General features: G+C 33.6%; 1 protein-coding gene across 1 annotated transcript; it reads left to right on the plus strand.

Annotated features, from left to right (window-relative positions):
- Positions 1-26,429: 26,429 nt before the first annotated feature.
- On the plus strand, positions 26,430-31,595 carry LOC136987399 (uncharacterized). The gene has a single exon (XM_067285136.1). It carries the CDS (start codon positions 26,430-26,432, stop codon positions 31,593-31,595), a length of 5,166 nt encoding a protein of 1,721 aa, XP_067141237.1.
- The last annotated feature ends 40,494 nt before the right edge of the window (positions 31,596-72,089 follow it).

The following is a 72,089-nucleotide window of genomic DNA, read 5'->3' on the forward strand; positions in this document are numbered from 1 at the left end:
AGATTTAATACCAATTTAAAAATTAATACAGTATTCGCATTTTCCCCATTATAATGCACACTTTCATTTTTCCCACTCGGTTTTCTTCGTTCGCTCTTAAGTTACGTGTATTACGTGTCATCAATATAGAAGCGCGTGTTATGTCTCCACTACTTCAATCTTAGTTTCCGTTGGTTTAGTGTTATTTTAACTTTAAAAATATTGTGTTTTAAAAAAATATTTAATATTTTTTTAAGTACAAAAGAAAAATTATTCATTAATAATATAACGATTTTATTATTTTTTCTCATAATACGATTTTATCACTTCAACGGCAATAATGGAATAAAAAAAAATTGCCTGTAAAACTGATTTTTGCTTTAAGGCATTTATTGTTTTTTTAATATTTTGCGTGCAAAAAGTACTTGGATATTACTTTTTTTATAATATCGCGGAAATAAAATAGGTTGATATAGAAACTATTTACTGCACATGTAGTGTATATTAGCTTAAAAAATAAATTTTATCAAACGATGAGATCAGCCGATTAATTGTATCGTGTACAATATTTCATACTTCTAAGGAAAGCACTGTAGGTCTACAGTACAATAAATTGCATTTTCCCACAGTTGAACTTCGCTGCTAATTGCCTTTGTCATAAGCCATTTTCACTTTCTCTGATAACTTTAACACGATCTTCTAACGACAGCATATCGCATTTCTTTCGTTTTCGGACAATTTCGCACAAACTGAAATGAATTTCCTTTGTAACTAGACTAATTCATATACACCTGCACCTAATTTCAAGGGTGGGAGAAGTGCCCGAGATTGTTTCGAACAATATTTTAGACTAGTTTATTATATTAGGAGTAGGAAAACGTTGTTGAGATGGGTTCGAACAATAGTTTAGACCAGTTGTATTGGCGGAAATAATGGTTTATTACAGTTGTATGTTGTTTCGGACTAGAAATCGATGCCCGCGGTTGCGTTACACACGTGGTCGTTTAATACAAATAAGGGCTGTTTCACATTACGACTGACTGGACCGACCGTCCGATTCTATAATCGGACCGACTAGTAGTAAAAGAATTCATACAGTGTACGATTATATGTCAGTGGCTGACTCGTAAGGACCAATCGGAACGGGTGTTAGAAATCGTTTTAAGTTTTTCTAATTTTCAAAATATTTCTGTAATTTACCAGGTTAAACTTCGCCAATACGACCTTACTTCGTTCATAAAATCTTACGAGAAGTCTAAATAATACCTTCTTTTCTCATTACGTCTATAATGTTTTTTAATATATTGTATTTTACGGACTATAAGACGCACTTTCTTTTTCGATAAATTGCTTCCAAAATTCACGTGCATCTTATAGTCCGTAAAATACGGTATATATTAGTCATATATGTTCCCGTATAAAATTTAAACAGTTATGAAAGAAATAAGGTACAAGAGAAAATTTAAATAAATCAGAAATGTGTATAATGTAAAGTTATGTTTGATTGATTCGATAGTTTTCATATATCCAGTCTGATTGGTTGTAGTTTCGAAGCTCTTATTGGCTGTAGCTCACTGACTGCTCCGTCCCCACTACAAATATTTAACTTTGTAAATCTGTCCGACTGCTGTTGCTATTGTAATACGACTTGGAGTCGAACCTCTCGGTCCAGTCGATCATAGTGTGAAACAGCCCTAACTTATACGAAAACCCTATGTATAAACTATTTCGTGCTAGCAATTTTTGTCCATTTTGACAGGTATCCGTCGAATGCAGGTGGTCGCCTAAGCAGTTTTTACTGTATTTGTGAACGAACTAATTTGGATTTTCTACTGCAAGTATATATACAAACCGCATGGCACTCTATTGTACAGAGCGGTCAACACTTTAAGGCATTTTTATAAACTTTTTCTACTCTGTACGCACTACTGGTATAAGAGCGCTTTGTTTCAAGACCATTATGGATTCGGCTAGGCCCACATCCAAGCGGCCGAGTAGCGAGGGATGGGGCTGACGTATAAAAAAGCCAACTCTAAGAAATACTTGGGTTTTAATTTAAATTTAATTTGTATACTAGTACTTCTTATATATTAACAAGACTTATTATACTGGAAATTATGGTTGCAGATATTTAGTCTTACAGATCAAAAATAATGTTTTTTATTTAGTACACCTGAAAAAAACACATTATTTTTGATCTGTAAGACTTAGTATCTGCATCCATATTTTCTAGTATAATAAGTCCTGTTAATATATAAAAAGTACTAGTATACAAATTAAATTTAAATTAAGATCGAAAGGACACAGAGGCGTAATAATTAATCCTTGGGTTTATTCGACCGGTTAGGAATCCAACTCCAAGATCGTAGAACGAATGGTTGCCTCATAGAGAAGAAACGCATCTCATTGATTGCTTATTTTACGTCACATGGATTCCAAAACGAAACATCTTACTACGTGCTTACAGTAATAACATTACCGATCAAAGGCTTTTAGCTTTAATTGCACACTAATATTTCATTAATTACGATTTATACTTACGCGGACTCGACTGTATTTTTTTTCCAACGCAAGTTTTTTTCAAAGTGTTATTATTCTGTTATAGGCCAGCTTATTATTTGTAGTTGTCACTTCGTCGTGCAGATACTATTTTCATACATGTAAAAAACCATTCTTAGTATTTTAAATTAATTTAGTAATAAATATATTTAATCTGTAATCAGATTCTGTAATTTTCTACAGAACGAAGTGTAAAGACTAGAACAGAATGTCAAACGGCACAAGGAACAGTTTTGTTACTTCTGTACAATTTTTATCGATATAATTATCAACATAATTATCTTTAATAATAGCAATAACGACAGATATATTTACCTTCGAAGATTAAGAGTCTAAAGGCTCTTAACAAAGTAAAAAAAAAAGTAGTGAAATTCCAAAAATTTTTTACCCTGGCCAACTGTTGTAAAGCTGTGGCTTGAACTACGGATGACGTATATCCGGAATCTGGAAGGAAGTGGCTAAAACGGCCATATGAAGTAACCTTATATTTTAGGGCTCTGATCCAAACCGGGTCCTGAAGCGGTAGGCTGTCATCTTAAATATTCGTCCGTATGGCTCGATACACATATTTTTTGGCTACAGAACGGCGTAGATTGTAACACAAAACCATTATATATATATTTTATTGTTTTATTACCTATATTGTATAATGTAATCTACGGCATATTTCTACCCGGAGAGGTCACATTGTTTTGCGTACCTTTATAATTTACCACTATTGCTTGTTGAAGATCTTGTGAATGGACGTAATTAATTATTTACCGAGTATGATTTTGTTTTAAAACTACTAAATGTTTCATATTTTTATTAAGAACAACAACCAATATTAAAACCTATTTTAAAGAACTCCAGACGACATCCAGTGCAGCTGACCGAGGCTTTTTTAAAAATATCGTCACTGTATTGCTATGATACTGTAAATATTTGGCTATGTTCGATAACCAGATATTTACAGTCATAGCCAGATATTTTGGACAAATTCTTCCGATATTTCTCGTTGGAAACGATTGCAGGTACTAACGGTGAGTCTTGTTGTGTTCATCGTAGTCATTATTTAAAAAGCTAGAGTTGAAATTTATAAGATATTCCGAACAAATACTCGAAACATTTATAATAGATGCTGTGAAAACGAGATCCATTTCTATTAGCGGGATGCTAGCTGTTGTGTTTCTTCTAACACGTCAGCAGGAAGTTAAATATTTCATATATACTCTAGAACAAGCATGTCAAACACATGGCCCACCAAGACCTGGGTTGCGGCCCGCCGAGACTTTAAAAAATTTTTAAATATCAAGCTTTGACGCTCGAAGTTGAAAAGTTTGAACTTTTTTGAACTGTACGATTCCCGCCCTTTTTGTCTTTGTTTGTTTCGTATTTCGTCGAACCAATTCAAATTGGTCGAAGCTAGGATAGACGGTTGGATAACGACCGCGGCTTTGAATCTACGAACGATGATTGGCCGGCGAACATCGTACGAGAGCGGACTTCGTGAAATACTGCTACGTGCTGATTTGTCCATCAGCGATTGCTACAATCCATATAAACGAAAAGTTCTGGCGCGAAAGTCAAGTGTTTGCTGGAACGTCGAGGCGGACATTTGTGCGCTCTGCCGTAAGGTGCTTCGTCTGCTATTGCCGTGACGAGTGACTGTATCCGAAGTATACGTCGCAAGGTGTCTTTTCGACGAATCTGTTCAGGAATAGTGACTTTCGGAAGTTTGACTGTTTGTGTGAATCTACTTTGTAAACGTCGTAATTTTTGCGATTTGTAAATTATATTCGAGCAGGTGGACTTAATCTCAATTTGCATCATTTCTGAAAGATAGAATGCGAATACACCGATCTACCATATTATACGGAAGTTCGTTGGCTTTCGAGTCGTAAAGTGCTAAAACGATTCTTCAAATTGCAGGACGAAAATGATAATTTTCTTGGAAACAAAAAATTATGAATGCGCTGAATTGAAAGATGGACAAAGGATAAAGGTCCTGGCTTTCTCAGTTGATATTACGAGTCATTTTAATCAACTTAATCTTAAGCTTCGAGGCAAAAATCGTGTTGCGACAACGCTATTTGATAATATTAACGCTTTCAAACAAAAATGATTTCTTTGGCGAAAGCAAATAGGAAAAGAAAGCTTTGAAACCTGCCAATATCTATTTCTTAAATCACCTAAATTAAAATTTACAAAATTCGATCGAAGATTTTCTAATTTTAAAAGCTGTGAATTACAATTTCGTCTTTTTACTTCGCCTCTATCTATCGATATTGAAACTGTTGATGAAAACTTACAAATGGTATTAATTAAAATCCAATGGGATAATTTGCTGAAGCAAAAATATATGGAAGTTGAAATTCTAGATTTTTATACATATTTACCTGTAGATCGGTTTTCTAAAATGTTATCGTTTGTTACCCGCATACTGGCTATGTTCGGAAGCACTTATTTATGCCAGCAACTATTTTATTTAATAAAAAATAATAAAAATTCAGAAAGGTCGAAATTAACCGATTAACATTTATCATCAATTTTAAAATTTGCATCAGCTGAATATATTCAACCAAATTTTGATGACTCGTTTTGTGAAGAACGTTGTCAAATATCTTTCAAAAAAGTAATATTAAACTGTGATTCGTTTATTTCTTATTATAACTTTGTTTTTTATAAAAAAATATAAAATATTTTCAAGTTTAAAAAATAATATGAAATATAAAATGTCTACGAGGTCTGTTTAAAATACGCGGACTGACGTCATAAAACAAAATGTACTTTATGTAAATGTTACGTGTCTGTGTTCACTTCAAAGTACTCTCTTTCCCAACGCACACACTTATTCCAACAATGTTTCCACTTGTTGAAATAGTCCTGGTACGCTTCTTTTGTTTCCTTCAACGCTTTCGTCGCATTTGCCTTAATCTCGGAAATCCTCTCAAATCTTACTTTTAAGGGCTTTTCGAGTTTGGGAACAAGAAAAAGTCACAAGAAGCAAGATCAAGTGAGTGGGGGTGGGGGGAAGAACAGTGATGGAGTGTTTGGCCGAAACCTCACGAGTTCTGAGGGCTGAATGGGCTGGAGCATTGTCGTGATGGAGAAACCAATTGCCACTCCTTCACAGTTCTGGCCTTTTGCGACGGATGGCGTCCCTCAGACGTTTTAGAACATCAATGTAGTAAGTCTGGTTCACTGTGGAACCTTGAGGAGGTACTCGTGATGAACAACAACCTTAACATCAAGATAACTGTAAGCATCACCTTGACATTGGATCGAACTTGACGAGCTTTTTTGAGTCTGGGGGACTTTTCACCCACCCACTGGGACGACTGGATCTTCGTTTTAATGTCACTGGGACGATTAGACCTTCATTTTCAAGTTTAGCACAAATTTCACAGCGAGTCGTTGCTCCTTCATGTCATTTATTCTGAAATCCGACAAACGAAAAAATTGCACTTCACTAAAAACCGCGTAGCTAGTCAACAAATAAAGATATCTGTAATCGGGAAATGGCTTTATCACCAGGATATCTGTACAACCCTAGCGACACCAATCGGATTCCCCTGGAACTAACTGGAGCCGCGCAATTCAAACAGTCCGCGTATTTTTTAAACAGACCTCGTATGTACGTATAATATACAATATATTGAGTCTAATAAATACATAATATAATTATTCTAAAAATCGTATTTTATTAATTTCTTGAACATTGAAAACATGCGGCCCCCGACTTATACAAAATAGATCCTGTGGCCCGTAATATCGTATGAGTTTGACATGCCTGCTCTAGAAGATAGCAAGCGCTAGACTAAATAACGGGAAACGTAATTAGTGGTGAGTTTGCGTATAGCTAACATGTGCCATGTCGAATTTTTCTGGTATTCTTTATGTTAGTAACATGTAAATAGATGCCAGTTTTTCATGCAACGAGATGCTGGTAAGTAGCACTTAGCATTTCATACCTTGTCTGAAACAGAAGATTTCTACAGTTCCTATAAATTATAGAATTAAGTTAAGCCGCAGATTCAGACTTGTTACGAGGGAAAAAAAGGTCGTTTTATGAAAGGTTCTTTTAGTTAGTGCGTTGTTTTGCATAAACATTTTTTATTTTTATTTTTACAATACAAAATCTAACCTATGCTTATGTACACTATCAAATCTTTCTAAAATGTTATCTACGTTGAGTTCTATATCAGAGTGTAGATTAAATAAAGCAAGTGGCAGATGGTTTCAAGGTTTCTGCTCGTCGAAATATATTGCAGAGAGGAAGTGTTAAGATGGAACTAAAACTTTTACATTTTTGTAATCTGAACCTTCAAACGTCAAAAAATGAAAAACAATTAGACGGGTGTCTGAACGTATAGATTTTAGTGTGTATGGAGAGCACGTGATTACTCACTAACTTGAAGCTTAATGACTGATGTGTTTTGGCAAGAATATTTTTTCTCAAAATTCAGACTCTCACAGAAGACTCGATAATTTGTAAAAATATTAAAATAATGGGTAACATTAACCTATGGTTAAAAATGAGCGGCTCGTCTCTGATTCCAGCAAATAGAAGAAAGGAAACAGTGAGGACGCACGTTCTAACCTAATTTAACTTATTCTAATGTTTTTTTTTATAATAATTATAGTAATTTATTAGAATAGATTGTGTTAGGATAGAACGTGCGTCCCCACTGTTTCCTTTCTTCTATTTGCTAGAATCAGAGACGAGCCGCCATTTTGGAACCATAGGTAACATTAACCAAATAATGCAAGTTTACAGTTGACTATATAAATTGTATATACGTATCTCTCTTCAGCAAGTATGAATTACCAGAACGGAGTCGAGTTTATACATCTTCCACGTGTCAACGGTTGAAAAAAAGAATACTTCGGACGGCATAGTCGGTAATTCATTCTATTTCTTACCTGAAGAGAAATTAAAATAGAATGAATTACCGACTATGCCGTCCAAGTATCCCTTTTTTTTAACCGTTATGTAGAAAAAACAACGGTTTTGTGACGTATCACGAAAAATACTTTATTTTTGCAAGCATAATATTGATATATTATAAAACATCTAAATTGAATTATTTTTTCTTCGTATTAACTATATTTTCGTGTAATTCGTAATTTTCTTGGTACAGTTAATAATGCCTTACGGTATTTAGGTATAACCACCGAATCTAGTGTACAGTATTAATTACACGTGTTTGGTTTCTAAACTGAATCACTTGCACATGATTTTCTTACTTTTACTGAATTTCAGGAAAAAAAATTACCCCCGAGACAATTTTACATTTTTCGACTCGGGAGACCTTGACACGTTGAGAAATGAAACATAAATAAATAAAACTTGGGGGTGTTTCTGTATGTGTGGATGTGTGTTGGGTTGGCACGATTTTGTTTGTTCACCTTTAAACTTAATAACCGCTGTCTCTTTTCTAGATATGGAGATTTTGTAAGTAAATTTCTGTATTGATGCTATTGGATTTTGGTGGTTATAGATCGACGACGTCGCGTGTCGTGTCTCGATGAAGATTTTACTCGTCATAAAGATTTACAGTTTTTTATAAAACAAATCCCTACCCTGAAAATGAAGCCTTTTGCTATTTAATAATACTTAATAATACAAAAGTTCTAAAAAATCTAATAACAGATGGGGCCACGCACAAATTTCCATTATTTTGCTGGGAATGTTAGGCAACTTTTTGCTGCATTGCTTATTACAAACGTTAATATGTTTTAATTACATGAATTGTTTATTGATACGCGTACATGACATATCGTCACTTGGTAAACTGCCTTATTAAAATTACAGCATACATTTATCTGTGAAGCTTCGGAAGTGGGCCTACTATTTGTGCAAATAAGAAAATTTTTTTGTAATTTTTGTATAGAAGCAAATAATAATAATTGTTGTTATTATAAATTAACGTTGTAAAAAGAAACCGTCAGACAAGAAAAAAAATAGTTAAACGAAAAGTGAATATTACATGTCCATAAAAGGACATGTCTGTAGAAATTTCTGAGAAAGTTATTCTTCTCAGGTTGAAACAATAGATGAATTTGAGTACTTAGATCGAACATCTTCGGTAGGAATCGAATTGTCAGTCGATGTTGACTCATCCGACGACCGGGGTTCCGATCTCGTTACAATGCGTAACGAGGGGGGGGACCAATTAGAGAGCGGAGGCAAATCGACATCGACCTATCGGAATGTTCGATCTGGGACTCAAAAGAAAGTTATAAAAACCCTGAGAAAAAGGGATGTGACGTTCTCGGTTAAAAACTTTAAACTCTCTTAAAAACTTCTTCTCATTTTAAAACCCTTAAATCATTTCTTTCTACTTAGCTTTGTTTTCTGTTTTATTTGTTTATTTATTTATTTAATATACACACTTCTTTCAATTTATTTAAAGTTAAATTATTTTTTTGAATTTTAAATATGTAAAATATTCGAAAACGGTAGTTCCATTTTAGCACATTTATAATATTAAACCTGACGATGGTCTATATTAGACAGGGTGAACACTTTCTATTCTAACAAACTACTTTATACCCATAACAGCCGCCATTATGTAGTTTGCGCTAATACCGCTAAGTGTCAGATCTATCGTTGGCACAAGCGAATAGACCGACGATGTCGCGTGTCGAGTCTCGGATCGCTCCGACCTTGATGAAGATTTTACTCGTTATAGGGATTCACAGTTTTTTATAAAACAAATCTCTACCCTGAAAATTAAGTCTTTTGCCATTTAATAATACTTAATAATATAAGTGTATTTAAAGAATGCCACAACAGATAGCGCCACGCACAAATTTCGATTATTTTGCTGGGAATGTTAGGCAACTTGTTGCTGCGTTGTTTATTGCAAACGTTGATATGCTTTAAATACATGAATTGTTTATTAATACGCGTGCATGACGTATCGTCACTTCGTAAACTGCCTATTAAAATTACAGCATACATTTATTTACGTCAATGAATATCCATCAAACGTGTTTTAATCTGTATGTCGCGAGACTTGGATATTTAATTTTAAAGATTAAGCATTAAATTTGATACAAACTCAGACGTCAGTATTAAAATGTATTGTTTTAATTACTTTAGAAGAGTGATAAGAAAGACGACTTCATTCCTGTATTCACGTTACTTTTATAATACAGCTGAAGCTGAATAGATTTATTTAGTCGCGTGACTGACAGACATTTTGGAAGTTACGTGACTCGTTTCTGTATGCGTACTCTGTCCAATGGGAGTTACCAAGCTTAAAAATCACTGCGCTAGACAAAAGGAATATTCTGGAGAACTGTGCGTAGTGTTATAGACATAAGACAACTCACCAACGGTGCACCTTTGTAGTTTCCATAAATCATATCTAATTCGCCAACGTTAATTATATGGTACAATAAAAGTTTGGGTACCGAGAGGTAGAACGAAGTCGTACCGCTTTTTTCTGGCTAACAGGTCGGCAGGACCTGCCCACTGTCGGATGGCTATTTTTGTCGGATATCCCGAAGTGTCGGGATTAAACAATTAATTGTCAGGTCGAGTGGAGGAGGAGGATGGGTTCGGCGATAAGACGCAGGCGGTATTCGAATCAATGACACCAGTTAAACATCTAACAAAGTTTATTAACAAACAAGAGAAGACGAATACAAACTCTAACATCGAAATTGGCCGTATGTAATAGTACAAGGGGGATTACTAACCGAGAGAGAGCTTATAAAATTATGGGTCGTCATGCCTCGGCAATTGGTCGTCGATGGGTCCTTCGAGGAATGGCTGACAGCGCCGAAGACAGGCTTGTCGGCGGATGCTGGACGTCCTGAAAATGCGGAAGGTTTCGGGTTCGGCCTACGGCTGGAACAACAGACAACGAACGACCCCTCTGTCCCGTCGCCCCCTCTTTTTATTTCATCTGGTCATATTAGTTTTCTCGCCAATTGGCGAATTTTGTCTTTAGTTCCCTTCTGACTCAGATTCGAGTTTCGCGGGGAGAGGAAACAAACGGTGGGAAAGGAAATATAGACATCCTCCGGTGGAAAAATCCCAAAATTTGTATCAAGAACAAAGAAAATAATAAAATAATATGCCTTAGTAACAATATAAAATTTTATTTTTGTTTTATCAATGAATTTGGATTCTCACAAAAGCTTATGTAAAGTCACTGTGAGTAAAAACGTACGTACAATAACTATGCATTACTATTTAAACGTCACCCGTAACTGCACCAGTTACAATACAATCAAATAGAATTTTGCGAAACGGCAGCCGAAAAGCACTAGTTTGCAACGAGTTTTTTGAAACAAAAATTAAGAACCACGTAATGTCTACAAATAAATACTGTACTGTAATTGCTAATTGCTGATTGCAAGCTTCTAATCAGTAATCACAAATGTAAATCAGCAACGTCTAAGCAGCTAACTTGATATTTTATATTATGCCATTATACCTACTTAACTACCGCCTATTGTTATCTTTAAACCTTTCATCCACGTGTAATTTCTAATTGTAATTAATTGTGTCATCGCGTTAACGAAATCACACTTTTTATTTACTGTAAATAAGTTAAATGAACAATTTATGTTTATTTAAATTATTAACAGCTTGATTTGGTTAAGTAACAACATTTCATTTAATTGTTTAAATGCATACAATTAAATACATTTAATTATTCATTTTTCGTTTTCTGTCAACTGTTGTCTTCAATCTTTGTAATTGTGAGGTAATTGTAATTTCAAATGGATAGGAGACAGTTATGCATTACACCATCTGTTATGACATTTATTAAAAACTTTTAAATTGATAAGTATTATTAAATGGCAAAAAGCTTAATTTTAAGGGCATAAAAAATTTTTTATAAACATTGCAAATGCTAATAACGAGTAAAAACTTTATCAATGTCAGACCCAATTGGGACACGACAGGTGACCTCCTCGACTTATAACCACCAAAACCAATAGCATCAATACACAAACCTACCTGCACAATTTTATTCTCTAGAAAAAACACAGCAGTTATTAAGCTTGTAGGTGAACAAACAAAATCGTGCCCACTACACACATTCATACATACAGAAATACCCCAAGTATTATTTATTTAATTATTTATGTTTTATTACTGGACGTTTAAAGGTCTCCCGAGTGCAAAAACCTAAAAATCTTTCGGGGTGATGTTTTTACCGGAAAATCAGTAAAGGTGGGTAGTGAATCACTTCAGAAAGCAAACATAGATAATTAATACAATAGTTTCGGTAGTTGTATGCGCCATCAATTCAAATTCGTCCAATCGTGTTGTTTTACGACATCTCTTTGACATTTCCTATCTACTTTACATTCCATTTTTTCGTAAATTCGTTACCGCTGCAGCAATATTTAAAGTTTTTGCTTACCATTCAGTTCGTTTCGACTTTCCAGTAGGTGAATATATAGGCCTAAATATTGTGAGGACCGAATTGAGCCGGTCCGAGTTTAAATTTTCATTATTTAAAATCCCCTCGGGAGATAACGATCGAGATTCGCGATAACGATCAAGCTTCGAAGGATGTACAGTCTTCCGCCGTCAAAACCGCTTCCCTCTTTCTCCGGATCTCACCTGAGTCATGGAACTCAAGTCACCACCCTCCATCGCGATTGGTGATCGTTACGGAAAGGACCGGGGGTATATAAAGGGGGAAGAGATCTAAGAAAAAGGTCGGAAGAAGGGGAACGACTTGCTGACCCGAATCCTATACGAAGGACATTCCAGACGCCGGAGCCTCCGCCTCGAAGCCGATCCTGCCGCTTACCGCCAGGGAAGACGCTAGAAGAGCCTTCAGCCGACCCGAAGAACCTTCTCGATCATAAGCGATAACCGAGAGGTATGAATCCCCTAACAATTGTGAGCTCTCTCTCTCCCGCGATTAGGGACGGAATGCGTCGCTTCGATGTACTCGATTCTCTGTTCTAATAAATCTTATCTGTGTTGTCCTGCTACTACGGATATTGCCGTTTTTCTTATCGACGACCCCACGCTTCCTCCACTCGACCTGACAATTAAATTACCGATCCCGATAAAACGGGATATCCCGATAAATTTAGCCATCCTTGACAGTGGGGTGGGTCTTGCCGACCTGTTCGCCGACAAAAAGGAAGTACGACTTCGTCTTTCCCCCCCCCCGGCGTTCCCACAATATGGCCACTTAATATGTACTTTTAAAACATAAGTACAATTATAACGTAAATACAGAGGAACCTCGCTTAACGAGCATAAATCGTTCTAGAATCTTATTTGTATTTCGGAACACTCTGTAGGCGAATTAATTTTTTTCATATAAATTAATGCGATGTTGCTTTCCACGCCGAATAAAGTACTCAAATATTTTATGTATACCGTTTATTTAACGAAAAGAATACAATAAACATTGTTAAGGAGCGCGAATCGTCTTCATTTTTTCTTCTAGCGCGGAATGGACCAACCTGAAATGGAAATTCCATTTGCAGAAAACAAAAAAAATTACAGATAATTTGTCTGACAAACAAACCAAACGGTGTGCCAAATTGCTGGGCTATGTAAAGGCTATAATTAAATACTAAATATTAATTAATTTGAATAGAAATAAGTAGTTATGTCTGTCGACTAGAGAACGAAAAGAAATTCAAATTTTATGAATTCTCTAAATTGTATTTATTCATTTATTTCAGATTGATTTCAGCAAGACACTGAACTAAAGCAGACACAAAGTTTACAAGTTTCTGAAAAATCTGCAAAAACATGCGCTTTAGACTACTGCTGAAAGTGGTAAGCTTCTCTATCGTATTCTTCAACACCTGTTTGAGATCTTGAACAATCAAAGTTACACTAACTGTAATGTACTATAGTTTCAGTTCAAATAAATTCCGCTATGTTACAAGTTTATGGATCTTCTAACAAAAACATTGGTGCACACAATCAGATAATCGATACAGATGTATTAGGTATGATTCATTCTACATAGTAGATAATAAACAGTAAAACCTGTGATATCAAGTCCCTAGTTATGTAAAGCTTGGCAGGTGTCATAAACCTGTCAAGATTTGCCAATCCTTTTGGCTTATTGTTTAATATAAAATCGATACAGTTGCATAAGCGAGCCACACATGTATATTGCTGATTTATCAAAAAACTAAATTCAGCATTTTAATAATAACTCATATTTCGGTTAGAGCCGAGTTCTTCGTTCCCGGCAGCCATTTTGAACATTGCATATATAGACTGACGAGAAAATTTACATCAATAAAGATCTATTTCTAATCATGTAAATTTCCCTGTTGATGATTTATCTAATGAATTACTTATCTAAATCATTATTAAGGCCTCTAGACTAAAATCATGAATTAAATTCCTCATTTTACTGCTCTGTACATTCAGTCTGAATTTTACATAAAACTCCAGGTTTATCGAAATCCTCTTCATAAATCAAACTGGCCATTTTTAAGACCTTCAAATTCGAAATGTACAGGTTTTACTGTATATATGTTATAGCCTATATTTTTGCTACATTTTATAGTAATATATAAAATAATTTAAACAAGTAATTTTTTATCTAATAATTGAGAATATTTTCAGAAACATTTCAAAAAAATAAAGAACGAGTGAAGAAATTTTATCAAACAGAAAACAGTTTTATGAGGTCTTTATTATGGGATCACAAGAGAAGAGATTTTCCTCTGAACGATTATTACGTTAACTTAAAACTGCAAGAAACAGATAATTTTGGTAGTCCAATTGGTGATATTCTTGATATCAGGGATATATTTAGGGAAGTCGATGATGGATATACGAGAATTCTTGTATGCGGCGATCCCGGTTATGGCAAAACTACATTGTGCAAGAAGATTGCCTACGATTGAGCTGTCGGTAATCCCTCAAATAATTACTTAAGTCATTTTGACTTTGTTACAGTCTTAACGTTAGGGGAACTTTCCGATGTAGATAAACTGGAGAATGAAGTTCTAACAGTTATTTTTGGAACTTCACAACCAGAAATAAAAAATAAAATACGGAATGCAAATTAAAATCTATTAATTATTTTAGATGGATACGATGAAGATGACATCTATAATTGGAGATGCAAAAACTTCTTAAAAGATTCTATTGGTATTTTTCGAAAATTGACCATTATTGTAACGAGTCGTCCTCACCGTGCAGAAGAAATAAGAGAATACGTGAATTTTCGATTTCATCTTAAAGGATTTTCACCCGAACAGCAGGAAAAATACGCGAAGTTGGTGTTCAAACAAGCTGTTGATAAAACACAAACACTGATTAAAATATCACATAACGAATTTTATTTATCTTTGTCTAAATGTCCGTTATTCTTGCATATGCTTTGTTGTATGCACAGGAGTAATCGATTAGAAAACATACAAAGAAAGACAGATTTGTATATTTATATAATGCAATTGATTACAAGCAGATTAAGTAGCAAACTTCCGAGAGAATACGACAGGCAAAGAGGAAAGTATTTTTCTTTCGAAAAAACTTTAGTAAGTATAGGGAAGTGCATTTACGAGAAAAATCCCAATAATAATGGGGAATTCTATCCCTTCGATAAGAAACAAAAACTTACATTTTACAAAATAGGTTATTATGGATATAATTTGGATTTTTTTGTTCAATGCTTTGACATTGACGATGATGATTCCTTTGATTGCGTGCACGAGACCATCAAAGAATTTCTCGTTGCCCTGTATTTGTATAAGAACCCTCAAGTACCTTTCCTGAATGTCATTAGCGATTTTACTGTACCACCTGTTACAGAGTTCACAACTGATCACAATTTTATTATATTTTACTTCGGTTTATTTAGAGACGAAAAAATTCCAGAAATTTGCTTCAATAATTTGAAAAATATTGTCTTTTCGTTGGACCTTTCGATAATGATATACAACGAAATCGTCAATGAAGAAGACAAGAAAATATTTTCGAACACAATTAAAAAGTACGAAAACCTTTACAATTCACCTTTCACCTATTCTGACTGCAGGATTCCCTCAGATTTTTCACGAATATATCTCATTGTTGACATCTGCGAGCGTCCCAACCCTGACGTTACGTTTGAAAACCTGAATAAACTTCACAATAGAGTTTCGCATTCTTGTCAAGTGGAAATATTTATATTTATGAAAATAAAAGAAGAGTTTCTTCGACCGAAAGATACCAGAGCAATGGAAAGTTATTGGAAAAATATGGAGACAATTCGAGATATATTGTTTAAAAACACGTGGGACAAATTCAAAATATATTTCTGTGGAATAGTTCGCGTGCCTTTTGTTATTGATCAGATTGAACAGGGAAGTCGACTAAATACATTTCCTGCATATTTGCTTGAAGCTTTCAATTGTGTCGAAAATCCTGCAGAAATATTGATTGATGATGTAAATCAATTAACTTACGAGTTGTTTAGATTGAAATTTACTGCAGAAGATGACACCGAAAACAATTGTTTACTTCTAAACAACGATCTGTTTGAAAGTATGCAGCCTTATATCAAGTTATTTCCCAATTAATAACTGCACATATTGGAAAATAATAACACGAAATCGTCTTTTTAATGCATTTGTGTGTAGTATAGTAACCGTAATAAGATATACAAGTTGCACCATATAATTGTCTTTTACGCCAATAAAATGTTTTCAATAGATATTCATTTTAAAAGCATAATTCATGAGAAAATTTATTGTGTGACGACATAAAAGTCAGCAATCTTTTACTAAATTAAATTTATATATAGATTGGTGATGTAGATACCTTTTACTTTCAACATTAATCGGTTAGTTGCTTGATAGGAGATGGCAGGTATTGAGTAGAATATAACAAACTGCTAGTGATATTCGGTTACTGAAGAATTACTTCGAGAATAAAGTATCGTATTGATAATTTAAACGAAAGTTATATTTAGTTATTATTTGCACATTACAAGTGCAGTGTGAATATGAAAATACTTACGCTAGTGACTAGTACAGGATTTCGGTTATTTATATTTGTCAGCATCATTATCTCACAGTACTGCACATGTAAGTTACATGGTACGATTAAACTCCAATCGACTCTATCTAATTAATAAGAATTAATGAGATCGGAAAATAAAACATTTAATAAGTACAGCGTAACAGCGACAATTGAAAACAAATTGTATGACATTTAATCACTACTTCATTAAAAGTTGACATTTTATGTGCGATTGAGTCACATGTTGCTGTGAAACGTGAATATTGATTAAAACGAAGACAATCCAGAATTACATATTCTTTATTGTAGAAAGGGAAGAAAATAAATTGGACAATCATAATGACAAATGTGCAGCATCGGAGTATTTAGGAGACAGTTCTCAGCAGAAATGGACGTTTAATATAACTGGTTGACGAAGTAGTCACGTTAAATGATCTTAAATAAACCAGAACACATAAAGTACTAAGCATACACGAATCGAACTGTAAGAACTAGGCATAATTGCATTATAATTAAAATTATGCGTTCAATAAATTGGAAATAAGAATGAATATCTAAAATAAAATTTCAATAGTGAACACAGCATACATTTATCATTATTACGCATCATCTTTCTTTGTGGATTAAATACAAAATTATCTTATTAATTTTACATTATTAGATATTTTTAATATCAAATAAAACTATAAATATTTTCTACATACAAACACGCGAAAAACTTATAAAATATAAAGAGATACACTTGCAACTTTTTAATCAAAATTGATATTCTTATGCTTATGGTTTTCAATAAAGTATTAATTTCGGTCAATTCCAGATAATTTAAACTCAAGAAGGCCTTGTTTTATGTTAACTATTAATAAACTGCTGTATCTTATAACAATTGCTTTGTGTTAAAAACTACAGTTTTGTATTTCTGCACTTATTAATAAAGTTGAATAGAATTTTTAGAGATTGTTGCATGAATCTAAAACTTTGTATGCAAGGAAACTCTTAGTTTCCTGTTATATTATATACAGACAAGACCGTCGACACCTCGCATGTGGCCCGGGGGGTAGCGCGTACTCCTTTTGCCTTTTATTTTTAACAAATGAAAAACGTAATATGCCATTGCTACGTCTGCGGATCGTTACAAAAGAAAAGAATGGCGCGAGATGCGAATAACCTCACACATATCTAAGTGTCAAAAATAGTGATTAGTCGCCCACACACAAATCATTTCCAGGAAATAAATAATCACTTTCCGACTTCCAGATATGAAGTCGTTGGAGAATTGTGGACTGTATGAACGATTCAACAGACAAATGAGTAAAATACGTGTCACACAGGCAGAAATTATTTTACACAACCGATAGTACGAAGATGTGTTAAAGCATTGTTTTACAAGGTAGGATTAAAATTTTGATAAGAAATTGAACTGCACAAACTGCTCTTAATAGTATAAAAGCCGGCGTTTGTGTGTGGTGGGTAGGCATGATTTTTTCATTCACTTTGAAGCTTAATAACTCTACGTTTTGTCGACAATTTCTGAAATTTCGCGGGGCGCTGTGTGTATTAGGGGAATTAATTCTGCTAAATTTTGATGGTTAAAGGCCAAAAAGATGGGGAGATAAAGTGGGTTCTGTATCGTATTTCAAATAGGGTTTGATTTTATTAGCATTTTTAGCAATGTTTTACTCACTAGTAACATTTATAATTTTAAGAAATTGTAAATGTCCCTAAAAAATGTAATGTAACAACAGATGCGCACTCATTCCATTTTTAACGATTATGCTGGGAAAGTTACGCAACTCGCAGCAGGATTTAAGAGTAAATTCGGTGTAGTATAAACAGGTAAATTTGCGAACGACTAAATTTATAAATAAAAAGAAACTTCTATATATAGCGCATGTAATATTTTTTAATTAGTATTTAATTTTTAGAATATATTCAAGGATATTCCAAGCAAAACTACTATTACCGACGAATAATTTTTTTTATTATTTCTTAAATTAATTTCTTCCGATAGACAGAGGTTTTCGTAGTAATGGCTAATAATGGAAAGAGTTTTGTAAATTTCGATAATCCACAAAGCCGATAACGATATTATCTGATATCATCACAAAATATCGGAAAAAATCGGACTAAGCTGGAAATTTTGACTACTGGGGTTAAAATTCCACCTTGCAGGTTAAAAAATCATAACAGGAAAAAGAATTTTATACGAGTACTTAAGTTAAATCCTTGTTCGATGTAAACCTACCCCCACTTTTACGTTTAACAACGTGGGAACCAACACAACAATATTATAAGTCGTTCGCTTTGCAAGGATGGAACTAGCCAGCCTGTTTCGTCTCGACGTCATAATGAGAACCACTTTCGAAAACAATCTTTCTGTCAGATCAGAGCTTCCTGAGATACGGTAATACTGGTCTGCTAGCATTTTCGTGTTTGGGAATACGGCAGACTAATGTTCCCATTCTTTTAAGGGGCAGTCTATGAAATTTTGATTTAGGTAATGTTTTAACTCTGCAACCAAGCTACCAGAGTTTTTCTGTGCTTCGCTGCCTGTATTTTGCAGCTAAACGGGTGTGAAAACTTAAGATATTGTCACTGTTAGCAGTCTGTACTACCCTATCTTTTTGCTGATGCTCATTCCCTTCATTACTTGTTCTCGCAATGTTTTTTTAGTGCCTGATTGATATGAGACGTTACCCGTGAACATGCTATTGGCGAATGAAAATGCAGCATTTCGAATCGCGGATCAACTATACTAGAAATAGCTTGCAAGTGATTGCTGTAAATAGTATGCCAGGGAATTCATCATGGCAACCTGAAAATTTTTCCCTACTGTTTCCAAAGGAGTTTTGGCTGCTTGGGGTTTAATCATACAACTTATCATTAGCAGTACAGAACGGACTAATATGTTTTTAATCTGAAGTCTGTTTCGTTAGGTGATCAAATGGTTTCAAATCACAAACTTATTCATAAACTAAAATCACAAATCAAACTTATTCAGAAAAAGCAATCTTTATTGTTCACTAGTGAAATACAAGGTAAACAATACAGATTGTTTTTTCTAAATAAGTTTTCTCAATTGGCAAAAACCGAACTCCAGCACAATAAACAGTAATAATATGATATGTCCTGGTAGACGTTTATATAATGAAACGATTCAGACTAATTCTTGCCAATTGATCTTTACGAGACGGTATTCATATTTGGGTGTACTATAGATTACTCCCTATGGAATTTCAGGACTTTGATTATATATTTGAACTCAGGGGACCGAAACGAGTTCAACGGTACCCTATTTTTGGACCGGAGACGAAAAATAAGAAAGTTATCATACTTTTTCCCGGCGATCGCGCGATGATAGGGAGTCGCGTCGCTCTCTCGCTAAGTGGCCTCGCTATCGCGATCGGGAGTCGCGTGCTTGCCGTTAAAATTGCCTTTAGTAGACGTTTCCCCCCTTTTTTTACTTTGTTCAAGAACTACCGTGAATCGATCACTAGTTTAGCACATGGCGGCGTGTGGTGGCTCCCATACGAGAGGTCAGTCGGGAGCACGAACAGTGGGAATGGCCGCCATGTTCGCGATCGCGCGATGATCGAAAATCGCGTCGCTCTCTCCGCTCTCGTATCGCGTGTTTACCCTCCGGAAAATGACCGTAGTCCGACGTCATGGTTTGCCGACTTTACCGCAAGATGGCAATACTAGCAACTACGGTGCCGTCTGCATGAGAGCATTAAAAAAGTATGGTAAGTGAAAAAGTATGATAACTTTTTTTATTTTTCGTCTCCGGTCCAAAAATAGAGTACCGTTGAACTCGTTTCGGTCCCCTGAGTTCAAATATATAATCAAAGTCCTGAATTTCCATAGGGAGTAATCTATAGTACACCCTTATATTTAAATAAAACGTTGCTTTCTTAACATTTATACTGGCTGAGATATATTAAAAATGCAGAAGAAGGTTATACAGTGGTGCCTCATATAACGTACTTAATTTGTTCCAGGTGCACGTCCGTTAAGTGAAACTCCGTTATACGAAACGCATTTTCCCATAGAAATACATGTTAAAGCATCTAATTCGTTCCGCATCATAAAATAACCGTACTGTATCATAAAAAAATGAATATGGGGTGCGTTCTTTTATTCCTCCGCGTAACTCTTCGCGAGCGACATCCGTTTAAAAATTCCTGCGGAACGCGTTCCTAAATTCCGGTGGGAGTGAGCGCTGTCGAACGGCAAAAACGGCCGCTCGTAGCAGTAGTTTATTGTGGAAAGCAACATGGCGTCCTCCATGGCTCAGATAGTTTCGTTTCCGGGTCCATTATGTGGTTTTATGAATGAAAGTTTAGAAATTGTGAAAGCGCAAGTTAGTACACACGGTGATGTGTCTTTACGAATTTTTCTCGAATGGTAGCCCGCATTCTAATTCTTTTCGTGGCTATTTTGAATGCGTTTTCAACAAATAATCTATTTTATGGGTAAGTTTTACAATTGGGGCCCTTCTTTTTCCTTTAAAAGCTCATATTTTAGAATCATCGATTCCTCCATCACGATACTATCGATAGTGCGGACGCCGCCATCTTTCTTTCTTTCACCGTCGTTCCTAAATGCCTACAAACAGCAGCGCACTCCCGTAGTAGCGGAGACGCAGAGCGAGCGCTATTAAAGAACGCACCCATGAAGCAGTCATCAATTATGCCGGAAAGTCCGTTGTTCGCAGCGTCCGTTATTCGAGGCGTACGTTATACGAGGCACCACTGTATTTATAATAATTAAATTAAAAGTAGTGCAACACATTAATTTTAAAACTTTTGCTAATTCGTGAAAGACCGTAAAGAATAAATGTGGATCGACTCTTTAACCGAAAAATTCTAGAGATAAAGACTCGCTTAGAGGAACACTGCAACTACAGCAGCAGTTTAAAGCGGGGGTAAAGATCAGTAAATACGTGGCTGAAATCCAAAAAGTAATTGAAGATTTTAAAGTAAGAATCCAAGATTTTGAAAAATTAAAGTTAACGAAGACTAAACAACGTTCTGTCCTGACTGATTACCATACGAAGACTCATTATTACTATCTTTGTCAGGATATACACCCAATGGTGATATTCGGCGGGTTCGCACAGGTTCGGCCGAACCCGTTGTTAAAATTTTCAGTTTTCCGAACCTTGTTAAACATTTCTCAGTGAATTTGTTTTTTTTTTTTTTAATATATTAAAATATGCGTATTATACTCTGTAATACTATACTAAACTAGAGCCTTATACCCAGTTCGTACCGAGCATTTCAATCTAGATTGTGAGCAAGGTCAGGGAGCAGGGCCGGATTTACATAAGGGCATTTGGGGCCTGTGCCCAGGGCCCCCGCAAAATAAGGGCCCCCACAAAACTAAAAAAAATTATGTTTAAACATAATTTTTTTTCTATTACCGCGACAGCCTAGCGTGGCCTGATCATGAGGGCAACAAGCAGAGAAAACCAAACCCGGGAAAAAACCCAAGAAAAACATCGGAAAATTTCGGAAAAAAATTTCACATAGGTATTTTTCAGTTAAATTTAAATAATTAGTTTTACACAATAAAATATATGTATGTTTACAATAACCTTATTTTTAAATGAAATTTACAACTTCCTAGTTCAAATCCAATTGAAAGTACAGTATTTTGTGTAAATTTTCTAAATCATCAAATTTGCTTACTCTTAAAGGGGGGACCAACACCGAATTTGTGCCCAGGGCCCCTGGATTGGTAAATCCGGCCCTGTCAGGGAGTATGTCTTGATGCGATCTCTCTCGACCGTTTCAATCGAGGTTTAATCGCGATCGATTCAAGAGAGTTCTTGAAAGTAGATCCAGTCATAAGAGAGATCCCAAAATGCCACGCACGCGAGATAATACAAGATGGCTGTCGAACACGTGTCGGGCTATGGACAGCGAAAGAAAAAGTATAATGTATCTCGAGAGATGATGACACGTGTGTATTTCCAGAAGCGCCATTTCGCGGTAAAGATTACCCCTGCCTAAAAAAAAAGGTCGACAGCCCTAAAATATTATCGTTACCTGCCCTTCACCCATGGCTCGTTACGTTACGTTCCAAGTACGCCACTGATTGTTAGATATACGGTTGCAAGAAAAGGTATTATATTTATTTCTATTCAAAACTTCCATTTCGTTTGTCAGTGATAGTCAGGGAAAAATTTTCTGCTAGCGAACCCCTTGTTAAATATTTCGAATATCACCACTGTATACATCTAATTATGATTCCATGCTTAGAGATATGCAAACTTATTCCTCCCATTAATATTAAGGTAATAAAATAAATTCAAAATATGTCTTTATCTGTAGCTAATTTGAATTAATAAATATTGTTAACAATTACTCGTGTTGTTTTAATTCCCCTGGACGTGAATTTTTTCGCCCGTTAAATAATTATGTTGTTTTTTACGTAGGTGTTATAGGGTGTTTCTGTACAAGGTAAACTCCCGCCAGCTATTGATAGGTTAGAAAAAACTAAGTCTAAAAATTTTATGTTATTTTTCCACGATAAATTTTCCTGGCCCAAATAAATCGCGAAAGTGAAATCTTGTAATCAAATTATCAGCCATTCTGTACATTTTTATAACAACGTTTTCATATTTACGAACAAATAGCACCACAACTTACACATTGCAATTGATAAAAAAGTTAAATTATATTTTAAGTTACTAAAAATCTATCTTGAAAAAGTGTCAAGATTGTTATGTGGATAGCCGCCCGGAAAACGACCTCGTCCTACTTCTTTTTGTCGGCAAACAGGCTGGGTGGGCCTGCCCACTTGTCAGAGAATGGCAGGTTACATTCTAGGAACCCGCGGGGTCAAGATTCTTTTTGTCAGGTCGAGTGGAGGAGAGCAGAGGGGTTGTCGGTAAGGTGTCGGCGATACAGGAGTAAATGACACCATTTAACAATGAAACCAAAATTTATTCGATAACAATTAATTAGATACAATAACTAACATCGCGTACCTATCGACATTTCTTTAGTTTCCGCATTCACGGAGGAGGCAAACGAAGAGTTTACATTAATCGTTATCATACCTATTTAATGTTCCGCGTCCTTCGTTAATTTTTAGCACAAAGTTATAAAAATCGCGTCTGAGACACGCAGTGCCGTAACTAGGATTTTGGACGTCTATGGCAAAGAATAAAAATGGCGCCTTTTCAATCCTTGTTATTAAATAAAAATAAAAATGGTGGTTTATTTTTGAAATATATGTTTGTAGAAATTACAGATCAGAAATACTATATAAATATTAATATAGACTTTTTTGTGTTATTAATTTCGAATACATATTATTCCGAAACCTTCTCGTTGGCGCCTTTATTAAATCGGCGCCTATGGCGAGGGCCACGTTGGCCATACCCTAGTTACGGCTCTGGAGACACGGATCCCTGCAGTGACGTAGCGAAATAAGAGAAAGAAGTTAATTAAATTTTCGAGTTGAGGTATGATTACATGATAATCCTGCCGGAAGGGTGATCTCATTTTGTTTCTCTCTCTCTCTCTCTCTCTCTCTCTCTCTCTCGGGAAGAATTTCACGGACTGTTGGATACATTGTTTTGTCCACGACACAAAAACTTCGATATCCGTTTCCATGCGGTTATACGCCTTTAGGCGTATGTCACTTGACTTGCCGTTAATTCGTGATGCGGCATACGCCTTTAGGCGTAATTAATCAAAAAATTCGATTATTTTGCGTTATATTCGATTTTCCAGCGATCTTAGCTTTGATTCGCTCTTCTGTAGGTCGATTGACTTTGTTTAAGCCAAAAAGTGTTTTCTGATCACCCCTGGGCCATAAATATTTCGGTAAAATGGACCCCTATTATTCTACAGCAAATCTTCCCAGTTAACTACACAGTTGACTGAAAACAATCAAAGGGAAACTCCTTCTACAGTTTTATTGGGTATCTTCTGTCTTTGTTGACATTACTTTAACTAATCACAGACTTGTGAAAGAAAAATTTGCCGCGAAAAGTCCCGTCTTCAACCTTCCAAGTAAAATGTAAACAATCGCAATAAATCCGCTTTTTAAATCGTTTTTTAGCATCAATTAACTAATTTAATGTACTTAGACATTAAATTAGCTAATTCTACAGTATTTCGGCTAGTAAATATGTTTTCAAAACTATCTAGCAATAAATATTCCCAGGAAACTCCACCTCCCAATAGTAAATCTATGGAAGATCTTCTTGCTGTTAATTGGCTTTAAAAATTTTGTTTCTACGCCTATTACGCTCTAATTGGTAATTTTGTATTATGACTGAATCAACTTCAACGAATGAGAGTTTTTTTTTAAACCATTTGGTCGGGATTTTCCCGCGAAGAACCAATCCACGTGATTAAAGTCAGAATGTGAACAAACGTTAAAAGATAGCTATGTTCATCGTTTTAGAGCCGTAATTCTACTAGTTTTCATGTTATTTGACTTTACTTAGACAAGAAGATTTCTTATCAAAAGCTTCTATCTGAAAAATTTACCGAAAAACTCATTACTTCCGGATATTGCGTAATTGCAGGAAAACTTAACTAATCGCTTATTTTAGTGTATTATTGTATAAATCCTTGAAAAAATATAAAAAAGTGTCGAATATTCACTATTTTAATCAGAAATATATGATTATAAACTTTAACGTGTTGCTTTACGATAACAATCGACCCCTCTCCCTGCCAAGTAATTAGACACATAGTGTAAATAACGGCAATAACTTCTCCCCCGCTCTAGCTAGAGAGCTGCGGTTTCTTTTATTTAAAAGAAGACAGATGTATCTAACTAACAAATGTACAAAATTTAGCGATTTTCTGTAAATTAATTATTTTTTTCTTTTGTTCGTAAGCTTCAAATTTTAATATTATTTTAAATTTCTATTAAACTAAAAATTAAACAATCGTAAACTGTGATATGTTCTTAATCAAACACAAAAAACAGATTAAACATAGCGCGATTTTGAAGCGAAATATCGCGATTTAAAAATTATCCAAAAACTGCAAAAAATGCGCCGCATGACAAATTCCACTCAATTATTTGCTGTAGATCGCCAGCATGGAAAGGGATATAGAACTTACTATAAACATATACAAATAAATCCCGGCGCGTGTCGGACTTGCGACAATATTTTTTGCTTGAGGTTAGAAGTCAAAAACGTCTTAGAAACGTCTTTGCTTGGAAACGGTCAGTTGATTGCTTGATTGAAGTTCTCGTTGACCTGGATACAAGGGTAACAGTTCAAAGTTCGTGGTGGGTTAAGAGTGTCCGTTAGAATTGCTTTGTTCTAGTCGGTTGGATGGTCTGTTGGACGCTGTTACAATATTGGATCTACGGATGTAAATTGTTCTGGGTGTTGGAGAAATCGCAGGTAAGTTGACAATAGTTTGTTGTTTGTGATAGGATTTAAAATTTTACGTGTGAGGGATCAGATAAGGTCACTGGCACCCAAAATCGGCTGAACGGCTGTAGAGTCACGTGGGGTTAGGGTAATGAAGTTGCAGTGTTCTTATATTCAAAAATAAGTATTAACAAACGGTTATCTTCGTTAGAGTATCACTTAGGAATAGAGGCTGTTGCCGCCTCGAGCGCCACCGTATTTTTTGTAAGAAGAAAAAATGATAATTAAAAAACGTTTGGAGACGAGAGTTTTTTGTAACGGCCAAGGGGGCGTCAGCCATATTGTTTTTTTTTCTTGTTCTTGTGTAACGACCCGCAAACCGCATTAAACTTTTATCAAACCGCAAGTGTTTTCTTTCATATTTATACAGTCCATTAAAGATCGACAAACATCTGGTCCGTCGAGGCGGATGAGAAGAAAAGAGACAATTTCGCAAGCAAATAAGATTGAGTTCAAACTTCATTAAGTCGCCTATCCAAGGTAGGAAGAATTTATTTGTCCGTTACACGTGGTAGAGAGTTTAAAATGGATCAGCTCGAGAAATTAAGGAAAAAACGCGCTTCGATAAGAGCTAGTGTGACGAGATTAATTAGTAAAGTCGATAGTCTAGTTGAAAGCGACGATAGAGAGACAGAAACCTTTCTAGAAATATTGGATCAGTTTAGTCGAAAGGAAGAGTCGTTGAGAACGTTAAACGGGGAGATTGAGGGCCTCATTACTAGCCCAACTGACTATGACACTGAGATAGTCAATAGTGAAGAATATGAGGACAAAATTATAAGTTGTAAATTTAAGATCCAGTCTCGTATTAAACGATTAGAAGCAGATTCGTCCGTCGTTATGGTGAGTCAGGCCCCCGTAGGTCGAAATAACTCCGCTAATATTAAATTACCAAAGATTCCTCTACCGAAATTCTCTGGAAGATATGAAGAATGGAGTAACTTTAAAATGCAATTTGATAATATCATTTCGTCAAGCGAGCAACTATCGGCTGAACAGAAACTACATTATTTGAAAGCTGCTCTCATAGGGGAAGCTAAGAGTTTAGAAACGTTAAATGATTCATTTGCTTCATTGTTTCAAGCGTTACAAGAGAGGTACGAAAACAAGAAATTAATAGTAGAAACCCATGTTAATGCGATTCTGGACTCTGTAAAACTAGCTTATGAGTCAGCAAAGGGTTTGAGGAACTTAATTGATCTTGTGAATCGGAATATGCGAGCTCTAAAGGTCCTGGGATATGAAAGGAATGAGCTCTCCGATATCTTAATTCTAAACATTGTACTTCAGAAACTGGATAAGGAGACTCTAAAACAGTACGAGTTCAGTATTAGTTCGAATGACGTTCCTAAGCTAGATAATTTGATTTCATTTTTGGAAAAGCGTTCTCAGATTTTAGAAAATATTAATAAGGCCACGTTCGTGAAGCCAAGGTGTAATCAAGATAGAGTTAAACCGAGAAACTTATTTGTGAAATGTAACAATTCTATGTCTCGTTGCATTTTATGTAAGCAGAATCATCCTGTTTACAATTGTGATTCTTTTCTACAGTTGGAAGTCTCCCAAAGAAACGATGTTGTGGCCAAAAACAACCTCTGCTTCAATTGCTTAAGTGATCGGCATAAGTTATCACATTGTAACTCCAAAAGCTGCTGTAAGATATGCCGAAAGCGACATAATACATTACTGCACCAAGAGAAACAAGCTATAATTGGTTCAAATGCACCAGTGATCGACAGCAAACCGATTTCAACCAAGCAGGATCTTAATCCCGACGCAATAGAGTTTCGTGAGAGTATACCTCACTCACTATCATGTATTGACAAGGGAAATAAGACAGTAATTCTCTCGACAGCCATGGTTTGGGTTTTAAATCATACTACCGGAGCCAGCATTCAAGCGCGCGCAGTATTGGACTCGGGCAGTATGTCAAATATCGTAACTAGAGATTTCGCAAGTCGTCTGGGCACACCGCAAGAAAGAATCGACCTCACAGTCTCTAGTATAAGCGGAAATAAAACCTCGGTCAAGTTTAAGCTGCCTGCTACAATAATAAACGGTAATGGATCCTTTTCTAAGACGCTAGAGTTCTTAGTGGTGCCAAGGATCACGGATTTACTTCCGGTTTCCTCTCTACACGTCAGCAAAACAGAAATACCCCGTCAGTTAGCTGATCCAAGATTTGCTACACCAGGCAAGATTGACATGCTTATTGGAGCTGAAGCATTTTTTGAAATAGTCAAGAACGATCAAATTCGTCTATCGTGCAACAATAACCTAACATTTCGCAACACAGTTTTTGGATACATCGCTACTGGGTCCACAGACTCTAATGATCAAGATAAATATTGTGGACTAATATCAGAGTCTGAATCAATCGATAAATGTTTACAAAGGTTCTGGCAAATAGAAACTCTTACAGAGGCTCCAAGTTTGATGAGTAAAGAAGAAGAGTATTGCGAAGATCATTATCAAAGAACTCACAGACGTAATGAAGATGGGAGATACATTGTGCAGATGGCAACCAAGGAAATACAAAACTTGGGAGAGTCAAGGAAGTTAGCATTGAAGAGATTGAATCAATTGTGGAAGAGACTATCAAGGGACAAACAATTAAAGGAGTTATATCAGAACTTCATGAAGGAGTATTTGGACTTGGGCCACATGGAAAGGGTGCAGGAACCTCCCGCTGATCAGACAGCATACAATATATGTTACTACCTTCCGCATCACGGTGTGTTTAGACCAGACAAAACCACTACAAGGTTAAGGGTAGTCTTCAACGCATCTGCTCCCACAACTTCTGGGCTGAGTCTAAATGATCATCTCTTGAAAGGTGAAGTAAAGGAAGATGTTTTCGAGATCATGACAAGATTTCGAAAATACAAGTACGCTTTTACAGCAGATATCCAGAAAATGTTTCGTCAAATTCTAATTGAGCCCTCGCAACGAGATCTCTTAAGAATTGTTTGGAAGAACGAGGAAGAAGAGATGCCAGTCACCTACAGACTGAAAACTGTGACTTATGGAACCGCCAGTGCTCCCTTTCTGGCAGTGAGAACCCTTAAGCAGTTGGCTTACGATGAAGCAGCAAGATATCCTCTGGCCTCTAAAACCATATTACGAGATGTCTACATGGATGACATTGTGTCAGGTGAGCAAGATTTCGATGCTGCCCTCGAACTACAATCTCAGTTGTGCAACATGTTGAGCACATGTGGAATGACACTACACAAATGGAACTCTAATTCAATGAAATTGATGAACAGTAGTTCACCAGAAAATAAGGAACATTGCTTTTCCTCAAGTGCGGAACCAACAGTAAAAACCTTAGGCATTATTTGGAAGCCGGTTGAAGATCAGTTCATATTCAGGGTATCGATTCCAGAAAAATTGCTTTATACAAAACGAGAAGTATTGAGTGTCATCGCCAGACTTTATGACCCCTTGGGTCTTCTGGGACCAGTTATAACTCGAGCAAAGATCTTTCTACAAAAGCTGTGGCTCAGTAAGCTCGACTGGGAGGATACTCTACCAGAAAACCTTAACTATGATTGGGTGAACTTTGTGTCGTCCTTGAAAGCCCTGGACGATCTTAAGATCACTAGATATATTTTAACAGATCCACTTCAAAGGGCTGTCTTGCTAGGATATGCAGATGCCTCGGAGTCAGCTCATGGAGCAGTAGTTTACATGCATTGCATAAAGGAAGATGGAACTGGCAAGACACGACTTATTGCTAGTAAATCTCGTGTCGCTCCTCTTAAGGTTATGACAATCCCTCGATTAGAGCTATCAGCTTGTCTAGTACTGTCTCAACTTGTCAAAAAAGTACGCTCATGTCTGCAAATGGATATAGCTGAAGTGATCCTACACACAGATTCAACTATTGCCATCGCTTGGATCAACACTCCCGCATATCGCCTGAAGACCTTTATTGCGAATCGTGTGGAAAAGATCCAATCTATTACTGAAGGCTGCCACTGGAAACATATAACTTCCCACTCCAATCCTGCAGATGTAGTTTCTCGGGGTTTAAATCCGCAAGATCTACTATCCATGGAATTATGGTGGAGTGGAGTGCAGTCTCAAGTAGCACCAACCGTTCAACGTCAGGATGAATATGCCATCGACACTTCCTCCGATGAAAAATATCTATCTGAGCTTAAAAAACAATCGCATGTTAATTTGGTGTCAGTGTCAAGCTCTGACCTTGACAATACCCTGTTTGAACTTAGTAATAATTACATCAAATTAATTCGCATACTTAGTTATATTTTCCGGTTTCTACATAACATAAAACACGTAACTCGTCGATTTGGCCCTTTATCAAGGAAAGAACTCCAAGAGTCCAAAATTTATTTGATCGGCAAAGTACAAGGAATGGCCTTTGCTGAGGAAATAAAAACATTGCAAATGGGAAGGAATCTAACGAAGGGTCAATTAAGCAGATTACATCCCTTTCTAGATAAACAGGGTCTAATGAGAGTCGGCGGTAGATTGAGCAATTCAAATTTATCATTTGATAAAAAGTTTCCAATTCTGCTACCTAAAAATCACAAGTTAACCCACTTGATTATGAGATATTATCATCTGAAAAATTTGCATGTTGGTGCACAGACTTTACTTTACCTCGTCAGACAAGAATTCTGGCCTTTAAGTGGAAGAAACCTGGCCAGAAGGGTGGTACATGAGTGCCTCGTTTGCTTTAGAAATAAACCCAAAGTCATGGAACAAATCCTAGGAAATCTTCCTTCGGAGCGAATGACTCCAAGTCCCCCCTTTAAACATGTAGGGATTGATTTTTGTGGTCCCTTTCTTATTAAATATAAGGGACAAAGAAAGGGCACCTATCAGAAGTGCTACGTCGCAATCTTCGTTTGCCTTGTGACTAGGGCAATTCACCTTGAAGTAGTTACCGACCTAACAACCGAGGCAATGATAGCAACCTTGAAAAGATTTTTTAGCAGAAGGGGTAAAAGTGCGTCAATTTGGACAGATAATGCCACAAATTTTGTGGGTGCCAGTGCGGAGTTGAAACGCCTACATAACTACGTAAAAACACCTCCTGACAGTTTAGCTGATTATCTCGCCAGCGAGGAGGTCACTTGGAAGTTCATACCGCCCAGATCACCAAATTTCGGTGGCCTTTGGGAAGCAGGAGTGAAGTCCTTTAAACATCACCTAAAAAGAACCGTAGGTAACTCGCATCTAACTATAGAGCAGTTTATAACTATCACCACGCAGATAGAAGGAATTTTGAATAGCCGACCGCTCACTCCTATGTCCTCTGATCCAAGCGACTTCCAAGTTCTAACTCCAGGACACTTTCTTATCGGAAGACCTCTGACTAGACTACCGGAGTCAGATCTCACCAGTAAACCAGATAACTATTTGTCTCAATGGCAAATGTTAACTAAATTTGTTCAAGTTATATGGCGTAAATGGAAATTGGACTACCTAAACAACCTACAGGCCCGACATAAGTGGCAATTTGAGAAGGACAATATAACACCAGACTCAATGGTCGTCTTAAAAGATGAAAACCTCCCACCCGGAAGTTGGTCGCTGGGCCGTGTACAGGAAGTTATCAAAGGACCCGACGGGAAGGTGAGAGTTGTTCTGGTGAAAACTCCTCAAGGTGTTTTTAAGAGAAGCATAACAAAATTGTGCCTGTTACCATCCATCTAGAAAGAAAATGTGATTCTCCTTGGTGACCTACACGCGTCATTTCTGTTGTAATTGTTAAATTTAAATTTAATGTTTAACATTGTTTATTGAAGTATTACTTCAACGCGGGCCGGGATGTTGCCGCCTCGAGCGCCACCGTATTTTTTGTGAGAAGAAAAAATGATAATTAAAAAACGTTTGGAGACGAGAGTTTTTTGTAACGGCCAAGTAACGGCCAAGGGCGTCAGCCATATTGTTTTTTTTTCTTGTTCTTGTGTAACGACCCGCAAACCGCATTAAACTTTTATCAAACCGCAAGTGTTTTCTTTCATATTTATACAGTCCATTAAAGATCGACAAACAGAGGCACTAGTACAGAACAGTCTATATCTGGGGATAAAGAGCTAAAGACGTTAATGTTGTTACAAAGTAACATGTGGAAAACTAAATTTGTAGTACGTAAGGCTAGACATTTATCATTACCAAATTTGTTAGTAAACTTTTACTTTTTTTAAAATAATATATAATAATTATATTTTTGTGTTAAGTATTTCTGATAGCTCACACGTGTGTGTAGGGAACTGTGGGAGTGACGTCACGCTCGACATGTTCCCCATCGGTCAGGGAAAATTTCCCTGCGTCAGTTGTCCTTACACTTTTGTCCTGGGTTCGCGGGCTAACGACACCATTTTAGTATTTTTAATGTCGCTTTTCCTCGTAGATGGAAAGTATTATGGTAAATTAAAGTAATTCGTTTTGTTAATAACGATGAGTGCCTGCGTGTTTCTTAATAAAGTTGTTCTTAAACGAAGCGAATAGCCGGGAATAAAAAATCGTTCGTAACTTTTAAACGGTTGATCGTAAGAAATTTTTTTAAATACCAATCGATTCAGCTTGTCAAATTACATTTAGATATCGCTATATCTATTCGTTAATATTAAGTTTAAGACTTTGTTAGCTGGATACCTTTTGCTTCAGTCTAACAATTTACAACAAGACATTAAACATCTTATGTTGCATCTGACTAATATTTATCATCATAATATACGTCATTATAGAATTGTCGTTAGCGAGCGGTTTTACCTTTGTTGTTTCATATAGTCAATAATAATAATAATAAATCGTTTCTAATTACAATAATAATACAATAGTATATTATGATCTATCACGTGATGTCTTTAAAGTTCAGCGAATTCTTCGCAAAAAGAGTAAGTTATTAGGAAACACATCAGAGATAAGTAGTCACGTGACAGAATAGCACAGACACACGTCACGTGACACTCTTCGTACGCCTTTCGATGTGCCGCTCCGCGACGAAAACAAGCTTAATCAATGGCGAGTTCGAACGAGTACATTCGGTAAGTATTCCGACAATATTTTACTTGTAGCATATTTTATATCGCTAATTTTCAACAAGTTATACGTGTTTTGGATACGATTGAGTCAAATTAATCTAGAAATGATTAATTTTATTGAAGAAAACCTCTCAAATAGCCTTACCCCCCGAAACCGCAGAAGTGCGAGAACGGAGGTATTAGGTTTAATACATAAATTGTTGACGTACTCTCTTTCGGAAATCTATTTTTAATTATTAAGCTAATAAAATATAAAAATTCTTCCAAAGGCTATTCAAAAATTCTAAAGGTGATTCTGGCATTTGAATATATTTCATTATAACTCTACGAATATACGAAATTCTAATATTTCTTATTAGAAAAATTTAAAGTAGGGAATACGAAAAAGGATTAAAAACATATGTGGTTATTTGGTTTTTGTCAATAAACCTTCAATAGGATTAAACAATAGGCTTTTGTCTTAGCTAGGCTGGGTCGCCTCGGGGCTTCACTTCTCAGTAAGGGTCGGGTTCTGCACCTTTTGGAGGTTGACTTTCTTCTTCAATTTCGTTGAGGGAGATTTCTTCTGGTTTGTCCTTTTGTGGTTGTTGTAACAGCTTTCTTCCGTCGTAAATAATAACGAAAGTTACAAATGAGCAGGGCCAAATCATTGAATAGACAAATGAGACAAATGTCTAAGGCCCGGTCAAACTGTCTACTGTATTTTGAAAAGATTTGTAAATAACATAGTTTACTTTTCTGTTGGACAACTGTATATAATAAACAAATAAATAAAAACATATTGCTCTTTATATCGTTATTTTCTTTAGATTTTAGAATTCATAATATGTTCTTATTTTTCTTATTTTTAGTTATTTTTTTTTATAGCGGTAAGAATAATATTAATTACATGTATTCTTAACATCCTGCGAAATATTGTTAAGCTAGCCGCCCGGGACGCCCCCTAGTGGGCATTTATAAATAATAAATTCCTATTGAAAATAAAAATAATAATATACTCCATTATACTGAATAAAAGCTGAAAATCATAACTGGGGTGCCCTTGTGTACGTTTTTGCCGATGTCTGTAAATGTAGTAGCGGCAGTGTCATTCTGTGACAATAATATTTATATTGTTAATTTAAATAGTAGCTAGGGGCGCCCCTAGTGTTTAACAGTGTGAAGTTCCTTGCAAGTGCGAATTTTGAATTCTTTACTTTTCTACGTAAGGCAAGTTGAAGTTCAGAGGTAGGTCTAAATAACCATTATTATAGTACAGTAGACAACTGTGTAAAACGGTAGCTACGTTTTGTGTTGTACGAGTCACTTAGATTTTACAACTACACGAGCCTGGCACTCGTGCACTTAAGGGAGACGGCTGTTTAAAAGGTTTTCTCCCATAAAATTAATCGATTGTAGACTAATTTGACTCAAACATTTCCAAAACACGTATAATTTTTTGGGAATAATCCATATAAACTATGCTATAAAGAAAAAATTGTAGGAATACTTACCGAGTGTGCGCCTTTCGAAAAAGGCCTATGCTTAAGCTTGTTTTCGTCGCGGAGCGGCTGGTCGAACGGCGGACGCGTGTTTCCCGATATTATTAAAGTCAATACGTTGTATAGATATTTTATAAATAAGTAACAAATATAATTTAAATAATTATTATATTAAACTATTTTTCTATTTTACTTTTTCTTATTGTAAAAATATTATTTTAAGTTGTCATGTTTTAATATTATAAACATCCAAGAACAGCCAGTACGTCATCATCAGATGCCATGGCCGACTGCCGAACTGAGAGATTTTCTTCCTCGTGTGTGGGCGACAGGAAATTCTGTATTTCCTCAAGGCCAGGCCTGCACAGTTTATCCTCAAAGGATTTTCTGAACGTGTGTGGCGGCCTTTGGAATTTCTTTTGTGTGTTGGAATAATTTTACTTACACGCCAATCTAATGGAATGTCTTTTGATTTGCAGATATTATTAAACAAAGAAGCTGAATAATTAAACAGTTCAGGGCAATTATTTATAAAATTTCGCAGAAATGCCATCCATACCTGGAGGAGAACCGTAACCCGCTTTCATTGATGACGTAGCTGACTCTGCTTCTAAAGCGGTAAATTCAACATTCAACTATAATATTATATAAAAAAAGTAAAAATTTCATATGAATCATAAGGTTTTTACTTTCGTTTGGTAATGAAGTTGAGGTATTCACTTTAACTGCATTACCATCGTTTATATAATTAATCTGTGCTCTTCTTCCGTTTAAGTTACAATTACGCCACAGTTACAAAGAATAGAGACTACGGTTGAGAAATTACGCTAAAATAAATAATTAAATGTATTTAATTATATGCATTTATACAGTTAAATGCAGTATTATTACTCAATCAAGCAGAAATTACTCGGCTACACAAAATACAACAGTCGTGTGATAAGCAGACAAACAGCTTTTTTTAACATTCACAAACAAAAATATATTATCTGTTATTTTATGTTATTACGTTCTTCATATTCAAAACAGAAACTAACATACAGAAACACTCCAAGTTTTATTTATTTATATATTTTTAATTTCCCGACGTTTCAAGATCTCCGAGTCCAAGAATCTAAAAATATCTCAAGGTGACCTTTTTATTATTGGAAATTCAGTAAAGGTAGGAAAATCATAGGTAAATGAGTCATTTTACAAAGCAAACACGTGTAATTAATACATTAGTTTCGGTGGTTGTGCCCAAGTACTGTCGGGTATTGTTTAGTTTAGCGCGAGAATTACGAATTACAGGAAATTACTGTTTTATACGAAGAAAAAATAAATAAATTTAGATATTTTAAAATATATTACGCCTGCGAAAATAAAGACCTATTTATCCCGATTACGTTACAAATCATCGTGTGGTCCAATAACAGTTGAAAGGAATACAGTGGAACCTCATTATATACGAGTGGTATATAATGAGGTTCCACTGTAATATAATGAGGTTCTATAAAAAAATAAATTGTAGTATGGATTTTTAGTATAGATTATTTAAATAAAATTCAAATCAAATCAAACTCTCCTTAATACTAATAATCTGTTCAGAAATTGATTAAACCCCTTTCGCAACGTTAGCAGATTTAATAATGTCTTTATTTTTCACTATTGTCGATATCGTCGTTCTCGGAATACGGTATGCAACAGTTAATTCTCGAACACCCATGCCACCTCCGTATTTCTCAACAATCTCTTTTTTCAGTTCCATTGTGATTCTAGTCATTTTTTTAGTTTTCTGTTGCTTTTCATTTGTCTTTGTGCAATTCATGATTAATAAAAATAATAAAATTTTCTCACAAATTAAAATCAGAAGAAATTTAACTAAGTTATAAACCGTGGGACCGCGAACGTCAAGTCTGCTCTAATACACCGATAGTGCTACTTGTCCATAGATGGCGCGTATAATTGAATTAAGTCGTATACCGAACAAAAGTCGTATACCGAGCAAAATTTGTTTCGTCCAAACAGGACGTATTCTAAAGTAGACGTTAAACGAAGTTCCACCGTACGTTGGATGGCGTAATAAGGTAATTCATTTTCTCTTAATTTATTTTCAGGTAAAAAATAAGCCTAAATAGGTGTAATTACCTGTTCGATTTTGTATTTTTTTCTATCAACTTTACATTGTAATTTTGTATAGCAATATTAGAAGTTTGCTTCTTTCTGTTCAGTTGGTTCCATCTTTCCGGTAGGTGAAATTATAAATAAATCTATTTAATAAGTATTTTTGAAACACAATTGCCATTATAACAAATATAATTGTTTATTTTATGTAAAATTAAGTTTCCGGCCATGTTTATCTGTTGATGTAATCGTTGAATGCTCGATTACTGATAATGCTACTGTTAATAGTATTATTATTAAAGAAAAGTCTTATTGAGAAAAACTTATAGAGAATAAAAATTACGTAGAATATATAGAAAATCGGCCACGGTCTGGTGATTATATATGTATCGGGTGGGCAAGTAAGAGTTCAGTGGGAGCCAAAATGTGGGTTTTACAAAATGCATGGGAGCCGCAGTTCTGTACTGTCGTGGCGGGTAGTATGGTAAAACGGGCGATTTTATTATATATATAAATATAATATAAAACAAATATTGAATTTTTTAAATAAACATATTTTCACAAAATTATAAATATAAAATTGTAAAAATAATAATAAAAAACAGAAATTAACGCTTTCAGCAAGAGCCGTATGCGGCTGTCGGAGCTGCATTTGCCCATGTCTTATATATATAATCAACTGTAAACTTGCATGATATTTCATTATACAAATATCTACTAAAACATGTCATATTATTAGGGCTTATCGTACCGATCTCCGGGTTTTGCGAGTTGAAGAAACTTAATCAGAAAGAGGTGAACAATAAAGACTGTTTTTTCTAAATACGTTTAATCAATTCACAGAATCCGGAGACCGGTACAATAAGTTCTACTAATACATGTTTTAGTAGACATTTATATAATAAATTGTATAATAAGGGCACAAAGGCATATGAATTAATTAATTGTATTATTTATAATTATCATTTTTTTCAATTTATCGAGTCTTCTTTTTCACCTTTATACTATTTACTGGCTCTCGAGTAGAGAATGAACGCAAATTTAAATTTTATAAGTGCTCTGAGTTGCATTTGTTCATTTATTTCAGATTCATTTCGATCAAGCAATCGAACAACCTGCCTAAGTGGATCCTGGACAAAATCCAAAAGTTTCTGAGAAATCTCCAAAAAAAAAAAAAAAAATGCTTGAGACACTCGCTGAAAGTGGTAAGTTTGTCTATCTTATTCTTCAACAACTGTTTGAGATCTTGAACAATCAAAGTTACATTAACTGTGATGTACTGTAGTTCCAGTTCAAATAAATTCCACCATGTTACAAGTTGATGAATCTAACAACGGAAATGGGGCACACTGTCAAATATTTAGTACTGATGAATTAGGTATGATTTATTCTACAATATAAATAATAAATGCGGTAAAACCTGTGATCTTCTCTCTCTCGTTAGATAAAGCTCGGCAGGTGTAGACAACCCTGTTAAGATCTGCCAATGCTGTTGGCTCATTGTTTAATGCAGGACAAATACAGCTGCATCAGCAAGAAACGACATCAATACTACTAACTTAGCAAAAAAACTAATTCTATCTTTTATAAATTCCATATTTACAGGTTTTACTGTATATGTGTTATTTATTTTACTACATTTTATGGTAACATATAAAATAATTTAAACAAGTAACTTTTTATCTAATAATCGACAATTTTTTCAGAAACATTTCAAAAAAATAAAAAACGACTGAAGAAATTTTACCAAACACAAAACAGTTATATGAGGTCTTTCTTATGGGAGAATAAGAGAAGAGATTTTCCTCTAAAGGATTATTACGTTCATTTAAAACTGCGGAAACAGATAATTTTGGTAGTCCAATTGATGAAACTCTTGATATCAAGGATATATTTAAAGAAGTGGATGATGAACATACGATCATTCTTGTATGTGGAGATCCCGGTTATGGCAAAACTACATTGTGCAAGAAGATTGCCTACGATTGGGCTGTCGATAATCCCTCAAATAATTACTTAAGTCATTTCGACATTGTTGCAGTTTTAACATTAAGGAAACTTCCGATTAATAAGAAATTGGAGGATGCAGTTATAGAAGATATTTGTGAAAGTTTACAACTAGAAATGAAAGAAAAATACGGAAGGCAAATTTAAACGTATTAATTATTTTAGATGGATACGAAGATGTTAATTGTTCTAATAGAACCAAAAATTTCTTAACAAATGACTCCTTTGCTATTTTTCGAAAATTGACCATTATTGTGACGAGTCGTCCACATCCTGCAGAAGAAATAAGAGAATACGTGAATTTTCGATTTGATCTGTAAGGATTTTCACGCGAACAGCAGGAAGAATACGCGAAGTTGGTGTTCAAACAAGATGTTAAAGAAACACAAACACTCATTAAAATATTACAAAACGAATTTTATTATTCTTTGTCTGAAAATCCGTTATTCTTGCATATGATTTGTTGCTTGCACAGGAGTGACCGATTAGAGACTATACAAAGAAAGACAGATTTGTATATTTATATAATGCAATTGATAACAGAGAGATTAAGAAGAAAATCACAGTTATATCACAATGTTCCGAAAGAAAAGTTTTTTGCTTTCGAGGAAAGTTTAATTGGATTAGGAAAGTTAATTTACGAGAAAAATCCTATTAAAGAAGTGCATTTGTATCCATTTCTTCGATATGGAACAAATTACAATCGACGAATTATATGAATGTTTTCGTGACTTTACTAAGAATTTTTCTTTTGCTTTGGATTTTCTTACTCACTACTGTGACATTGACGATAATCTTCGCTTTGATTGCGTGCACGAGACCACGAAAGAATTTCTCGTCGCCTTGTATTTCTATACGAACCCTGAAATACCTTTCCTGAATGTCACTAGCGATTCTGCTGTACCATGTGTTACGGAGTTTTCAACTTGTTACAATTTTATTACGTTTTATTTTGGTATATTTGGGAAAGAAAAAATTCCAGAAAGTCGCTTCAATCAGTTAGAAAAAGTTGTGTTTTCGTTGGAGTTTTCGATAAGAATATACGACGAAATCGTCAATGAAGAAGACAAGGAAATATTTTCGAACAGAATTAAAAAGTCCGTAATCTCTGACAATTCACTTATCTACTGTTATGACTGGATGATTCCTTCAGATTTCTCACAAATATACTTCATTTTTGACATTTGCAAGTCTCTTAACGTTACTTTTGATAACCTCAATAAACTTCAGAATAGAGTTTCGCATTCCTGTAAAGGTGGAAATATTTATATATCTGAAAATAGAGGAAGAGTTTCTTCGACCGAAAGATACCAGAGGAATGCAAAATAATTGGAGAAAGTTGGAGAAAGTTAGAGAAAATTCGAGATATATTGATTAAAAACACGTGGGACGAATTTAAAATCTATTTCTGTGGAATAGTTCGCGCGCCTTCTGTTATCGATGAGATTAAACAAATAAGTCGATTAAATACATTTCCTGCATATTTGCTTGAAGATTTCAATTGTGTCGAAAATTCTGCACAAGTATCGGTCGCTGGTATAAATCAATTATCTCACGACTTAGTCAGATTGAAGTTTTCTACAAAAGATGACATCGAGCACAATTGCATAGTTTTTAACAAGAATCTGTTTGAAAGTATGCGGTCTCATATCAAGTTATTTCCCAATTTATAACAGCACACATTGGAAAATAATGACACCAAATTATGCTTCTAATGCATTTATCTGTAGTGTAGTAATCGTAATGAAATTTGAAAGTTGCACCATATAATTGACTTTTTCGCCAATAGAACATTGTAAATTTGATATTCAATTTAAAAGTATAATTCATGTGAAAACTTATTGTTTGACAACATGAAACTTAGCAATCTTTTACTAAATTATATTTATATATAGTTTGGTGATGTAGATACCTTTTACTTTCAATATAATTTGATCAGTTGCTTGGTAGGAGATGGCAGGTATTGAGTAGAATGTAACAAACTGCTATTGATATTGGGTTACTGAAGAATTACTTCGAGAATTGGATTATTATTACAGTTATGCGTTGAATGGGTAGGAAATGAGGATGAAGTGCTATAAGACGATTATAATAGTGAACACTGCATACATTTATCATTATTACACATTATCTTTATTTGTGGATTAAATGCAAAATTAGAAGGATAATTTTGCATTAATACATACTTTTAATACGAAATAAAACAATAAATATCTTCTACATATTAACATGCGAAAAAGTTATTAAATACAAATAAATACACTCACAACTTTTTAACTAAAATTGAAATTCTTATGCTTATGTTTTTCAATAAAGTATTACTTTCGGTTATCTTCAGATAATTTAAATGCTAGAAAGCCTTGTTACAGCAGTTTATAAATAGTTGATATATATGTTATAACAATTGCGTACTGTTGAAAACTACAATTTTTCTATTCTTGCATTTATTAATAAAGTTATTTTAATTGTGAATAAAATTTTTAGAGAATGTTACATCAATTTAAAACTTTGTATGCAAGGAAACTTAGATTTTTGTTATTTTACATACAGACAATCCATCGGCATGGGGCCCGGGGGTAGCGCGTGTCTTTTTGCCGTTTATTTTGAACAAATGAAATACGTAAAATGCTGGTCAGGTCTTCGGATGGTTACTATGTGAAAAGAATGGGGCGAGATGTGAATAACGTCACACCTTCCATCTAACTGTCAACAATGGAGACTAGTCGCCCACACACGATTATTTTAAAATGAAAAATAATCACTCGTACGACCCCCAAATACGAAGTCGGTGATTTGTGGATTGTGTGAATGATTAGACAGCCAGCAGAATTAAACACACATCACACAGGAATTATTTTACAGAAAAAACGGTACAAGATGTGTTTAGAAACTATGCATGAATAACTCAGAATTTAAGAAACTAAATTTGGCACAGTAGTTTATGTATAAAGTGGCATTAATGCTATTCAGTTTCGGTTCTTAAAGGTAAACAGGATGGAGACATAGAAAGAATCATGTGTCATTTACAGAAGTGAATCTAGGTATTTCAGGGCCTAGGGCTTATTGAAGTCTAATGGGGCCTCCTTTTTTTATTAGATTAAGAATCTTTAAATTGAGGTTTAAAATTTATTTTTAATGACATCAAAAACCAAATTGGGATATATTTATTTATGAAATGATGTTGAATGGCAATCTTTATATCTCATATAAAAAAAACATTACAAATAAATAAATATTTGGATTGATTAATTACAGACTGACTGACTTATTTTGATTAAAATAAAATAAATAATACTATAAATTATCATTATTATTACATCATTACTATTAACTATTTTTTACTATATGATAAGTGCTCGTTGTTAATGAAAAAGTATTAAAAAGTTATATTAATAAATCAATTTTTGTGGGCTGGCTCTTTACATTTGGGGGCTCAGGGCTTAAAGCTCTATTAGTCCTATGTAGATCAGCTTCTTGTCATTATCTCCAGTGTAGTCGGTCTTAATGACAATTTTATTCGTTATTACCATTCACAATTTTTTTATTTTTTTTATAAAACTGGTCTCTCCCCTCACGATGAAGAATGGATATAGTTAGTATTATCTACTGGTGTCTGATCACACAAGACATTTAATCAATAACTGTTGTTAATTACAACAGTTATTCAGAAATATTTAATATGCACCACTACAGTTGGGTTTTCAGTAGGAAGTCTGCTCTGCTTTATTCTTGTATTTGACTTTAGTCAGCTATTCAAATGCTATTCTTGCACTTCTCTACGTTTTTCGGAGGATAATTATAATATAAATACAAGAATATTAAGACCTTACTTTAATATTAATACTATTACCCGTAGCATTATCATTAATGGAGCATTCAACGACTACGCCAGGAGATAAACATTGATACCGAAAACTTTATTTAATATAGACTTGCATTTTAGTTATAATTGTAATTATGTTTCAATAATTCTTATTAAATAGCCTTATTTATATTTTTACGTACTGGAAAAATGAAAAAAACAACCGTGACAAGCAAACTTATAATATTGCTGCACCATAACGAAATTTCAATAAAATAGAGTGAAAAGTGCATTAAAAATATTGTTTTCATTCACTCCATTTCACTCCACTCGAACACAAATCATTCATTGAAATGAATGATTTGTTTTTAAATTACTAAACAATTACTGGCACGGTTTCACGAATACAATATATTGAAAATACGGTTAATGTTATCTATGGTTCCAAAATGGCAACTCGTCTCTGATTCCAGCAAATAAAAGGAACAATGGAGACGCATGTTCTAACCTAACCTAACCTATTCTAATAAATTACCATTGCTGTGCTTTGTAAAATGACTCATTGGTTTATGATTTTCCTATGTTTATTGAATTTCCTGTCAAAAAATCACACCCGAAAGATTTTTATTTTTGGACGCCGTAGACCTTTAACGTTGAGAAACGAAGAATAAATAAATAAAACTTCGGGGCGTTACTGTATCTTAGTTTCTGTTGCAAATATAAAAAACGCCATAAGTTAAAATAACAGATACTATATTTTTGATTGTGAACGTAAAAAAAACTGTTATATCTGCTTACTCATTTTTACTCATTTCATTATTCATGTTTTCGTTTTCTGTTAACTGTGGACCCCAATCTTTGTAATTAAAGCGTAATTGTAATCTAAAAGAGAAAGGGGAACAGATTATATATATAGAAGATGGTAATGCAGTTGAGGTGAACGATAAGGTTTTCACCTATAATACTTCCTCGAACGAGATGAAATACAATGTTCTTCGTGACTTCGTTCTGATGTTTCGATAATGTCGTGGAACTGTCAAGGAATTCTGAATAAACCTTATGTATTTTAACAATTTTCATTATTTTTCGATAGTTGACTTCCTACTGGAAAGTCAGTAGGACGGTAAATTATAATGTTGATACTCTAATGGTAGAGACGAAGCACCATGGAATTAGATTTGTTAACATTAATACAGTACTAAGACATAATTATGCTTAGCCTATACAGTGAAAGTAACCATTTTTTTGTAATCAAATTGAAGAATCTGCTAACATTACCAAATCATTGGCGTAAGTAAGAATCTTCACATCCCAATCGCATCCCGCTATATCCAAAGCATACAATTCCTTAACAAAGGCGTTAATACACAAACTAAATAGAATTGGGCTTAATACAAGTCCCCGTGTGATCCTTTATGCGTAAAAAATAGTTTCGTATTCTTTTTATTAATAGTATAGCGAGTCTTCCAATTAGTGTATAGCTGGATTAGACAATTAACAAACTATAACTTATACCAATTCTCCATAAATATTGCCATAAAATATCTCTATCCAGAGAATCGAATGCCGATTGTAATTCTACAAAAAAAACAGAAAATTTAATGCACAACACAAAAAAAAAAAAAAATTATCCGTTGTAGAGAAACCAGAGCGAAAACCAATGTGAAAATCTAAAAATTCCAGTCAAATAATTAATCGCAAATACAGAATCTTACAGAATATCTTAGAAATAGCGGGTAATAACATAATACCTGTATAAATTTCTGGACGATTTCTAGAACCTTTTTTGTGAGTTGGAATAATTTTACTTACACGACAATGTAATGGAATGTCTTCCGAATTGCAGGTATTATTAAGCAAAGAAGCTAAATAATTAAACGATTCAAAACAATTTTTATAAAATGCCATTCATACCTGGAGCAGTACCATTGATGACATTACTGACTCTGCTTCGAAACCGGGGCTGTGAAGTCGGTAGATTTTAACACGACTCCGACTAGGAGCGGACTTGTTAACAAAGTAGGCCCGAAAATTCTGACGTCATCACGTGACTTCAGAATATTAGCATCAATAAATATAGTTGTAATAAAGATAAGACGTAGAAACATTTTTATTCCAAAGCTAAAATATTCCTTTAAGTAATGAGTCAATACGATAAGTTTCACTTTTCTGTTGTTATATATAATAGAGGAAAAGTGTAGCGATCATTCAAAAAATGATCCCACCCCAAATGTTTTCATTTTTGGACTCGGGATACCTCGAAATGTCGAGATATGCAAAAGATTCGGTTTTTCCCCCGTATGTACGAATGTTAGACTGTATGCGAGGTACGAATTTGAATCGGAGTCGGATGGTTTAACGCAGAAGTTATTAAGCTTGAAAATGGTTGAACTAAGTCGGTTGATACACATTCTAACACCCGTTTGCACTTTTCTACGTTTCGAAGCTTCCCGAGTCCAAAGGAGTAAAAATCTGAAAGTCATTTTTTGACCGTCGTCATTCTTTTCCTTTGTTATAGGCCTATATTGTATAACAGCCGGGAAAGTAATAATGACGACGATTCTAATTATTTTTAAAAAAATACAAAATAAAACGATTTTAAAAAATTAATTAAACATTAAAATTTGAATATATAAGTTCACATTTATTGACTCGTTTGATGATGGCATTGGTATTTGGTAAGCGTGTATGAATAAAAATAGTAAATACATTCGTATACAAACAAATTAGTTTAATAAAAATGTTGTACAGTATATAATATTCGAGTATATTGTGTAATATATAAGTATACAGATACATTAAACTAAGTCAAGAATGAGAAATATAACATTTATACTGGTAAAAAGTGGTTGCTTATTTTGACACGTTGAATAATTTATTATCTTTCATCTCTGTTATAAACTGAATTACTCCTTACAAAAAAAAACAAAAAAATCACTTCTATTATGTGAGCATTCACTGAAGCTCTTAAATTATATTTAATGATTTCAAGAGCGGAAAATAAACGCTCTACTGAAACTTGGTTGGTGACAGTGCTGTGACAATCAATGTTGTATTTTGGATAATGTCTGGATAGTGCAGTATTGTCGTTTTAACATCCAAACTGTAAGAGTGGTGAATGTAATTTATTTTTTCCAGTGCATAATAAATATCATCTTCAAATTTTGTAAGATTTCCTTTTCTGTCTGTTCTCATATTAGAACTCGAGCTTAATTTTGAGGGTAGAGACGAGTTTTATAAAAAAATAAAAATAAATGAAATTAGCAGATGAGCCAGATGTTGCTCGCGCAAAAGGTAATGATAACGAAGATTAAGATATTTAGATTATAGCCGATTTTACCCATTTTCAGTGGGTGCAAAAATTAGATCTTCTGTCTTCCGAGAATAATTAAAGAAATTTTAGATAGGTTTAAAAGTATGTTCGATTTTTCACAAAAACGCAAAATATTGTATCTAAAATAGTACGGTAGAAACGGAGTTCTTCGGGGTAATCCTTAACCGTCTTTCTCTTCCCTCCTTTGCGAGAGGAATTTCGAAAAATTCCTTCTTGTGTACATTCTTACGATGTATCCTAACTGTGTACCAAATTTCAACTCAACCGTTTGAAGTCTGAGCTTATTATTATTATTATTATTAACCCATCTCGATTATATGACAAGATTGTAAACGCTAATAACGAATAAAATATTCATTAAGTCCGACCGCACTGGAGATATGACACGTGACCCCTTCTATGTCTCTACCCGTCGACCTTTAATAAAGAACCAAAATTTAATAGCATTAATGTCCTTTATACACACGCCATTGTGCCAAATTTTGTTTCGTATACTTTACCCATTCTGAGATATTTTTAATAGTTCAGAACAGAATGAAGAAATTAAACAAATTAAACGCCAACATTCGCGTGGACGCGCGAATTTTTCCTTTTATTTGACATTTTTTTGGGTTCGAGAGATCTCCAAACGTATAGATTTGCAAAAATCTCGGAGAGTCAATTATGACACGATTCAAATACTTTTCGCTTTTTATATACATAACAAGTTGGGAAAGTAAAAAGGAGTCGGAGTCGTCAAAAATCCTTTGACTGACTCCGAGTAAAATACCAAAACTCCAGGACTCCAACTCCGACTCCGATTCCACAGCCATGTTCCAAACACAACATTTAATTATAATATATAACAAAAGTGATCACTTCATCATTCACCTTATATATTTAATCTGTGCACTTTTTACTTTTAAATTAAAGTTACGCTAAAATTGCAGATTAGTGACTACATTTGGCAAAAAACGCAAAAATCAATAATTAAATGTTTTTAATTGTATGCAGTTAAACAAATAACGCAATATTGTTACTTAAGTTAATCAAGCAGAAATTGCTTGGCTACACAAAATACAACAGTCGTGTGATAAGCAGATAAACAGTTTTTTTTTTCGTTCACAAACAAAGATACATTATCTGTTAATTTATCTTATGACGTTTTTCATATTCCAAACAGAAACTAACATACAGAAACACCCCCAAGTTTTATTTAGGCTCTATTTATTTATTTATTTATTTATTATTTTTGAATCTTTCAAGGTCTCTCGAGTTCAAAAATGTAGAAATGTTTCGGGGTGACGTTTTTGTTTGGAAATTCAGTAAAGGTAGCAAAATCATAGGCCAGTGACTCATTTTACAAAGCGAACACGTGCAATTAATACGCTAGTTTTATTAGTTTTGGTAGTTGTGTACCTAAATACTGTCGGGTATTGTTTAGTATAGCACGAAAATTAGGAATTACACGAGAATACAGTTTTATGTAAAGAAAAAATAATTCAATTTAGATACTTTACAATATATTACGCCTGCGAAAATAAAGAACTATTTTTTTTTTTTTTTTTTTTGATTACGTCACAAATCGTCGTGTCGTCCACGTATCAGTTAAAAGAAATAGGTCGGATGGCGTAGTCAGGTAATTTATTCCATCTCGATTTATTTTAAGGTAAGAAATAAGGCTAAATAGGTGTAATTTCGAGTTCGAATTTATATTTTCAATATACTTTACATTTCATTTTTGTGTAATTTCGTTGTGGCTGGAGGAATATTAGAAATTTGCTTCTTACGGTTCAGTTTGTTTTATATTTCCGGTACGTGAAAATATGAACAAGGTCATTTAATAAGTATTTCTGAAACATAATTACAATTAGAACTGAAATGTAATTGTTTATTTTAAGTTAAATTAATAATTGTTTTATTTTTTCGGTAGTTATGTTTATCTCTCATTGTAGGCGTTTAATGTTTGATTATGATAATGCTACGATTAATAGTGTTATTGTAAAAATCTAAATATGTTAAACTTAATAGTCATTTGTTTTCTAACTAATTCGTTTTAATTCCAGGTGTACACGGAAATCAGTTCACCACTGTACTGAGCTTGTGATTGGTTTGTTAAGCTTTTGTTTAACTTGTAAGTAAAATTCTGGCTCTTTCAGCAGGGTTTTATTTATGTCCCCATTCCCTAATCTCTTAATTATTTAACTACTTCTTAGTAGAAATAAGTCGAAAACAGTTACTTTCTACTTGAATATCTGTAGTCTCAGGAAAACATTGGAAAGACAAATTTTTATGACAACGGATATATAAATCGTAAATTTAGGGAAAATAAATTCTAGAGCTTTCTTTGTATCTTGTACGTCTCATTCATTAAATTTGGTTGTAAATGATGCTGCTAAAGTAACAGTTAATTTTTTAACACTGTACTAGAATTGTACACGTTTTTTCTCCATCCCCTTACAGATGGGACATACTAAATCGTAATATCACCGGTTTAACATTGAAATCCGTAAGTAATATAAGATGAGAGAGCAGAAAAAATACAGAATAAATATATCAAATATTTTAATGGATTTTTTTAAAACTCCCGTCAACTACACAGAACTATCATAAAAACATTCCAGTAAATTCCTATCGGTTGGGTTAAGTTATAAATCTAGTCTACGGTGGGCAACCTTTTTTATAACATGGGCCAAAATAAATTTTACGTTTTTTCCGCGAGCCGGAGTAGTTAATTAACGCCTTCTTGTGACTTGTAATTTTTTTTAGTCTGCAAATATGAAATAAATAAATAAAAAGTTAATTACTACATTTATTTCTCTTATCGCTATCGAAAATTACAAAGAATTGGAAAAATAACTAATTAATAGTTATTTTTCCAATTTAATAATCTATTGAAAATCCCGCGGGCCGGATAGAAACTTTTCGCGAGCCGTAGCTGGCCCGCGAGCCGGGGGTTGCCCGCCGTTGATCTAGTCTGCTCCTGATTCGCATAATTGGGCGAGGGCGGCCGAATATCTAGCAGGCGAATAACAGCCCAGAACTGCTCCGGGATATAAAATTGGATGCTTTATGAGTGTGTTGCTTCTACCAGCTAAACCGGATGAGGTTTGTGCTCTGTAAACCGCATGTGCCAATGCCTATATAATCTGGCTGATTGGAAACTGACCCGGTTTCGACATTCCTTCCGCCACCGAATTATTCGAATATACAATAGCAATCTTATCGTTTTTTTTCACATGTAGTATAGAAATTTGTAAAAGATACATAATGCAGTTGTAATAAAATATTAATTTTAATTAATGCGAAGTACGTTAAAATATGAAAATTTATATTTTATAAAATACAAGGGAAGGTCATTGGAAGGTGGAAGCAGCGCTTCCATCGCTTCCAATGATGGCACGCCACTGCTTTAAGCTGTTGACATCAGCGCGTTTTTAGAGACAAGACACAGTCTTGTCAAATATACCCCAAAGTGTATCTAATCACTGCTGTGGGTACCGGGAGGTAGGACGAAGTCGTAACTCTTTCTTTCGGCTAACAGGTCGGCAAGACATGCCTACTGTCAAGGATGGCGGTTTCCGGTCTGGAGATTAATTGTTCCGAAATATCGTGCTTAATTGTTGTTAGGTCGAGTGGAGGAAGGGAGTGGATTCGTCGATAAGATCGTGGCGATATTCGAATAATCAACACCATTTAACTAAAGAAACAGCGGTTTATTTAGACATAAGTAACAAATACAACTAAGATCGCGAGTCTAACACTTCCGGTTCCTACCCAGGAGGGGGGATAAACATCGAGAGAGAGTTCACAAGTGTTTGCGATCATACCTCTTTGCTAAGTGTAACGGCCGGTGAAGATATTCGGCAGAGCAGGGAGCGGTCTTCGGTTGTTTTCGATCGGGTGGCGCTTGGATGATGGACAGATTCGGTCCCAGCACTCTATCGAAACTCGACAGACGCTGCCTTCGGGTTTTCAGAGACCCCGTTTTTTGCTCTCACCCTTCTTATATACCCTGGGTCACGTTATCTCGGTTCTCCAATTTCCATTGTTGATGATTAACTCTCCGTGACTCAAGATTTAGATCCGGATCGAAAGAAAGTGCTTTCCGGCAAAGGAAGGATGAACGTCCGTTTATTTCTGATCTAGCTTTTGATATGGATTTCCACCGGGGGGGGGGGTTATTGAGGGACTGTTCGTCCGATGTAAGGGGGTTTGCTGCCCTCTACTACTACTCATATACATATAATCAACTGTAAACTTGTATTATTTTTAGTTATTATCTTTTACAATTTATAGAGTCTTTTTTCTAAAATTTATACTATTTTCTGACACTCGACTAAATAATGAAAACAAATTCAAATTTTATAAGTTTTATCAATTGTATTTACTCATTTATTTCATATTCATTTTACTCAAGCAACTGAACAATGTGCTAAGTGGATCCTAAACAACGTTCAGAAGTTTGTGAGAAATCTGCAAAAAAATCCTACAGAGACTCTCTGAAAGTGGTAAGTTTGTCTATCTTATTCTTCAACAAATGTTTGAGATCTTAAACAATCAAAATTACACTAACTGTGATGTACTATACTTTCAGTTCATATAAATTCCACCATGTATGATCCTGATAGATCCTCTTTTAGTATTTGTGCAGTCGATGAAATATTCGATACACATGAATTAAGTATGATTCATTCTACACTATAGATAAATACAGTAAAACCTGTGATCTTCAGTCTCTTGTCAAGTAAAGCTTGGCAGGTGTGGGAAAACCTGTTAAGATCTGCCAATCCTTCGGTTCATTTTTTAATATAAGATCAATACAGCTGTATAAGCAAGCCATGATATTAATATTTCTAATTTAGCAGAAAACTATATTTAGCTTTTATAAATAGTTTCATATTTCAATTTAGAGCAGAATTCTTTGTTCCTGACAGCCATTTTCAACATTGGTTTTATAAACTATAAAGTGACTTACATTACTAAAGATCTAATTCCAATTATGTAAATCTTCCTGTTGATAACTTATGTTTGTATCACTTATCTAAATTATCTAAAATGTATCTAAATCATTATTGCAGCCTCTAGACTAAAATCAAGAATTAGATTTCTCACTTTACTGCTTTCTACTGTGAGCCTAAATTTTACATCTAACTTTATAATTATCTATAACTCAAATTGGCCTTGTTTTTATTTCTTCAAATTCGAAATTTACAGGTTTTACTGTATATATGTTATTTATTTTGCTACGTTTTATAGAAATACAAAAAATAATTTAAACAAGTATTTTTTATCTAATAATAGAGAATTTTTTCAGAAAGATTTGAAAGAAATAAGGAACGACGGAAGAAATTTTACCAAACAAAATACAGTTATATGAGGTCTTTCTTATGGGAGAATAAGATAAGATTTTCCTCTAAAGGATTATTACGTTAATTTAAAACTGCAGGAGTCAGATAACTTCCGTAGTCCAATTAGTGAAATTCTTGATATCAAGGATATATTTAAGAAAGTGTATGATAAACAAACGAGCATTCTTGTGTGTGGGGATCCCGGTTATGGCAAAACTACATTGTGCAAGAAGATTGCCTACGATTGGGCTGTCGGTAATCCCTCAAACAATTACTTAAGACATTTTGACTTTGTTACGGTCTTAACGTTACAAGAACTTCAATATGATAAGAGAGTGGAAGATGCAGTTCTAGAAGATATTTGTGGAACTTCACAACCAGAAATGAAGAAGAAAGTAAAGGAAGCATATTTAAATCTATTAATTATTTTAGATGGATACAATGAAGATTACCACCATTTTGATAGAACTAGAAATTTCTTAAATGATTTCTTTGGTATTTTTCGAAGATTCACCATTATTGTGACGAGTCGTCCTCACCTTGCAGAAGAAATAAGAGAATACGTGAATTTTCGATTTAATCTTCAAGAATTTTCACGCGAACAGCAGGAAGAATACGCGAAGTTGGTGTTCAAACAAGATGCTGATGAAATACAAACACTACTTAAAATATTACAGAATGAATTTTATTTATCTTTGTCTAAATGTCCGTTATTCTTGCATATGCTTTATTGTCTGCACAGGAGTAACCGATTAGAGAATATACAAAGAAACACAGATTTGTATATTTGTGTGATGCAATTGATTACAAACAGATTAACGAGAAAACTTGAAATAAATTACTGTGTGCAGAAAGGGAAGTATTTTGCTTTGGAAGAAACTTTAGTTAGATTAGGAAAGTTGATTTACGAGAAAAATCCGAATAAAAAAGAGCGATTCTATCCGTTCGATAAGAAACAAAAAATTTTATTCGACGACATAAATAAATGGGATGAGGTTTTACTTCTTGGTTTGGATTTTCTTGTTCACTGCTTTGACATTGATGATAATCTTTGTGTTGAGTGTGTGCACGAGACCATTAAAGAATTTCTCGTCGCCCTATATTTGTATAAGAACCCTGAAGTACCTTTCTTGAATGTCACTAGCGATTCTACCGTACCATGTGTTACAGAGTTTACAACTGATGACAATTTTCTTATATTTTACTTCGGTTTATTTGGAGACGAAAAAATTCCAGAAAGTTGCTTCGATAATTTGGAAAAAGTTGTGTTTTCGTTGGACCTTTCTACAATGATATACGACGAGATCGTCAATGAAGAAGACAAAAAAATATTTTCGAATAGAGTTAAAAAGTACGAAAACTCTTACAATTCAACTGGCATCTCTTCTGAGTGGATTCCCTCAGATTTTTCACAAATACACTTCATTGTTGACATTTGCGAGCCTTACGAGGATATGTTTGAAAATCTGAATAAACTTCACGATAGAGTTCAGCATTCCTGTCAAGTAGAAATATTTATATTTCTGAAAATAGGGAAAGAGTTTCTTCGACCAAGAAATGCTAGAGCAATCGAATATATATGTAAAAAAATGGAGAACATTCGAAATATATTGATCAAAAACACGTGGGACAGGTTTAAATTATATTTATGTGGAATTGTTCAGGTCCCTTCTGTTATTGATCAAATTGAACAGGAAAGTAGACTAAATACATTCTCTGCGCATTTGCTTCAAGCTTTTAATTGTGTCGAAAATCCTGCGGAAATATTGGTTGATGATATAAATAAATTATCTTACGAGTTGGTTAGATTAAAATTTACTAAAGAAGATGACACCGAAGAGAATTGTTTAATTTTAAAGAAAGATCAGTTTGAAAGTATACAGCCTTATATCAAGTTATTTCCCGATTTATAACTGCATGCATTGGAAAATAATGACACTAAATCATTCTTCGAATGTGTTTTTATTGTAGTAAACAGTACACTATTTAATGAAAAATGCAATCTGTATCATAAAATTGACCTTTTCTCCAATGAAAGATTATAAATTGATATTAATTTTAAAAATGTTATTGATATGAAAATCTATTGTGTAAGGACAGTGATACAAGACAGGATTTAGTGATGTAGATACCTTTTATTTTCAACATTATTTAATGTTAGTTATTAGGAGATTGCAGATATTAATTAAAATGTAACACACTTCTATTGCTATTGAATTAATGAAGAATTGCTTACAGAATCGTATTTATAATTGAAACAAAAGTTTTATTGAGTTAGTATTTGCGCATTACAAGTGTAGCGTAATATGAAAATAATTACGCTACTGATCAGTACAGGATTTCTTTTATTTATATTTGCCAGCATTATCTTACATTATTGCAGATGTAAGTTACATCGTACAATCGAACTCACATTGATTCTAATTTATAGGATATAATGAAGTCGAAAGGTGAAACATTTAATAAATACAGCGTAACAGAGATAATTGCAAAAGAAATGAATGACATTTAATCACTTCTTTATTAAAAATCGCCATTTCATATGGAATCGATTCACATGTTGTAGCTGTGAGACGTCGATATTGATTAATACAAACATAATGCTGAATTACAAATTTTGTATTGTAGACAGATATGAAAATAAATCGGATAATCATAATGACAAATGTACAGCATCGGAGGATTTAGAAGCCAGCTCTCAGCAGAAAATGGAGTTTAATGTAACTGGTTAATGAAATAGTCCCGTTAAATTATCTTAAATGCACCAGAAGAACGCATAAAGTACTAAGCAGACACGAATCGAACCGTAAAAACTAGACATAATTGTATTATTATTAAAATTATCCGTTCAATGGGTTGGAAATGAGCATGAAGAGCTATAACATAATTATAATAGTGAACACAGCATACATTTATCATTATTACACATCTCTCTTAGCTCTTTTTAAAATATATAATTTTATATTTTTAAAGATGTTTAATATGAATTAAGTTATAAATATCTTATACATACAAACACGTGAAAAATTTATAAAATATAAAGAAATACACTCACAACTTTCTAACCAAAATTTATATTTCTATGCTTACGTTTTTCAATAAGGTATTAATTTAGGCCAACTCTGGATAGTATAAATTCAAAAAGGCTTTGGTATATACTAACTATTAATAAACTATTGTATCTTATAACAATTGCTATGTGTTAAAAACTACAATTTATGTATTTTTGCACTTATTAATAAAGTTATATTAATTGTGAATAGAATTTTTAGAGAATGTTACATCTATCTAAAACTTTGTATGCAAGAAAAGTCTGAGTTTCGTGTTACTTTATATACGGACAGGACTGTCAACAGCTAACATGGGAGCAGAAGGTAGCGTGTGACCCTTTTGCCATATATTTTTAACAAATGAAATATGTAATATGCCTATGCCGGGTCTTCGGATGGTTACTATGGAAAAAGAATGGTGCGAGATGCGAATAACGTCACATTTTATATCTGTTTTAACAATAGTCATTAGTCGACTACACAAAGATTCTTTATTGGTGATAAATAACCACTTGTCCAACCCCAAATAAGAAGTCGTTTGTGATTTGTGGACTGTATGAATGATTTGATAGACAACATAACGAAACACGTGTCACACAGGCAGGAATTGTTTTACGCAGACGACAGTACGATGTGTTAAAGCATTGTTTTTGAAGCTAAGCGAAAAACTCCGACTAGAAATTGAACTGCACAAACTAATATAAAAGCTGTCGTTTCTGTGTGCTGGGTGGTCATGATTTTTTTTCGTCCAGTTTGAAGCTTAATAACTTATTTACCCTTCGTCGACAATTTCTGAAATTTTACAGGCTGGTGCGCGTATTAGGAAAATTAATAATGCTAAATTTTGGCTGTTAAACGTCAAAAGGATAGGGAGATAGAGTAGGTTGTGTATCATATCTCGAGTAAAGTTGAACTTGATTTTATTACCACTTTTTGCAATATTTTACTCATAAGTTTATTTGATTAAGAAATGGGAATGCAACATTTAGGCGATGCCTTTTGAGGGGTCTTTCAAGTGTAACTGGCTCCCTATAAGCGATCTACCACAGAAAGGTACTGTTTATCTGTTTAGATATACAAATAAACGAAGCGAGTTGATAAAACGCGTGTAATAAAGATCACAAACTTATTGAAAGGTACCCCCCCAGAAAATAGATTCTAGTTAAAATTTTCGACCATTTCGACTTAAGATAACGTATAAAAGGAGAAACTTATATACTGTACTGAAGACTGTATACAGCTTTAACTTAGCGAGGGTTTATTGCAATACTTCTGTTTTGTATAAAACGACAAGAAGTTCTGCACGCTGGCCCAAAAAACTGTTTTTAAGTTGCTTTCAGTTTATGTATTAATACTATATGTCGTTACCGTATAAAAAAATTATCCTAATTGTCAAAATGTCCGTTAAAATATACGAATTTCTCTTTCGAATACGATATAATTATTCTACTATTATATCGTATTATTCGCCTTAAATAAATCAGTTTACTTAAAACTTATCTTTTTTGTCAATTCGTCAAGATAGCCAAAGAACAGTGTAGTAAGAATTTAGAACAGTTTATAAAGTAAACTGTTCTAAATATCAGAAATTTACGTGCCGTGAAAACAGGAAAATACACGTTCCAACTGTCAAAATATGTGTTTAGCTAATTATTAGTCTAGTTTTCAAATATTTTTGAACTTATTAAGAACAGCGAATAATGCAAACTAAATAACGAACATTTTTTATAATGATATAAATAAATTTTTATTTTCATGTATTCGAAGGTTCTGTTTGTTTTAATTGTGTTTTTAAAACACGAATTATAATAGAAAGAAATATAAAGTAATTAAAGTTGCATTTGATAATGATGATTTACATGATTCTTTCATGCTTAACAACATGATCAACACGTTTTTGTAATATATGATTGCCAGATACTGCTTAATTGATAAATGCCCCAATTTAGAGATTGACACAAATTTGAGAATTCCTGGCAGAACTTTTACTAAAAACAGCCAAAATTTTTACAATGATCTGATACCTTTCATGTTTTGTATCAGATAGTTCATAATTTGCACGAAGAATGAAAACGGAATGGATTTAATATTAAATTGAAATATATTAATGAGTTTACGAGCATTATCACTACTCTTATTTTTATTTGTATCATAAATTAAAAAAACATTTTTCGTAGTTCGTACGGGCCTCTGTTTGATTTTGACATTTATCCCAGCCATAATCGCTGTGCCATATAATTTGGGGTGTTGATAACAGCAGTTTTATTCACATTCAAAGCATTTAAACGCTTAATAACCTTGTCCTGTTTGATTAGGATACTTTCGTTTTTATCACTATTGTCGAACATTGTATCAAGTTTCCCGGAGGTTTCACGTAACATTTTAAATACCGTATTTCCCTCGTATATGTTAGTAACCCGATTGATACATTCAAGTATATAGTCAGTATGGCTTGTAGTTGAAAATTTAGCATGTGCATTTGCAACAGTCTTTGAGTTCAAGGATCACCTCATCAGCTGCAGAGCGAATGGCAGAAACAGACGACTCCTCTGTCGTGCACATTATACAAAATAACAGAACAACTAAATGATTAATAATATACTTAAATTGAGACAATCACAACAAAGTCATTAATAACCAACGTAAAATCAAGGAAATAAAATAAAAATTATTAACTTAAAAAAAGAAAATGTTAACACTAAAGTAACATAAGTTTTGAAAATGAATTGTTCAATTGTCTTGAAAATATGCTGATCTTCTTCATATTGTCGAGACATTTCCAAAAATATATAATAAGTCTAATACATTAAGAGAACGGACACCGCAATCCACAATTTCCTTCAATTTTCGAAGATCCACCAAAGTTCAACCATCGTTTCTATGGCAACTGTACAAAACTTGTTAGAAATTCGTCGCCGGAAGCCCGCTACGATTCGCCTTAAATCAACCGCAAGTAGTCATGTTTCCTTAAATAACTGTCCGAAAACCACGAAATGTGCAAGACCTACTTACAGAGATAGTGTAAATAAGGTCCCATAATATAGTCCAGAAAATAGGCCATTGGCCGCCGGATAAATGTTCCGAAATTTCCAAAATTTTCCAGTTGTCGTAACTGTCCCAAAATTGGCCCGATCTTCATAAAAGTAACACCGTCGTGTTCCCTCTCACGATCAGATTCCAAAAATACATGAAGTGAAACACAAGAATTGAATTTTCGAAAAAAACACAAATTAAAACACAGAGCAATATTTCTGCATTCAACCAATTTGCTGTCAGCGCCGTCCTATTGAAAATACGGTAGGAAACAACATTATGAAATATAGACATAAATTTCCAACACTGTATTCTAAATAAACGCATACTTCTGTATTTTTAACATTGCTGGGCAGTTTGTACTTTTAACTTTTCTATGACTGTTAACTCTAGGTTTGCAAAGAAAATACCTATGCTGACAACGGAATGCAGTTTTATAAAAGTATTTATTATTTTTCAATTTTGGATATGTTGAATCAACACGCCATTCATCAAATGTTCTTTCCAGATAATGCTTTAGTCAATCCTAAATATTTACACATTACTTAAAAAACAAAATATTTTAGGCTAGAATATATTAAGAGTTCTGCACTTTAATCACACAGTGAATATTGATTGCATTGCATTCAACAGATAAAATAACACGGCCTGTATTTTCAGTGATTTTATAGTTATCGTATTGACATTCGGTTAAAGTTTACCTAGGGAACCCCAATGGCCACGCTTCCGGTAATTTCGACGGCAGGTGAAGTTAGAAATTCGGTGTAGGTGGCGCAATTTTTAAATAATGCTATCGTATGCAAATTTTTTGTTTTTCGTGACGGCTCGACTGCTGCGAGTGGTTTTTTTTTCACCAGTTAAAAATTTTTGAAGAAAAAATGCTACATTCTGCTATTTTTAATAGTAAATAGGTAAGTTTTTATTCCGTCTACTTTTCGTGATGCAACGTGCCGGAATCAAGCCGAAATGGAAAGAACCGGAGTCCGTTCCAGCTGCTCCACAAAGCGACGAGTGTAAGAAGGGAACAAAAAGTAAAGCACATTCGTGTGGCGAAACTAAAAAACGTGTAAAAATATCAAGTAAAAAGAGAAACATCAGCAATAGAAATCGCAAATCAAGGAAAAGCGAGAAAAAACGGAAAGGAAATGTATGACAGAGCGTCAAACACGTGAGTAACAGTTTATTTTGCAAGTTCAGCTAGCTATGAAATATAAAACAATCTTAAAACATTTATTTTTTATTAATGTAATTATTATTTTTTCAAAAAATTATACATACTAATTAATTTGCATAATTTTTTGAACGTAGTACGCGTGCGTAGTACAGCAAACAAAATGGCGACCGGAAGCGCGGCCATTGGGGTTCCCTAGGTAAACTTTAACCCGACATTCTTCAGACAAATTTTGTTTATAATAATTTGACTCTGTGCCTTCTGTTTCACTCATTTTTTAATTCGGCGATGATGATAATGTTGAAAACAGAATAAGATCCTGGGAACCACGACTCGCCATCTTCATTCCATCATGTGATTAGGTGACGTCAAAACAGACCGTAAATTAGAATTGTGCGTTAAGCACTGACTTCACTTCCAAAATTTGTTTAAATTTCTTTTTTGACAATATTGACCATTGTATTTTAATTAAATAATTAGCCAAATGTCGCTATAAAATTAGTTTCCAGTTTAAAATTTTTGTTCCAAATTTTATTTAAATTTTAAATTAAACATTTTTTAAACTGATGCAAAACAGGGAAGAAAAAAGCGAAACTTGTTTATGTATATAAAATGTGTGCTAATGCATTAATAATATCATATTTATCTACTGTACAGTTTATACATGTTACTTTTTTCTAATTCCCAGCAATTGATGTACTGTACAGTACTCGTTTGTAATAAAGATCGTTGAAAAAAATAAATAAATATACACCGGATATTTTTCAAAAATTACACGTATTTTTACTATCTCAGGTTCAACATCACGCGAAAACGCAAGAATGTGGGCAACAATAGATTTTCCATTGTTAGCATTTCTTTGTTGAGTAGAAATTTCCAAAGAGAAAAGACGTGTTTAAAACCTTGTGCTGTGATTTATTAAAAAATATTGAGTTGGAGAGCAACGTGAGTAATATTTTGACAGACTAGAAAATATACTGTACAAATATTTATATAAAAATATTTATATAAAAATAGAATTACCGTTCTAGAAATTTGTTCTCAGGTATTCATAAAGTTTTTATACTTAAGTAACAGCAAAGAACTAGAATAAGAAATTAATATTAAGATAAATTTTTATATTATAAACTAATTTGAAATAGAATATATTTTATTTCAATAGCCAAAGTAAATAATAATGACCATAAATCTGTTAAAAATATATTCGCTTGACACTAAGACCTAAACAACTCACAAGTTTTTTTTTTTTTTTTTTTTTTTAATTCAGATTGCAAAATGGAGAAATTTGAGGAAAATGCAAATTTGCATGTGAATAGAGATCTTGACTTGGTGTTGTGTGAGGAACGATTCGATCCTCCGTATCTCAGCATTAATTCCCAAACAGATTATGATGATGAAGATGGTTTCTTCAGTTGGGAATTGGAAAGTTATGGAGAAACCAATTATACGGAAATTGTTCGGGATCTTGCTGAGGATTATTTTGGCTACACCAATTTTAAATCGCAACAGGATGATGAGAAGAATGTTTGTTTTCGTTACGATGAGGGCGAAGATCATCATGTATCGTGTGCTCAGAAAGTTCAGCTGCAAGCTGTTGACAATTGTCTGAACAGGTAAGATCAAATATAAAAATCTTACGTATATACGTAATTAATACGCATTTGATCTCATTTTCTGTTATTGTTTCTAGAAATTCAGAGTTATTATGTGAGGAGCAATTGGATCCTCCTGCTTCTAGTACGAAATTAGAAAGATATGATGATTGGGATTGTTTCTTCAGTTGGGAATTGCGAAGTTACCAAGAAACGGGTTATTTGGAAATAGTTCGTGATCTTACTGAAGATTGTTTCAACGACATCGATTCTAGTTTGCTTCAGGTTAATGAAAACGATGTTCAGTTATGTTGCGATAAATTGAAGAATAATCTCGCATCTTGTGATGAGATAGATGAGCTTGAAGATATTAAAGATGATTCAAACAGGTAAGATTTTTATATATATTTAGTACGTATTTTTACCTCACTTTTCTATCATGTTATATTTATATTATAGATGTGAAATGATAGGTAATAAAAACGATGTTCAGTTTTGCTGCGACAAATTCAAAAATAATCTTGCATCCATTGATGAGATAGATGAGCTTGAAGACATTAAAGATGAATCTGATAGGTGAGATTTTTATTTATATTTAATACAAATTGGATCCTCCTGCTGCTAGTACGAAATTACAAAGATATGATGATTGGGATTGTTTTTTTCAGTTTGGGAATTGCAAAGTTACAAAGAAACGGGTTATTTAGAAATAGATCGTGATCTTATTGAAGATTGTTTCAACGATATCGATTCTAATTTGCAACAGGATAATGAAAACGATGTTCAGTTTTGTTGCGATAAATTGAAGAATAATCTCGCATCTTGTGATGAGATAGATGAGCTTGAAAATATTAAAGATGATTCAAACAGGTAAGATTTTTATATATATTTAATACGTATTTTTATCTCATTTTCTGTATTGTATTTATGTTAAAAAATCAAATGATTTATAGAAAATTTAAAAAATGTTATTCATTATTAAAATTAATATTTAATATTCATGTTCAATTTTTCTCAATAAAAATAACATTTAATTCTGAATATTTTATGTAGTTAAAGAAAAATAATAAAATTAAAGATCTAATCGTAATGAAATTTTGCTATTTCTTTCATACTTTAATGATAATGAGCAGTTCTAAATTGATGATGAATTCGATTTCGACATATTCTTATAATATTATTTTTTTGCCTTTAGAACTTGTTTTTGTAAAAATTGAAGTGGAAGATCTAAAGATTTAATTTATACAATATTACATTTGATTAATTTAAGTATTTAATATTTATTAAAGTTGATAGATTTTCATGTTTTCACAAAACTTTTTCTATTTATCGGAAGTTTGTCTGAATGTGAATAGCTGTGACCTACCTTTACTGAATCTATGATCAGTATTTTTGAAATAACCTTTTGTCAATAGATACTGAAAGAGACAAATCATCTAAAAATTCTTGTTCTGTCAGACATAAAACTTTATCATTAAAAGATCAGTATCTTTGATTGTAGAATACTTAGCAGTTAATATAGACTTTTCATTTTCTGTTGCTTTGTTATTTCTGTTCCACGTAAAAAAATATAGCATTGTTTTATCACAGACAATTACATGAATTCGAAAACTGTAAAACTAGATTCATCTCAGATAGAATCTTTTACAACTGCAACGTTGTATGAAAAACATTTTCATTTGGTTCTTGCACCTTAAGTGGATTAATATGTACTGTACCTGTATTACTTCTGCCGTGTTTCATAAAATCCAGGGCAAGCTGTACAAGCTTTTTACTGGTAGTTGTAGACAGCATATTATATTAATGATTATTGTCCAACTCGTAAAATGCTTTTAACGCTATTGTATGAGAGTAAGGTGTTACACTACTTTTAATACTTACCATAGATGAAGGTGTTACGTTTCTAAATCAAAAGTGCCTTTGAGGGAAAAAGATAGTATCAACCTATGTCACGTTCTTCCATTGGAAAACATCAAGACAACGTAACATAACTTCATCTACCGATTATTTATATATGAAAGGCTACGCGCATCAATAACATTTAATTCTGTAATAAAGTTTTATACATAACACTTTCACTCAAGCAGAAGAATCAATACCTTCCTCCATTCAAATATTCAATTTTATTTTACTGTTTAATCTTTCGTTAAGAATGATAAATATGTGTTATCAATTGTTTACAATTGATTTACATTTTTCATATTGATACAACAGGATAATAGAAGATACGACATTCAATGTGCATGAAAAATCAATGAACCCTGCACCAAAAAAGAAAAGATTCGCTAAATTAAGAAAATTTTTTAAATTCTTCTTTTGGTATGTATGTTCAATATATGTAGCCTATATAAATATATATTCGGTATGCACACATAGCCTGTTTGACAAATTCTTATAAAACTTGAGGTTGTTATAATATTTTTTAACTTAGATAAAGTCGTACATATCCTTCAAAATATTGATTGAATTTCTATATACCGCTTGGGTTGTAGATTTGTGTACACTTTCCATTCGAAATCCCGAACAACTACTAGAGTTCGGTGGTTTTTATCCAAATGTAGATAATAAAAGTGTAAACCAGTGTTTAAGAAGAACAACTTTACTGAATTAGTTGGTTAACTGACCTAAATTAGAAAAAAATAAAGTTATTGATTTAAAAATTATTTAGATAATTGAATATTTAGATGAAAATTTTATTTACTTTTATTCTATCTTTACAGAACACAGAAGAATTTTAGAATTTACATATATTTGAACAGAATTACTATTGTATATTCCATCATATATATTCAATTTATTGATACATTATTTGTATTTGTTAACTTTCAAGTTTATTATTCTTAATTCTGTTCGTAATTATTATTATTTTCATTAAAATATGTTTAAAAATGGAAAAAATCAATTTTGTAAATATGAAAATTTTAAAATTGAAAATTTTCAAAAAAAATTTTAAAATTGAACATTTCCGAAAAAAATTTTAAAATTGAAAATTTCCAAAAAAGTTAAATACTTATAATTTAAAGGCAAAATTGTTATTTTCCATTTATTTATTATTCATTGCTATTGCAAAAAGAAGTTTATTTCTTGTTTATTTATTCTAAATGTGTGTTTAAATACATTGTATGTTAGTTTATATGTTTCTTATCTGTTATTCATTCATATTCAAAGGACGAGACGTTCATATTTGTACAAAAAGGAATTCTGTTTCTTGTTAACCTACAGTTGGTATTTGTAGAAAAGGGGATTTTGTTTCTTGTAAAACTAGTTGTTATTTGTAGACGAGGGAATTTTGTTTATTGTTAACCGACAGTTGTTATTTGTAAAAAAAAAATTTTGTTTCTTGTTTTTTTGTTAGCAAAATTTTTTTGCTATTTATATTTTATTTTTTTATGCTAGAAAAATTGATATGTTATTCATTCGTTTTTATATGTTAAAAATAGTTTTTTTTTTGCTATTTATATTTTATTTGTTTATATTAAGAAAAATTTCGTTATTTATTCGTTCATATATATTAAAAAAAAGGGTTTTTTGCTATTTATATTTCATTCGTTTACATTAAAAAAATTTCATGTTATGTATTCGTTTTTGTATATTCAAATAAGTTTTTCTGCTATTTAAATTATATTCCTTTATACAAAAAAAAATATATGTTATTTATTCGTTTATACATATTTAAAAAAAGATTTTTAGCTATTTATGTTTTATTCGTTTATATTAAAGCAAATTTCATGTTATTTATTCGTTTATATTAAAGAAAATTTCATGTTATTTATTCGTTTATATTAAAGAAAATTCCATGTTATTTATTCGTTTATATTTATTCAAAAAGAAGTTTCTTTCTGTTTATATTTTATTCGTTTATACTTAAAAAATTTGATATGTTATTTATTTGTTTATATATTTTTGAAAAAAAATTTTTTTGCTATTTATATTTTATTCGTTTACATTTAAAAAATTTTATGTTATATATTCGTTTTCGTATATTCAAAAAAGTTTTTTTGCTATTTAAATTTTATTCCTTTATATAAAAAATTGATGTTATTTATTCGTCTATATTTATTCAAAAAGAAGTTTTTTTCTATTTATATTTCATTCGTTTATACTAAAAAAATTCGATATGTTATTTATTCGTTTTTGTATATTCAAAAAATGTTTTTTGCTATTTAAATTATATTTCTTTATACAAAAAAATTTTGTTATTTATTCGTTTATATATATTTCAAAAAAAATCTTTTGCTATTTACATTTTATTCGTTTACATTAAGAAAAATTTCATGTTATTTATTCGTTTTCATATATTCAAAAAAAGTTTTTTTGCTAATTATATTCTATTCGTTTATATCAAGAAAAATTTCATATGTTTATTCGTTTTTTTATATTGAAAAAAGTGTTTTTGCTATTTAAATTTTATTTTTTCATACTAAAAAAAATTTGATATGTTATTTGTTCGTTTTTATATATCCAAAAATAGGTTTTATTTTAATTTATATTTAATTCATTTATATTAAAAAAGATTGTAATTTATTCTTTCTTTATATTAAAAAATCAGTTTTTCTGCCAATTATATTTTTATTCGTTTATATTTTAAAAAGTTCATTAGTTATTTATTCGTTTTTTTATATTCAAAAAAAGTTTTATTGCTATATATATTTAATTCGTTTATGTAAAAAAAAATTCTGTCATTTATTTATTATTTATTTATATTCAGAAAAGATTTTTGTTGTTTTTATATTATAATTTTTCAAATATCATAAAAATATCTTTGATATATTTTGTATAGTTGCTTTTTAAATTTTTAAATAAATAATATGTAATCTTATTATGTTAAAAAATGTTTTTAATAAATCAAATGTTTTGAATAAAAGTGTTTGAATGAATTATGAAATTTGTTACTTCAAGAAAATCATTTGGTGACAATCTATAAAACTGTTATAGTTTTAAACGTTAAATAAAATTACTACAAAAATAAGAAATTATATCTCATTTATAGAGCATTATAAAATGAAATTTGAACATAAAAGTTTTATATATATATAAGTTCTGTATAGTATACTTTTTTTAATATACTGTATTGCTATATACAATATATTGAACTCGCGCAGAGCGTCTTAAGTGTTCATGTATACAAAGATGAAACATATCTTTATTCACAAGCTATTAAAATATTTGCATATTAAACCCTTTGCATTAATATTGTATGATCATGGATGTGTTTCTTTGACTTTCTCTATTAAATTTCAAAATTCCAAAGTTAATTGAACCTCGATTCATGCCACGTGGAATGTGCTCCGCAATTTTTTAGCACAGCTGCAAAGGCGACCCTTGTCCTCAAACAATAAGACAGTTGGCAAATCGATTATAATACATCGCTCTGGAGAGAAGAAGTACAACAAAAAATGGTGGTAAAGAAGATGGTTTCCAGTCTTGGTTAGCCAAAAAGAACAACGAAAACTGGCAGCATTATACTGCAGGCAAGCAGGATGCCAAGAGAATGGTAGCTACAGCGCGAGCCGAACATCATCGAGATCTTTATGAGCAATTTGACACTTGGGATGATAACATTTATTGAGTGGCAATAGGGTAAATGAGGGCAGCACGTGATATTGAGCACACGTGCGTGTATAATAAGAATGGTCAGTGTCTGCAGGATAAGAAGGAAATCTTCAGCGATTGGCGCGAGCACTTTAATGAAATCACAAGCATTTAATTCCCACACTCCCGATTCCCGAGTCTTCCCCAAGTTGGGTTTGTCCTTCGAATCACGGTTGGGGAAGATTCTGTAGGAATTGAAAATATGAAGAAGGCACTAGGTTTAGATGATTTTCCAGATAGCATCATGAAAACCAACGATCTGCACACTGAGGCTACAACATTGCTAACTGCGTTCTTCAATGCTATCGTCCGGTCTAGTAGACCTTTGACGATCTGGTCATAAGCATCAGTATAACGGTCTTCAAGAACAAGGGCGACCCAGTAGAATGCTTTAACGAATCAGCCTGCTCTCTCACATTATAAAAATCTTGGAGCAGTACTTCGACCGATATCTGCATGATATCATCCAGATCAGTGTTGGCCAGTATAGTTTTGTGAAAGACTATGGTACTACTGACACGATCATTCCAACCTGCAGGTTGATGAAGAAACCCTGGTAGAAAAATAAACCTGTATACGCCATGTTCCTCGACTTGGAAAAGGCCGAGTATAGAACTGATATCGTACACACTCCAAGATCACAGTGTGGCTAAGGATGTTGTTAGCTGCGTCACAATGCTGTACATGAATACCTGGTTGCAAAGATAATAGAGGGCTGTCCTTCATCCTAGCAAAGGACTTAGCCCTAAGTTAGAAGCGGAAAGAAGAGGGAGGAGTTAGGGGATTAGATGGAAGAGGAAATAAAGAAAGATAGGAAAGTTGGAAAAAAAAGCAACCTTGAGGCTCCCATGGAACTTATGGGCGCCTGCGTCTCCGAATCCGAAATACCAAGAGTACAGTAATATTAGTGTCTTACAAAGTAACAAAAAATACAATTATAGAGTAATTGTGGAAGGACTTATTCCCCTTTCGCGTACAAAACATATTTACAATATTTACAATATGAAACCCAGCTTGGGTTTCTGAGAGATCACTCAGTCGTGGGTTCCAACAATTGGACTTACAATGGGGCAGTTTGGGGACAGTCGACCAAGCAATTGATGTGAGTGATAACTGTACTTGACACACTTGTTTATAGCAGAATTTCTAGTATCATTTATTCTTCTTTTCGTTGTTTTATTGGGCAGACTACGTGGGGCGGGTTCCTTTCGGTCTCTGTTCTCAGTTGTTGAGTTTGTGCTATGTTCTTCTGCTTCCTCGTCTTCGCTTGTATTTTGTTCGGTTTCACAAGTATCATCCTGTGTCCGAATCTTCTGTCGATGATACGGCCGTATGAGAGTTTTTGTGTCTCGAATGTATTGTTCGAGTGCTCTAAACAAGGTTTTATTGTTTACAATTTCTGTTTCCTTTGGAGGCCAGTTGAATCCTGCATATAGACACTTCATTTGGAATTGTTCCCGTTCTTTCTCGTATTTTTTGCATTCGTATATAAGTATATAATTAGTGGTACACGTTGTCTTCTTTATCCTCGTCTGTTTCGCAGTACATATTGTCAATTTTCCGAAATCGGAAAAGATAAAAACCAAAGTTCCCGTGTTGTGTAAGGCACTGAGTTAATCCAAAGGATGGGTTAAAGTGCTTGTTTTTCATTTTGTCCGTGATGTTTGGGAAACATTTGTAGCAGTGTCTACTCGTTTGTGAGTGGGTCCACTCCTCTTGCCAAAGACTGGTCGTGATGGTTTGAATTTTCCGTTTTATTTCTTTGTGCGGGAGCCTTTTGTAACCAGTTTCTGTGTCTGATGTTGTAGCCCGTTTGGCCAGAATATAACGAATTGGCCCGTATCGGCCAATTCGTTATATTCCTTACCTCGGTGAACTCGAATCCAATTGAAGTTAATCTTTTGGTGTTCGTTCAAAAGATCCGCTAGGTTAATTAGTTCGTTTGCCAGTTTAGAGTTTCTTCGTTTTTGTTCTAGTATATGTAGAGTTGCCTTACTATCCGTGTATAACGCAATCGGATTCTTGTACTGGTTTTTATTTTGTTGTATGTGTTTAAGGGCCTTGAATATGGCAAACATCTCAGCTTGCATAATTGTGCAGTGCCTCTCGAGCCGGAGTGATGCTTGGTATCTGGTTTTGTTATTGTTATCTTTTATTACTATTCCAGTCTCAACTCCTGAGGGTGTAGAAGACCCGTCAGTAAATATCTTCCAGTGTGTGTTGTTTCTGGTTTCCTGATTGCCGAGACTTATCTCGTATGTTTCGATTTGTGCAGGATTCACTATCGCTTTCGTTTTCTCAACTTCCTCTGTATCATAGTTGATGATATTGTCAATTAGTTGTTTGTCATTGGGGAGAGCGCCATTTTTGTTTCGGTTTTGTTTTTCTTCCTCTGATAATCTCATTAGATTGCTTGTTTTGAGGTTCCATTCCCAGATTAATTCTTTTGCCTTCCAGTGAATTGGTTTGATATATGACAAGATTAATAGAGCATCTGTTGGGGCGGTTCTGTAAGCTCTGCAACATCTGATGGCTGCTCTCCTTTGTATGGCTAGAAGGCGACGTTTGTTATGAATTTTCTCTATTGCTTCCCCCACACTTGGACGCCGAATAAAATCGCCGGCTCGATCGCCCCCTTGTAGATGAGCTTCGTGCTTTTGGTATTCATCCCCCATGTGTTTCTATTTAGGTGTTCTAACCAGTTGGCTCTCTCGATTCTTTTTTTTGTAGGTCTCTTCTATATGGGTCTTCCAGCTCTACGCCCTATCGAAGTAAATTCCCAAATATTTGATATTTTGAACATTCTTGATGTTGTTGTTTTCTATTTTTATGCCAAATGACTTTTAAAATTGTGTTCTCTTATTTTTCCGTGTGCAGACAATGGCTTCACTATTGTGATGGTTAATGGGTTGTTTATTACGTTGACTCCATTCGTTAATTTTGTCTAATATTTTGTTCGCTTCCTCTTTGAGCCTATCGCAATTTTGGTGTGCCACCATAACCAGCAGGTCATCCGCAAATGCCTGAAATCGTGTGTTATCAGTGTCAGGGTTTTCGTCTAATAATGTATCAATAGCAAGGTTCCAGAGGCCTGGTCCGGCTCTGGAGCCCTGTGGGCAACCTCCTTCGATTTGTCTAGTGATGCTAAAGCTTTTGGTATGGTAATCTGCTCGACGGTCGTCTAAGTAGTCTTGTATTATGGCCTTTATATTTTGTGGGCATTGCGTTTCGTTAAGTCTTTTGAAAACCGAAGGCCACCAGAGGTAGTCAAACGCCTTCTTGAAATCGATTTTTATTAGTAGTGCGTGCTGGCCTTTCCCCCATGCCCTAAGAACGAATTCTTTTACTTTTGTTGCAGCTTGTATTGTTGAATTTCCTTGTCTAAAGCCATATTGGTTTTTGTTCATGTGTCCATTTTTATAGAGGTGCCAGTTTATTCTTTTAATTGTAACTGGCCTCTATTCTGGCGTTACAGAGGTAGAAAAAGCCCAAAAAACTCTACGTGGACAGCCCGTCTTGGCCAGGCACGAACCTACGACCGACCTCTCAGTGTTCAGGGAACGGAACCGCTTGACTACTGGTGGACCGTTTTACTCATTTGTAACATTTACAATTTTTATAAATTGTAACCGCCTCTGAAAATTAATTAATCATATTGTCATTTTATAAAAATTAGTAATAATAAAAATTTTTAAATAAAATATAACAACAGCAGCCGACTCATTCAATATTTAATGATTTTGCCGGGAAAGTTACGCAACTTGCTGCTGGCATTTAGAGTAAATTCGTTGTAGAATAAACAAGTAAATTTGCGAATAACTAAATTTAAAAAAAAGGCCGGATGGCCGAGCTGTCAAGATGGCAGCCTACTGCTTTGGGCACCGAGGTTCGAAACTAGTCAGGTCGATTAATCCTCAAAAACTTTTCGTGGGGGCGGTCCGTCTGGATTTTATTCGGCCCCATTGTAGACCTGGACGAACCTATAATCGACTTTCTAATGGAGACCCTCTTAGTGCCCACAGGGTGGAAAGACCTATTAAAAAGACTAAATTTAAAAATAAAAATAAACTTTTATATATATATCGCATCTAATATTTTTTAATTAGTAATTATAAACAGTATTTAATTTTTAAAATTATTTTCAACGATATGCCAATCAAAAATTTTTTTATACACGAATAATTTCTTAAATTAATTTTCTCCGGTATAGAGCGCTGTTCGTAGTAATGGCAGCATGTGAGATGTGACAGTAGGAAGAAGGGCTTGGGAAGTGAAACAGACTATTATTTTAGTAGGTGTAGGAGTTAGCGTGTCAGTATGGGCCGCTATGTTATATGTTTTATTAAGGTTCGAAGGAGAAAAAAGTGTTGGAAGTGCCAAAATCAAAGGTGGAAACGTTGAAGCAAACGATAATCAGGACGAAGATACTGGACTGCGCGGTAGGCTCCGTTATTGGTCGACACGGCTTATAAGCAGACACGTGACTAGGAGTCACATGGAGTATGCGCGCTCGCGCTCACACTCATTTGACCTCTGACATTTTAAAATTTAAAATTTTTGAACGCAGGATTATTACACACGTTTTATTTTTGTTGAGTGTAATGCTCAGTTTACATCCTTTGTCTCCTGTGCCCCTCTCGTATGACATACTCAGTAACTACCTATTAATTAACTAAATACTGTATCAAGTGAAAGAATTGCTCTTGTCTTATCAGTTTTACTATATTAAATAATTTTCATTTGCAATTTACACATTTACAATTCGGTATCATAAGAATTTGGATCCGCATTCGGGTGGTTGGGCATTTGAGGCTCCATCACCGAAGTTGTAAGATGGCACCTTAAGTGCTTGGCCGTTTCTCTGCTGAACTAATTAATCTAAATATAATTAAACTTTTATACAAAAATTATAAAATGTTTTTATATTTTTTGTAACACAGTATTAGTCTGGTTTGTTTCCTTTCTCTGGCTGCAGGCTGAGGCTCATTTCCTCAGCCCTAGCTGCCTGTTTTGTTCGCTTAATAGTTTAAACTGCCTTGCGCCCTCATTCAGAAAGTTATGACGGAAAATGTTCGTATAGTTACTGGAAGTTTGTTAAACTTGTGAATGGAGGGAGACCTTCGGCTATCAAAATATTTTCAGCTTTCGAGTGATGAATGACTCTCCTAAACCCAATTGACCAAATAGGTTTTTGTAAAACTTATAAAATAATCTTACGTGTTCCAAAGCCGAGGGAATTGTTTTTTGATTTTTCAAATCTTCCTCGAAGTGCCAAATTACTCTGTGGATCCATAACATTCTTGTATTTTCTGATCCACATTACATGCATTTACTTGAAATGAATCCATCATCTAATTGTTAATTGTAATAATATTAGAATCCATCATTTATTCTGTGATTCTCTTAGAGTGTCGTTGGTCTCCCTGGCAGTTCTTACTTGTAAGTCAATTAATATCGATCAAGCGTGTTTTAATTTGTATGTCACGAGACTTATATGTTGAACTGTGAAGATTAAGCATTAAATTCTATACAAACACAGACGTCGGTATTATTAAAATTTGTTATTTTAATAACTTTTCAAAGGGGTGAAGCACGTGCTAAGAAAGACTATTTCATCCCTGTATCACAAGATACTTTCAAAATACAGTTGATGCAAAATAAATTCTTTGAATCGCGTGACTGACAGATATTTCGGAAGTCACGTGACTCGTTTTTGTATACGTGCTCAGTCCAACGGGAGAAAGCGAGCTTAATAAGCAGCTGCAAATGTGCGCCGTCCGTGAATTGTCTTAACTCTTTAACACTACACACACTTACCCACAAAATTCTTTGTGCTTTTACCATTTTTAAATCGGGAACGGTTAATTATACGCTACTATAAATTATGCTTATATAAAGTAACTGTGCGTAACAAAGTTCGTACAATAACTATGCATCACCATTTAAACGTCACCCGTAACTGCGCCGGTTACAATACAATCAAATATATTTTTTTGCGAAAAGACAGCCGATAAACACTAGTTTACAGCAAGTATTTTGGGAACAAAAATAAAGAACAGCATATTGTCTATAAAGAATACCATACCGCAATTTTTAATTGCTGATTACAAGCTTCTAATCAGTAATCAGAAATGTAAATCAGCATCGTCTAAGCAGCTAACTTGATACTTTATATTATGTCGGTATACCTACTTAAGTACCGCTTATTGTTATCTTTATACGCTCTATCCAAGTGTAATTTCTAATTGTAATTAATTCTGCCATTGTGATAACGAATTCACATTGTAATTTACTGTAAACAATTTAAATGAACACTATAAAACAGTGAATATGTTTAGCTGCTTACTCACATGACTGCTGTATTGTGTGTAGCATTTTTATCAAGTACGTCGGATGTATAGCCGAGTAATTTCTGCTTGATTAAGTTAAGTAACAATATTGTATTTAATTGTTTAATTGTATACAATTATATAAATAATTGTACTCTATTGCATACATTACAATTATATTTAAAGAGAGATAAGGACGATAGATAACCATTCAATGTTTATAGACAGGTAAACATTCGTAAATAACAATAAAATTGATCTATCAAAATGTGGCAACAATACTTTTAATTATAGTTAAAATTCCATTTAATTTTTTTTCTATAAATACTGTACAAT

This window comes from Centruroides vittatus, unplaced genomic scaffold, assembly GCF_030686945.1.
Source record: "Centruroides vittatus isolate TY-2023 unplaced genomic scaffold, ASM3068694v2 scaffold_1599, whole genome shotgun sequence".
Taxonomy (NCBI): domain Eukaryota; kingdom Metazoa; phylum Arthropoda; class Arachnida; order Scorpiones; family Buthidae; genus Centruroides; species Centruroides vittatus.

Excerpts from the sequence above, each read along its gene's own strand:
- LOC136987399 (XM_067285136.1), top strand. The coding sequence starts at position 26,430 with ATGGATCAGCTCGAGAAATTAAGGAAAAAACGCGCTTCGATAAGAGCT.